This window comes from Halichoeres trimaculatus, unplaced genomic scaffold (assembly GCF_033239565.1).
Source record: "Halichoeres trimaculatus isolate MK-OKI-2021-1 unplaced genomic scaffold, fHalTri1.1 fHalTri1_scaffold_20, whole genome shotgun sequence".
Taxonomy (NCBI): Eukaryota; Metazoa; Chordata; class Actinopteri; order Labriformes; family Labridae; genus Halichoeres; species Halichoeres trimaculatus.
The window spans coordinates 4,014,569-4,086,657 of record NW_027437198.1 but is presented as its reverse complement, the minus strand read 5'-3'; the positions used below and the strand labels follow the sequence as shown (position 1 = coordinate 4,086,657).

Here is a 72,089-nt window from a genome sequence, read left to right as displayed (position 1 = left end):
TTTGATTTGGAGTTTGCTTTTAATTTATCAACTGCTCTGTAAAACCCTACAAGTTAACACATTTATTAGCTGGCTTTGATTTATATCTCAAAGGTTTATCGAAGTGTTTTCGTCCATGAAGCCCACCCAAATTCTCAGAGAAAAAACACAGACCATCCCACAATTCCCTTTCCCCTCCTGCAGACTTTAAATAGCACACAGCTATCTCATTCTCTACATTTACAGGATTCAACAGATTAAAATTAACAGCTACCTCACTGTTTACTCCAAGACTTGAGGCACAAAAATACAGAGTAGTACAAGTTCCCCCAGTGGTTCCACCAGTTACCTGTTTATTACAGGGACGACCTGATTATTACGGCTGACACCTGCTACTCACAGCTAGAAGACCAACCCTGCCATTAGTGCGGAGTCACGGTCACCAGAGCAGCACATGAAGTAATAGCTGCTGGAGCTTGATTCAGGTGACGTGCTGAGGTAATGACAGAGGATTTAAGAGTGTTTACAGCTCAATATCGATCAGTACCTTAAAAAAGAAGCTAAAAACAAATCTTAATTTAGCCTCTAGCTAGGTATGATGTAAGAGAATTTAAACTATATTATGTTTGATCAGTGAACTCTGGGATTTACATTAGTTAAAGGATGAGCATGTATTGCATCTTCACAGAGAAGGCGTTGGGACAGCATTGCCAGATGGGAAATATAAAATTATTGTACCAGAGTGTCAAAATTATCGTATTTTGGGGGAAATTCTCGTACACCAGACAAAATAATCAAAAAAACGTATAATGATCAAAGTAACTGTCTTATAGTTCGGCGAAAGTCACAATTCATCACTCTGTTTAGTGTCCTACAGGCACTTTTGTGGGCATTCATCGCCCCACCCCACATTATCAGCGTTTGATCAGCAGCTCCAGGCTCCGACTGTGTTACATACATGCAGCCCTTTCAAAAAAATGACAGGTCGTCATGAGACCTCAAGGCAATTATTTTGAAACAGTATTCATGATAACTGAGAGAGAGAGAGAGGGAGATAGAAAGAAATAAATAGCCATCTGAATTAACTTAGTGAAATTTATTTTAGACAGTAACATTAACTTTTTCTCCAAAGAGTAGTCTTCAAATTAACATCTTCTCCACAGCCCTCTGCTTCGGCTCCCACTCACCCTCGTCCTCTATTTCAGTGCTCATTTTTCTCACAACTGACGAGAGACTTCCTGATTGTCTGAGCTCCTACGAGCATGATTGGCTGCCAATCGTTCTGAGACAAATGAAACTCAAACTATGATTGGCTGGAAACGTCACATGTTAAAAGATGCATAGAGGGTTTACAAATAACTCTTTCAGACTGGGGTAGATCTGTAACAACCACATGAAATTGTCAAATCATTGTACATTTAGCCTTTTTTGGAATTATTGATCGTATATCATACAGAGGGCTAAATTATCGTACAAATACGATAATTATCGTACGTCTGTCTAGCGTTGTGAGATGTTTGTTGTGGTGGTTTGTCTGCTATACGGAATGAGCTTGTCTGTATGTGTAAATGGACGCACGTGTTTGCGTGTCCGTGAACACATTGGAGCAGAACTTAACCATATGCAAAACAGCGTGAGGAGAAATGTAAACACAACGATGTACAAATGACATCCCGTCATGTAGGTTATGTAGTCATTTATATATATATATATATATATATATATATATATATATATATATATATATATATATATATATGTGTGTGTGTGTGTGTGTGTGTGTGTGTATTATCATATTATATTTTTTGAGTTTTTATATATATTATATTTAACATAGTCTGTTAAATTAAAAAACAAGGTATAGAAACTTGATTTAAAAGAGAAATAACTCTTAAGCCGCGTTTCCACCAAGCAGTTCGACTCAGTACGGTTTGGCATGGTTTGGTTTGGTTAAGCCTGATCCTGTTTGCGTTTCCACAGCAAACTGTGCCCTCTCGCGGTAGGCGGCATGTAAGCCGGTTGCCAAAAGCTGCAGCTGTTAAACAATAGCGTGACGTCCTAGCAGCGCGACACAGTTTACTCCGCTAATAAATCCAACAAAGAAGAAAAACGCAACAAAGTAAACAAAGAGCATAGGTGGAAGACATGGGGCACTTTGTCCTCTCTGTGATTGGCATGTAGCTCGTTGATACAAAGCGCAATCAAGCTTTGTTTCAGAGAAGTCTGTGTGCCGCCAGGAGAAATGCAGCTGCTGTCGCATGGTAAGTGATGATTCTTTTGACCAATCAACGGTCTGCAGTGTTATAGCTCCACCTTCTGGGAGCGAATCAGTTCAGTCTGGCAGCCATAAGAAAGGGTCCCAAAAAGTGGGGTGGCTCGTCTCGTTTTTTGGGGGATCTGTCCTGGGATAAGTCAGTCGAAACGCCACAAAATGCGTGCCGTACCGAGATGAACCGAAACGGTCTGCTTGGTGGAAACGCAGCTTATATTACTTCTGCTGTGATCTGGTGCTATCTGGAAAATAAAATTAACTCGACTTCCAGGGGGGGCGGGTGCCTTCGTTGGGGGTGTGGGCTGCCCCCCTAAACAATGGTAGTGGAAACACTGTGATGGATACGTGAGCTGAGCACCATAGCTAAGTCTAGATTTTCTGACTCTAGATCAGTGGATAGACCTTTCTCTATCTTTCTCTCTATGGGCTTTATCATGACATCTCAAAGCATATTACTTTATGATCAGCTCTTACATGTACCACTTATTTTTGAAGTCAGTGTATCTGAATTCAAACTTTAAATATGTTGATGTGAACACAGCATTAGGCCACATATCACTAGCTAACAGCGCTCACTCACCAGGACACCTGCTCTGTTCTCCTCTGGTTCTTCTCACACCACAACTCCACAGCTCTCCTGTGACCGTTATTCCTCCTGATCCTGCCCTGTTCCTGCTATCCATCTTTCCTTACAGGCTCATAACTCTAACTCTGAGGACCATCATATGGATAGTAATATAGATTTTCCTCCTCTTTTAATGAGGAAGTAAAAACAAACATACTAAAATGTGTCCAGGAGACCCAGTGATTTATTAGTTTTGGAATTTCTTTCAAAATATTATTTCTAAGTTATTGTTCTGTAAATCGTTTAACTGTTGTTTGTAACCTGTAATATGCCCTTAAAATATACTTGTGTGACTAGGCCTGTCACTATAACAAATTTTACTAGACGATAATTTTCCAAAATATTATTGCCTATAAACGATATTATTGTCAATATTATTTTGATTGATGTAGTTCTGATAAATGGGATAATAAAGTGAGTACACTATATCAAAAGCAAGAAACTTAAATTTCTTAAGAGTATTTAACTGTAATTAAAAGGTCAGGATCTTTAAAAAAAAATAAATTAAACAAAAAATATAAATTTAACAAACAAGAAAGAGAAAAAAATACAATGAAAATGAAATGGACTCTCTTTAAGAAAAAAATACATGTCAATGAAAATAATTAACACTAATCAAAAACAATAAAACATAGACCCTGTCTCTAAAGAAAAAACGACCATTTCTGGCTTTCAACCGTATTGAAGGGCTGCATTTCTTTGGCAAAGTCGCTGTCTTTGAGCGCCCACCATCTGGCGCTTTTATTTCTATTTACTTTGCAGACCAAAAGCCTCAGTAAGAGCGGATTGTCAAAGAACAAGGCTCCGCTGCACCTTCCCTTCTTCTTCTTCGTCCCCACTATTTTCAAACAAATGCGACATATCAGCTCGTTGGTGTTCATGAGCTCATACTTTCTTCATTCTGATAAAAAACGAAATATTCCCACACTGGGACTGTGGCAGGCGGCTTAAGAACCGTATCTTTGGTGCCATCACTCATATTAGCGTGTGTTTCCTCCTTACCCCTCAGGACGCTCGCTTCAGCTCTCTCCGTGTGTACGCGCGAGCAGCCCTGTCGCAAAAGATGCCAAAGATCGCATTTTTGACAGATGCTCACTCCGCTATAAATCTGCTAAATCCACTATAGAACCTAACCTATGGGTACCCCGATGTTAGGAAAGATAGACGTAGGAGGATGTTTTTATCTATCGTTCGGTCAATTGATTTATTGATTATCGTGACAGGCCTAGGTGTGACTATTTACCTTTAGGAATTAAACAGGCTTTTTCTCTGGTTTTTACTGAGCATGTTTTTTTTCCATTATATTTGCAGCTTTATATTTTTTCTTATCGTGATATCACAATAAAAACCCTATCATCATTGGTTTCCTTTTCTGTCTCAGTCGTCTCCTCATTGCATTAAGCTGTCAGTCAGCTCACAGCTGAGTTGGCTGATAAGTGTGTGCATTGTAGCTGTCAATCAGGAGGCTTGAGACCCGCCTCAGCTCCTCTTTCTCTGTGGTTGGATTGGCAAAAAGGCTGAGTAGCATTTAATCTAACGACCACTATCATTAGGCCATCCATGTGCCTCTTCAGATACCAATGAGTTATGTCACAGAGTCTCTAGATTCACTTTGATATTTCTGTGCGGAAATGTACCGGGTCTATATCATGTAATAGAGAGTGCAACAGTCGACATGCACGAGCAGACATGGTGCTAATTAGCTCACAACGTATCAATATCTGCTCTTATCAGATACGTATCTTGAAGACATGGGGTGAAGGCATAGAGGGTGGGGGGGCACAGGGCCAATCCAGGGACAAGGTTGGGGAAGCCAGTAGGTAACAGAAGCCAGAGGGCACATAATGAAGCTGTGACCCCTGTGGGTCAGGAGAGGCGAGTGGTAAACAGGAAGGAAATGTGAGCCAACAGGTCGAGGCTGACTGCTGGATGTGCTGCTGTGGGACAGCAGAACATGATAATGTGACAGGCGGATTACCTGAACTGAAGGGCAGAGAGGGAGGGAACCAGAGGGAGGGAGGCTGGACAGCTTCAACACTGATGGGCCAACAAGGTCTGTGTGACATTTGAGAAAACGTGAAGTAAATGAACAAGCTTGCTCTGCTTCTTGTCATATATTTGACCCTGTAATTTTTTTTAATGATATTTCTGCCTGGACTGGGCTTGAATGATGAAGTTTTTCATGACATTTTTTTCAACTTTACCCTAACAACATTTTGTAAGATTAACAAATCCCTAAATTAATCAACTTTGGTGGCAGATTCACCACTTCTAACAGAACCTACATTTCCATATCTTTTCAGCCTGCAATACACATTGAATAATTTGACAGTTATTTCATGGTAAGTTTTTGGCAGTGCTGGACTGATGCAGTTTGTATCTTTGGAGTCGTCTGTGCACCTTCAGCTTGATTGCTATCATTAGGCCTCAATGAAGCCAAATGAAGTGACCTCCAGAGGGTTGGACTGATCCTTTCGTCTTCAGAGCTCCATGCATTTCAAAATCTGTTGTAGTGTACGTATCATCATCCACAGGGCTCTATAACAGCAGAATCTGCCGATGTCTTAGCCTAGTCTTGAACTACAATTTAATCAAAGCAACAACAGAAGTTTAAAAAAAAGAGTAATCATGTCATAGTGTGATAATTCACTGTCAGGTTTTTTCCAATTAAAGGCAAGTGTTGGTTTTGCAGACAGCAAAATCAATAAACTTGGTTTGTTTAGTTCTTAAATGAAGACCAGTTGAACACGAGTGTTACAATGTCACCTTGGAGTCCCAGGATCACCTCTCTCCAGAGGTTCCCAACCTTGTTGCACTCATGTACAGTGGATAAAAATTCCCTGAGCATCACTACATTGACGAAACTTAAAATCGATTCACACTAGTATCAGGACATATGGTTTTTACATTTTTAAATCACAATTTTTTTGTACAAAATTGATTTAAAAAAAAATATTTTTTTTGAATTCTTAATTTAGTCTTTGTTTGGACTTTTTTTTGTTTGGGTTGGAAAAAAAACATCACTTTTCTCCAGCAGAGGGCGAAATGTGTTTCTTCAATTTTCTTGTAATGTGTCAGATCTCCTGTATAAATCCTTGACAGTGGCTATGTTTACATGCAGTCAATATTTAGGTTAAAGTGATACTCCAGGATGGAACAAGTTGGGTCCTATAGGTTTAGGGCAGAAATGACCCCTATAGCAGTGTTTTTGTGCAGCAAAAGCCCAGAGCACACGCACCAAACACCCCCTCCCTGCTCCTCTGCCGGTTTCCTCTGCACTCAGACGGGGCCATATTTTACTTGACCAAAAACACAAATAAACGGACTCCCACCAAAAAAATCTGATATCGGTCTGCATTCACGCTTTATTCAAAGTGAACGGCAGGTCGTCCTTGCTCTCATAATCACTCATCTTTACGTTGTTATTGCATAATTCGTCCTGGCAGACTACCTGCGTTTGTTTATATCTGGCACACCATGCGCACAGACTGATACACTAAGTGGCGAGCGCCTTGTAGCCAGCTGTGGCTCTGCAGCGGAGGTAGCGCCGTTTTACGACACGATGAGAACTAGAGCCTTATTTAGCGGTGTTTTTGTGTGAAAGTAACACGCTGAAAATTCTCTAAATAAAGCGTGAATGCAGACCGGTAACAGGTTTTCTCGGTGGGAGTCCGTTTGTGTTTTTGGTCAAGTAAAAAATGGCCCCGTCTGAGTGCAGAGGAAACCGGCAGAGGAGCAGGGAGGGGGTGTTTGGTGCGAGCGCCCTGGGCTTCTGCTGCACAAAAACACTGCTGTAGGGGTAATTTCTGCCCTAAACCTTGTGATAGGACCCAATATTCTGGTTTCTGAAACAGAATCCCTCATTTACATGCATGACCAAACAGGGTTATCACTGTTTACATGGTACACCGATCAAAACAGCGATACATGGACAACATCTCGACGCACTGAGAACGTCATGACGCAATACACGTCATTTTAGCTTTGCCTTGTATCCCTAGCAACAGCAACAACACTAATTAGCACGGTTTACTTCCTGTACTCAAAAGACCAAGATTCCTTGCAAATAGAACATGCGCAGAACACAGATCAATGTTCCTTTGGATGAGGACATCCTGTTAGGCGTATACATGACCAAATATTCAGGTTAGAAAAGGAACTGGAATATGAGCATGTTCTGGTTTTTAAAAGGGTAATTGGTGTCAACATAGTTGAACGCAGCCAGGTTATTGCTAGTATTAAGAATATTAAAGGCTTAATTACTGCATGTAAACGCAGCCACTGACTCACATGTGATGTGCATTTTGGGGGAAAATATGGCTCCTGATATAGCCTGTACACATCATCATCATTCAACTTTTTCACATGGCCTGGTATTAAGAAGGTGATCAAAAATAGCAAAAAACAGAAATATTAAAAAATTGTAGTTCAGGTTGAATTGGCACCCCAAAACTGTAAAAGAGTTGAATCAGGGGAAAATCACATCATCCCAGCCCTGGTATTAATTTGTTGGTTAAATAGGAGCTAAGTGTGGTAAACAATGGTGGCACTAAAGGTCAATTGTGCAATTGTTCAGAAACATTTTAGTGAATTAGAAACACATTTCATTAGTCACATAAATTGTTCACCAATTGTTTTTTTTTATATTGTTGTTTTGTTTTTATTTGATCAACCGATTGTCTTTTAGTTTTTCGGATGTCTTTGTCATATATTTGGATTTCATTAACTACTTCACATTCTAGAAAACTTATTTTGTATCTTATATTGTTAATATTTGTACATGTTTCATGAAATACTTTAGCTGCTAGAGAACTGTTGTTGTGTTTGGCAAATTGATTCATTTATTTATTTCCTTTTTGTAGTTATGCAAAGTTTGTAGAGTTGACCTACCGGGCCACCATAGCAAAGTCTGTCCTTCATATGTAAAAAAAAAAGAAAGGAAATTCTGCATTTGAAGCCACAGGAGCAGCAGTAGTCACCCTGTAAGTGAACTGTGCAGCATCAAAAACAAATCTACTTTATCTTCACAAAAAAGACAATTTAGTTTATGAAATCAATATATAGTCAAAATCTAGTGAATAATTATCTATACAAGTTTTGATATATTTTTCATTTTATTAAAATGTACATGTGATGTCTTAGTTCTTTATTTTAATTTTGTAAATACATTAAAAAATTAATTTCAAGAAATCAAAAAGAAATTAAATAAATTTGTGAAAATTAGAAACATGCAAATATATATAAAAATGAAATTTCAGAAAGTTGCAAAAAAATGTTAAAAATTAAAAGAAATGTTGAATTGGTAAAAAAAGCCAAAATTTCAAGGTGTATATCTATTAAAGAGGAAGTTTCTCAGACCTTATCTTCACATAGAAAGGTTTCTGTGCTGCACTGTGCATCTGCTGTGGCCAGGAGCTTTAGGATGGACACATCGGCCTTGCCTGCTTGTCCGCTCAGCGCTTCAATAATTGATGGCTTCACTTCATTGTCACTAAAAACTCATATCAAGAAAGGAGTGTCAGGCTCACCTTACTGATTAAGTCTGTGTGAAACTTTAATGTGCGCCCCATCTTTAACTGATCACAAACTGAGGAGCTCTGGCTGAGCCGCTAACAGCGACCTGGACTGTTCTGGCCTCCGCTGTGCACCCAGTGTCAGGTAGGGCAAACAGTGATGATATTTTGGCCCATACCTGGTGATTTGGAGCTTAAAGGCAGCAGAGATGTTGCCACCTGATAGTCTGAACGGGGAGGAACGTCGTAAAAGATTTAACTGGCGTGTTAGGATGACTGAATAGGCTTTGTGAGCTCTGCGCAGGAACTCTATCCATAATGCAGGGGATGACAGCACTGCCTCTGTTCCCCAACAAGCATTAGTCCTGAGCCTCTACTTATGATGTCTGCGTGAAGCTTCCCTTCATTAATGAATGATAAGCAGAGCACGTATCAATGGCCATCCCTCATACACACACAGGGTGTTCATAGAAGGCGATTTCTAGAAATCTCCTTCAACTGCCCCAGCCTATTGTTCACACACTTCCTCAGTGATACGGCTCTAAATCGACACATTAAGCCATTAACTAATGCAAGTTTGCAATTTGAACCAACAACCACACCCTGCTTAAAGCCCTGAGCAGCTGTTACATGTGCTGACTCACCGTCAGACGCAGTAATGGCCGTCGTGGAGCAGTAGACGGGTACTTTACTGACTGACTTTTCTAAATGAGGAGGCACAATCGGATAAGATGGTGGGTGTCACTCAGGACAAAACTTTGACAAGTGGAATGATGGCAGCAAACGACCAGGTTAGCACGAACAACCAGAGACTGTCTATGTGAAGGTGGAGGTCAGTCAGTAGAAACCTTACAGCATCCATTAATGCAGTAGATGTGGTGTGAGGTCATCTGGACAAAGCTCTGATGACATTACAAATACGTGTCTGTCTCTTTAAATGCTGTTTCTTGATACAGAATGTAACTTTTTTGTAAGTCTTTTTATGTCTCTAGATTTTTGTCACTTCACTTGACTAAGAAATAATTTGACATCAAACCTCCTGTAACCTGAAAAGTGTTGCCTCAAAGACTGGGTAAAAAAAATTAATGCATCAGTGCAATTTTTTGCATTGTGATGAAGCCCCACTCCTGCAGGGGGCACTGTGGGTGCTGCTGTACTGTGATTCATTTTAAGACCATAGACTATGGGCTATTTTATCTCAGCCTACCTGGGTTTAAGTCATTCTGGAGCCACAAAATCTACTTTATCTTTACAATAAAGACAATGTAGTGAATGAAATCAATATATGGTCAAAATCTGGTGAAAAATTATCTATACAAGTTTAGATATATTTTTTCGTTTTATAAAAATGTACACGTGGTTTATTAGTTCTTTATTTTAATTTTGAAAATATATATAAAAACTCAAAGATTATTAAAAATTATCAAAATTTTAAAAAATACAAAATAAAAAAGAAATTACATGAATTTGCAGAAATTAAAAAAATGCAAATATTCAATAAATTAAATTTTAGCAAGTTGCTAAAAAAATAAAATTAAAAGAAATAGTAAAATAGTAAAAAATGCAAAAATTTCAAAACCTTAAACATTAAGAAAAAAAGAATTTCTGTTTGTTTCTTGTCTTGCTACATATTAAGCATATATGTTAAGCCGACATGTTTACAGTTAAATTAATCCATCCACACAGAATTAAAATCTGTATTTTCTTCCAGATATGTCTGTTTGTAGATGTAGTTATCTTCCCAGGGCTGTAAAACTTGAGGTTAGCCACAGGTGCATGGAAAGTTGGTGGGCTGTTGATGTTGTAGGAGGTGAAGTAGAGCGGTGGCAGCCTTTATTGACAGATGTTAGATAAGATAAGATAAGATAAGATAAGATAAGATAAGATAAGATAAGATAAGATAAGATAAGATACAACTTTATTAATCCCCAGGGGGAAAATTATTTAAGTTATTCATATTATGTTCAAGAAAATGTTAACACATGTTTTTGTTTCCAGTGTCAGGGTCTTTAATCATCAATATCCTCTATAAGAAAATAAAAAAAATCTTTATTTTAATAATATTTTGTTTAAAGCTACAAGGAGCCACTGTAAAGGAGTCAAAGAGCTGCAGGAGGCTCCAGAGCCGTAGGTTGCAGACCCTTGCCATTGACTTAAAAAACAAACAAACATGGAAGTCATCTTGCTCAGTTTGCAGTGAGGTCGCCTCAAAAACTGCTCCCCCTGGTGACTGTTTGCAGTAAAGTTTAAAAACTGTCTGCAGTCATTCCAGATGAGCTGTGGTCAAACTTAAAAAAAAACAAACACCTGGTAGAAATGTCTCTTACATCTGTATGCTGTGGTGATATGAAGACAATATTGGGCTGTGTTGTGTCCAAGTTTTTTTTTTTTTTTGAAAGTTTTGTTAGGGATGCACTGATCAAACTTTTCTAGTCCTGATACCAATATCTAGGCTTTGGGTATCAACCGATAACATTACCAATATGACCAGTAAGACTAGTTATGATTTGGGTAAAGGGCAAAAAATGATTATATGGAATGACTGAAGTTGAAACTTATTTAAACTGTAAAATATGTGACTACCAGCAGTTTGGTACAAACAATGCTTCAGAACTTACAGAGATAACTGTTAAATTGTAAACTTTTATACCCTGTAGACTGGTAATGCAGCAAAAAAAGGGGCACTAGTCGTAACATTCCAAATCAAGTAGCCGCGAACGCTGGTATAAAAATAAATGAATTAAAAAAGAGCATAGAGCTGGGTGCCTGGATCTGCACCATGTATTGGCCCTTTCCCACTTATACCTGATCCAGCTCTGAGGGGCTGGATCAGGTCACTATCTGATACGAGGATTGGGATCAAGGCATCCCAAATTTTGTTTTCATTAGTTGTTATATATCAAAAACAGGGTTTTTGGACATGGTTAAGGACGATTGATAGCTGTCTTTCTTGTGTAGTTTTGTTTTTTCTTTTTTTTTGATCAGTGAAATAAGTCAGGAGAGAGAGCCAAGGAGAGGAGATAAGACTTTCCAAAGAAAAAAAAACTTTTTTTTCATACCCGGCTCCACTTAAATTTCCCTCAGACTCTGTCATAGCCTGTACTGAGCAGACTCTGGCTGCACTATGGAGGTGCCTGTGATGGGTGTATTTTGTCTTCAAAACTATACAATGGTAAAGGTGCAGCCACGCTGTCCATTCTATAAACAATCTGTGGTTGAGACCATGTGGAAACTAGTTCCTAGTCCTTTTTTCAAAAAAAAAAAAAAAAAAAAAAAAAAGTCACTTGATGGGTCTAGAAAATCGCTTAATATAGCCACAAAGTTGCTAAGTTGACACCTCCTTCTCTGTAGGTCTTTCTCTCGTGACCTGTACCACAGAACCCCCCCAGGCCTGGAGCACTCCTGTTTAAGGATGAACTTGCATTTGATGTTAAAGGGGCTGTGAGGAATTTCTAAGTGGTCTTGAAAAAGTCTTCCTTCTGGATATATACCTGAATGTAATTCACACTTTAGAATCAGATAAGCACTAATATAGGTTATTTTGAAATGCCTGGTAGCTCATACTTTGTAGCTTCCTGATCAGGTTGAACAAGACTGGATCAATTTATCATAGCCTCTTTGACAACACCACGCCGGCTGATGAAGTTAAGAAGAGAGAAGAGAGATCTGTGTTTTTCTCAGCTAAAAACGATTTCTGTGATTAATTTCATAGTGATGGTGGACACTAGAGCCTAACTGTCAGAAAGAAAAAGGGCAGAAGAGCAGAAGATAGATAAACACGAGAGAGATAGAGCACGAGCTAAAGGCTAAAACACAAGCTAAAGGCTAAAGGAATAAGTTGTTAGTGATAATGTTCTTTCCAACTGACAGTCAGCAGTTATTCTGCAGTGGTCTGTTCAAACTTGAGAGTCTATCAATAAAATGAAGAGTGAGGTTACGTTAGCTCTGCTTGGTAGATGACTGGCAGGACATAGCTAACCAGTAACCAGTAACCAGTATGTAGTGCTAACCAGTAGCACTACATATGGACAGCTACTAAACTACTGTATGAACTGACAATTTTTTTTTTGTCATGTTAGCCTAGGGATACGTTGTAGCACCAGCTGCTAATAGTGCTGGCTACTGACATACGGTACAAACTTACGTTTGCTTGTTTTCACATTTCAAACAACAGTGCTACATAATTGTACTGAAGCTATCATCATCATTATCATCATCATCATCATCATCATCATCATCGTCATAAATACCTTATCTAGTCGCATTGTATGTGGCAAAAAGTTGTTTTGAACAAAGAAATTTAGTTCCAAAACAAACACGTCTAGTTAAGAGTCACATCTTCACAACAGTGTGTCAGAGACTCAAAACCGGAAGGTGGTGAGGCAGTCCAATTAAAACTGTTCCTACTCATAGCGTCTTTAATTTCAGCTGTTTTGCTTCTTGCAGGGTGTTTGTTTTCTTTGCAAATAGTTATCATTATTTTAATCAGCTGTTACAGCGTGTTAGGCCACTGTTAAAGATTTCTGAAAATTGTTTCCCTGATTTTTCATTTAAAATATTCATTGTGCTATTCAGTTCACACACCATTCATCTGAGTCAGTGTAAGACGGCACCTGCCCATGTCACCCTGCGGCTCTGTTATCTCCAGCCTGACAGACTTCATGTTCCTTCTTCCTACATGATTTAAATGACGACTGTGAACTGTCAGGTTTCAGCTCCCTCCAGAGTCTCAGTTTCTCGCTCAGGTCTTCGTCTGGTCATCAGATCTGACCGTTACCTCAGCAGGGCTGCCAGGTTGGCCCCTGCATCTCCTTCACACACACACACACACACACACACACACACACACACACACACACACACACACACACACACACACACACACACACACACACACACGCACACGCACACAAACACCAAACTCCTCCTTCTCTCTCTTCTGCCAAACTTCAGCAAACAGTGAATTATTCAGCGCTAACAAGCTGTCCGACAGAAAACCCAATTGTGGATTTTCATTAAAGCTCTCTGGCCGCAGCTCTTGTGGTTGATGACGGGAGGATGTGGCTCAAGTGTGAAACAGGACCAAGCTGATTTCTGTGACAGACAGGGAGGCGACCGCATGTCAGAGGAGAGCTGGTATCAGGCAGAGTCACGACCTCTTCAAGTGCTTCCTGGTTAAGGATTGTGTTGCTGTTTTACTTCAGTCAAAGATCACTTCTGTGATTAACACTGGCTTGTTGGAGGTAACTGATTTGATTAGTGGACAAGTGGACTGCAGCGAAGGGGAGTAGCCAGATCAGAAATGCTTGTTTATGTTCCTGGCAGCATTTCACCAAACAGAAACAGTGGAAATGAGATATAATGCTACATACATATGTGAAGTATCTTAAAATAAGTGAACAATTATCCCCATAAAACTTAAGTTTTCTCTATAAAGTTGGAAAAAAAAAACTTTAATATTCATACTTATATTTTAAGTACCCTGGGTCTTACTTGTGGAGGTCGACATAATATACGACCATGTTTGTCTACAGTAGATTTTGGGGGGGCAGAGATAGTGAAATGCAGTTTTGAATACAAGCCGGGCCACTGGTCCTGAAATCAATCTGGAAGTCAGGCAGAGAAGAAGAGAAGGGGGGAATTGTTGTTTTTACAGTACGAGAAGACTGTGGTTGTTGTTAAAGAAGGAGAAAGTGTTTTTTTGTTGGTTTGAACAAAATAATTGCAAAATAATTGCACAAAATAATAATTACACTCATGCATCACATGAGTGTAAATCATCAGATTTTGCTCCAAAAAGATCAGGAAGAAATGAAGAGAAACCGGGACAGACAACGACTAAAAGGAGAGTAAACATGGGTGTAGAGTTTCCAAGCTGGGAGTCATCAATGAAAAAGTTGGATCTGAAGTTGACTGTTTTCTTCTCCACAGGTAAAGGTGACACGTACCGTTGGAGAACGTTTCCATAGCAACGTTTATTGGTTGTAAAGGTCATTGTTTGTTGTTTATGGTACAGTCTAACAAACGTTTCTCTGTCTGAGAGTTCTCTTTCCTCTCTGACAGTCAGAGGTGGATTGGTGCTTCATTGTTGAAGGCTAGCTCTGTCAAACAGAACATGAGCTATCAGAGGGTGATGTGTCTGTCATGGAGCTTTCTGCCTGTTGTTTCTCCAGCTATGAGACATGTCCCTCAGCATCAACACCATCAACATGATGATCAGAATAAATGAGGACATCTTCAGGATCCTTTTTGAACTGCAAAGACTGAGAGCCACTGAGTGATGGGACGTTTTAGGAACACAGATGGGCTCAATCTGAAATCTGAATGCTCCATGTCACTAAAATTCTTATTTCTTCGCAATGAAGCTTTAAAATTTTTTTTCATCTATCTTTTACGGAAAAGGCACATTCTTAGTCTGCAGAACTGTTCTCTTTAGGTTAACCAAGCTCAGACATCTAAATTTAATAATTGAGACAATCAAGCTTTCAAGTTATGGTACAGTTCATCCATCTATAAAGAACTGTCAGGTCACTTGACTCTCATCAATGTCAAGTTAGAGGTGAAGACACATCGTTCCTCAAGAAACTCAGATTTTAGTAAACCTTGAGTATTTGCATGTATTTTCCATTGTCCAGCACTTTTTCCAATAATTTGTCCTAAGTCTTTTTGTTCTTATCTCTTATGTATGTTAGTATCTGTGTTTTGTGTAGGTGTTTTTACTGCCCAACATGTTTATAAAGTTCTTTGGTCAACAAGAGTTGTTTCTATATTTGCCTCATAAACTCACCTAAAAACACATCTGTTTAAAAGTGCCTACTCTGTTTGATTCATTCCCTCCCCTATATGTTATTAATCATTGTTTTAAAGTATTTTTTACATTGTTTTGTACTTATGTATTTTAACTTTTGTACTTCTTTTATATTGTAAAGTGTCCTTGAGTGTCTTGAAAGGCCCATTCAAATAAAATATTATAATTATAATAATAATAATAATAATTATTATTATTATTATTATTATCACAAAGAAACAAGACCTAAAAATAAGGCTTAAAACAAGGATGCGATAAACTGTAAGGGTACAGCTGCAAAGTAAGCATTGGTTTTAGAGAGAGGGAATAAATGAATGGATAACCAAAAAGATTAAATAAGATAAATCAAAACAAAATAAAAACTGGAAAAAAAAAAAAAAAAAAAAAAAAGATTTCAACAATTGCAAATCGAGCAAAACTGTACATACCTAAATCTTCTCTGTTGTCGCTGTTGACTGCTTCATACACCTGCAGAGACAGGAGATAACTTTGTACTGTGGCGTCCTCTAGTGCGTTTGACATGACAGCTTACATTTAGGCCACATGAAAACATAATGACCTGTAGTAACGTTAATGTGACACCTGAATGACAGAAGTATTGCTGTGTGAACAGCAAATCTGCATGATCTGCATTTATCTTCTGGGATACTTCGATTCAAGTTATTGAATAAATCTACTCACCGCCGCCTGACTGCACTTGTTCCGGCTTGCATTCATGTGTAGCTCGGAATTTTTTAATGTTAGAAGTTAGGTGCATCATAGTTGAATAAACGCACATTTCCTGACTTATAGATTGATTTTGAACATATATTTACCGGTTGTTTTTAATCTTTCCCCAGAAGATGATAAAATCAATATTGAAGTTTTATATAACACATGCTTATGTATTAGTTGTACGAATACGGATAGAGCAGCTTCTGTAGTTTCTGTCAAACTAAGCAACTTTCTAGATGATCCTGTAGAGTGGGTCTTGTTTTTATAGTGTTTTGTAATTGGCCTTTCAACTTGGCATACATACATAGATAAAGTCGCAGCTATTTCTCAATGCAGTGTAAACAAGTCAGGAAATGAATTTAGCTCCATCTTTGTTCGTCAAGTAACAGCAGGTAGATCATTTCTAAAAGTATGTTTGGGATTTTTTTCTTTTTTTCTATTGTTTCGAACATAAGTGTGAACATAAATCTCATTTTTTATTTACCCTAATCTATATTGTTCTGTGTTTTACTGTATCATAACTTATGTTTAATCCTTGCAGCACTGATTCATAATTGCTGGATATGGAGAAGCATCCAGTAAGATACTTATTTTTCCGATTTTCCCCTCAATACCTGAATGCAGGATTAGTTGTAGCGGATATGACGTCGTTGCGGCCTCTTTCCTGCCTGACCGGGAGCTGTCGGTAGCTGCTGCTGCTGCCTGTCAACATCTGACAAGCCCCAAAAGACATCTCTGACCGGGATTTTACTTTTCTCACTTTGTTTTTGACAGTTATCCTCTCACTGTCCTCCACCATGCCCATGTACCAGGTAAAGCCAATCTGTGGGGGTGAAATAAAGACTGATTTACCAACGTGCATGTACAAGTTACCAAATATCCACGCGCAGCAAGGGAACAGCTGCACCTCTGAGCACGCGCTGCAGGTAACTGTTGAACAATTTCATCACAAATGGGTTATTTTTTTTATAGTTGTCATGCAAGTCTCTCTTTATTTATTTCCATTAGTGCGCTTGGTGTGTCAAGTATTCAAACATGCTCTTCTGACACTTCGTATTAGCTTTAGCCGTCTGTAGCTATGCTACGGTGTTCTGTCGGGATTTGCCGCCTTGTCGAAAGTGGTGTTAAGCGATATCATAGCATTGTTTCACACTAAATTTTCACTGCTCATGATTTTCAAACGGTATTATTCGTAAATTTCAAAAGCTTTGGGAGAAACGCTTATCAATAAATTTCAATGCCCGGGTTACTAAAGCGTCATGTCACACCGCTACCAACACAATTTTCGTTATAAGATTGTAGGGAGTAAATTTTGATACTCTGTTACATGAAGTTATTTCATTAAAGAAGTATCATGTCTTAGTCCAACACTAGCTTCTGAGGAATGACATTTCAAGTGCTGTAGTTCGCACAGGAATGTGTCCGCATGCGCAACACACATTGCGATAGGTCGCACTATTCGACTCAACACCAGTTAGCTTAGCTTGCAATAAGAATGAGTAGTTTCTCTGCTGGCTGATGCAACAGTTACTAAATGACTCTGCAACTTGTTCAGATGAACATTTACTTAAGAGAATGATTCTTTATGCAGAAGAATGGCGTAATGTCATTGAATGCCTGAGTTAAATGACTTGTGCTAACTTTGCATGTTTACATGCTCCACTTTATTGAAGGGGAACATGATTTTTTTTTTTTTTTTTCACAATAGTGCACTCATAACTTTTACTCACCTATTATTATGAAAATAACGAAAATACCCCAAATATGCAAAGAAAAGAAAAAAGCTACAGCTTTAATTACATAACATACTATCAATTTATATGTAGTACTAATGCAAAAGAAAATATATAATGCAACTATCTGTACTATAGGTGCATTTAGCACATGTAATGATTCTTATTTTAAACATTAAACATTTCTCTCATCTTCTCTACAGAATGGGGACGTGGACCCAGCTGTCAGGGCTCTGGAGGCCCGACAAGATGAGATCATGAGGAAACTGTACGAGCTGAAAGCAGCTGTGGAGGGCCTGGCTAAGACGGTGACCACGCCAGATGCAGACCTGGATCTGACAGTCAGCAGCAGCCTCTCCCCTCAGAGCACCACTGCCTTCAAAGGCATCACAGACCTGAATACAGTACTGGGCAAGGTAAGAAAGTGTGGGAATTTAACTTGGGAAGATTTCTACCAACTACCATAAAAAGTTAATCAATAAATAAGTAAGAGCTGAGAAATAATAAATGTGATATAAGGGTGTGACTACTGTTTGCAGCTACTGAAAGATTTAGTGTTCTGCAGGGGAAGATAAACAAAAGGCTGTGTACCAGTCTGGTATACTTGGATCTATTAAGAATGTCAGCGTGGAATGATATTTGAACCACCATTGAAATCTAAAATGAAAGGCAGATTCTATAAGATGTCGATGTTTAAGCTCCATTGTTCGAACACTTGATTTCCAGACTGACTCCTAGATTTTGATCCATAATTTGTTTTTGCTGCTGCCTGTTTTGAACAAAAGATTTTAATGTCAATGGGACCAACCTGGTTAAATAAAGGTTAAAAAAAAAGAAAAGAAAATGAACTGCATGTAAATGAAAACAAATGATCACAAATCCGCCTGAATTATTTTTATTATAACTTATATTATTATCCATTATATTCAATATGTTTAAAAGAAAATTCCAGTTTCAGGGAAACCTGGTCAGAAGTCATAAACCATACACTGACCATACAACTGTCACATAGTTATTACTAGGTACTACTAGGAGCTACTGACACTAACTCAAAAAAAAGAAAGATAGCAACTGCATTGGAATGAAATTTATTACGATAGTGATATGACCTTTAAATATGATTTCATTTTACAACCTGGGATATTAGTTAAAGGGGCTGTGAGGACTTGAAAATGTTCTTGAAAAAGTCTCCCTTCTAGGTATATGCCTGATTGTAATCCACACTTTAAAATGAGATCATCAGTGCCAATGTAGGTTATTTTGAAAAGCCACTTCGTAGCTTCTTCATAGTTTCCTGATCAGGTCAAGCAAGCCTGAATTGATTTACAACACGCCAAGTTTCTACAACACCACACTGAAGTACCAGTACCTCACGAAGTTTAGTAGTGAAGAGGTATCTGTGTTTTTCTCTGCTGAAAATGATTTCTGTGATTAATTTTGTAGTCATGGTGAACACTGGAGCCTAACTGTCAGAAGAGCAGAATGATAAACACAAGAGAGATGGAGCACGAGCTAAAGGCTAAAACACAAGCTAAAGTGTTTGTGAGCGTGTTCGTTCCAACCCACAGTCAGCAGTTATTCTGCAGTGGTCTGTTCAAACTTGAGAGTCTATCAATAAAATGAAGAGTGAGGTTACGTTAGCTCTGATTGGTAGATGACTGGCAGGACATGACCAGGATTCACTAACGTCACACGTTACAGACATGTCTCAGAGCACCGGGCTGCCAGTGCTATGTATGGACTGCTACTCAACTACTGTACAAACTGACAGTTTGCTTGCTGTCACGCTAGCACCCCTCTGCTAGTAGCACTACATAAAGCTAGCTACTGATGTACAGCCCCAACTTAAATCATTTGCTTGTTGTCACGTTTCAAATAACAGCACTAAGTAACTGTACTGATAAATACCTTACCACCGGCGTTGTATCTGGTAAAAAGTCGACTTATTCAAAGGAAATTTGTTCCAAAACACACGCCTTGTTAAAAGTCACATTTTCACAACAGTGACCATGAGACTTTGGATGAGAAGGTGGCGAAGCAATCAAGATTCCCACCTGGACATAAAGGTACTAAAACTGCAGTGTTGCACTGGCTCATACTACGAGCTTTAAACTTGGCAAGACTCTTTCCTACAGACTGGTACACTGACTGAAAGAGGTTTGAAGGTGCTATCTAATGTTTCAAAGATGAAATTAATTTTTTAAAAAGTTGTTTTTAGGCAGAGATAGATTTTTACATGCTCTAGCTCTCTTTTTCTTACAATATCACACAAATTTGGGCTAATGACACTTCAGCAGGCAGCCTGTTAGTGTAAGCTTTATTTGATACTAATTTTATGTTTAAGGTTCTTATAGACATGATGTCTTGCACAGAAAACCTGAAAATTGGCCTAAAATTGTTTTTAAAAGTCTCCATCCAAAAAAATTTAACTTGTCAATCACTATAGAAATTTACCTGTGGGTTCCCTTTAACGTAAAAGAAGAGGTTAACAGCTTGTACCCAGTCATGTCCACAGAAGTCTAACAGAAGTACTTTTCAGAACTGGCCCCTGACTGTGTATCTGTTTTAGCTGGAGACTTTCTTAACCCGCTTTCTGTCTGAGGCAGGAGCAGCCTAAAGGTGCCAACCTGATCACACCCATCATACCTGTCATCACAAGTTAAAAACACTACCCCACATGTCTATATCAAAGTGTGTCCCAAAGAAAAATGTGGGTGTGTACTGAACAACCTGTTTGTGCAAAACGTGTTCGCCTTCTTGTTGTGAACAAATGTTGTAACTCTTTATGTAAAGGAGATTCTGCTCCTGTTAACCAGCTGTGTCTCCTCCATGTCACCAGGACCTGGGTGCTCTTCGTGACATCGTCATCAACGCCAACCCCGCACAGCCCCCCCTGACTCTACTGGTGCTCCACAGTCTGCTGTGTCAACGCTACCGTGTGCTCTCCACAGTCCACGTCCACTCCTCGGTCAGCGGTGTGCCGCCACAGCTCCTGTCCTGCCTCGGCCCACGCCACGCTGACAGCTACGCACGCCAGTTGTTTCAACTGGGCTTCACTCTCATATGGAAAGATGGTAAGACCCAGCAGCTGGTGTGAGATCATCAAAGAAGAAAGTGAAAGTGAGACACAAGAGACCTGGAGGAGAAGAAGTTAGACTGTTCCTCCTTATTCACCTTCGCAGCACATTAACCAGTCTGATATGCTGGTACCACACAGTCATGACAAACAATGCAAGCTGTTTATTTTGGACACCATTTCTTGTGAAAGTGTGGAGGTGGCCTGCTACTTGTTTTTCTAAGATTAGCAAACTAATTACAACACCTTTCACTCTGCCAAGGTAATTAAAGCAAACACTGTAATCAGTCAGAGTAGAGGCTGCGCTCGTTTAACTACGCAGGACGGAGCTGAAAGCTTTAACCAGCAGATGAAGAACAAAAAGCAAGAACATCGTTTTATTTTTAAACTGAAGAATCATGAAAATTTGGCTTGTGTCTCTGATCTATAACTTCACCTTTGCTGCTTCACAGTCCCCAAACTGGAGATGAAGTTCAGCGTCCAGAACATGTGCCCCATCCAGGGCGAAGCCAACGTAGCACGCTTCCTCTTCAAGCTCCTGGCTCCGTATCCCAGCGACCCCGCACTCGCCACGTTGGTGGACAACTGGGTCGACACGGCTTTCTTCCAGCTAGCTGAGGGCAGCACCAAGGAGCGGGCCGCCGTCTTGAGGGCCCTCAACTCTGCTCTGGGCCGCAACCCATGGCTCGCCGGGCCTGAGTTCTCCCTCGCAGACGTCGCCTGCTACTGCTGCGTGCTACAGAGTGGGTCAGCTTCTTCAGCCCCTGCTAATGTCCAGCGCTGGATTAAGTCCTGTGAGAACCTGGGACACTTTGGTCCTGCCAAACTGCTCCTGAAGTGACCTGAGCTGAACCAGGACCGAACAAAGTGAGAGAAGGGCATTAGGATATTGAATACGCTCGCCTCGTCTGGAGCAGCTTCTGATGCTTCCCTCCTTATTGTAGTGTGTTAACAAACTGACAGAGACGCTGCTGGTTGCTGGTTGAATTATGTCTCTGCCATGCTGCTTTTATATAACAGAGATTCTAATATGACCTTTATTTGGAAAGGGAGGAAACATAAGAAGACTGTGAAGACAAAGGCTGAGTGATGGAGTCAATCAGAAGTACTGACAGAAGTTATCTAACACACACTGTAAACCTTCCACCCACTTTGTGCCTAACATGATCCTGTCTATGTGTGTGAGTGTGTGTGTGTAAATGTGTGGTTAAGGGTATTACGGGGTGTTTTCAGAGGTAATACTTTGTACCATTTCTTTTTCTGAACTCATTAAAACTAAAACTTTGGATCAAACTTTGAACTCAGAACTCAAGTTTGTTGGAATCTGTCAGACTCTCTCGACCAGGGATGGAACGGTTGATGAAAAAATTTGAAACACTTAGTTAACCTCTCTCAGTTTGGTTCGTGTTTTTCTTTTTTTCTTCATTTTACTTCTCAGTTTGGAGCATGCGTGTAGTTCCGATCATATCTATGTGCAACGCGAGGCGCAGGATGACAGCAGGAAACTTGTGGAGGGAGGTGTGTGTGTTGTGTACATGGCGAGTAGAGTCAGAGTTAGAGGGTGTACCTGTGGCGTTGTGTTGTTCTGCTGTATGGGAGCACTTTAGATTAAGCGTGAGCTCTGATGACGGCGATTATGAAGTGGAGGATAAAGCTGTGACTGAGTGTTGCCAATTTAGCAAGTTTGTTGCTATATTTAGTGACTTATGACCTTTCTGTCAAGTTTTTAAAGGCAAAATCCAGTGACTTTTCTGAAGGTTGGAGACTAGGCGTGTCACGATAACAAATTTTGCTGGACGATAATTTTCCAAAATATTATTGCCGATAAATGATATTAGTGTCAATATTATTTAGATTTTTTCCCATTTTTTCATTAATGTAATTATGATAAATGGGATAATAAAGTGAGTACACCATATCAAAAGCAAGAAACTTTAATTTCTTTAGAGTATTTAACTGTAATTAAAAGGTCAGGATCTTTTAAATAAAATAAATTAAACAAAAAATATATTAAATTTAACAAACAAGAAAGAGAAAAAAATACAATGAAAATGAAACAGACTCTCTTTTAGAAAAAAATACATGTCAATGAAAATAATTAATACTAATCAAAAACAATAAAACATAGAGCCTGTCTCTAAAGAAAAAACGAAACTCCCCCCCAAAAAAACAACAATAAAAACTATAGCCTGAATAAAAGGGAGTTAATACAGTTCCTGAATTGTTTGTAACATGTACTTTTTCCCAGTCAATCCGTACTGTCTGTCAAACATTTTTAACATTTCTGGCTTTCAACCGTATTGAAGGGCTGCATTTCTTTGGCAATGTAGCTGTCTTTGAGCGCCCACCATTTGGCACTTTTATTTCTATTTACTTTGCAGACCAAAAGCCTCAGTAAGAGCGGATTGTCAAAGAACAAGGCTCCGCTGCACCTCCCCTTCTTCTTCGTCGCCACTATTTTCAAACAAATGCGACATATCAGCTGGTTGGTGTTCATGAGCTCACACTTTGTTCATTCTGATAAAAAACAAAATATTCCCACACTGGGACTGTGGCAGGCGGCTTAAGAACCGTATCTTTCGTGCCATCACTCATATTAGCATGAGTTTCCTCCTTACCCCTCAGGACGCTCGCTTCAGCTCTCTCTGTGTGTACGCGCGAGTAGCACGGTCTTCACCCCAAAGGTCGCATTTTTGACAGATGCTCACTCCGCTATAAATCCACTAAATCCACTCTAGAACCTATGCACCCCGATGTTAGGAAAGATAGACGTAGTGAGCCATCTTCTCATTCAGCCACTTTGGTTGAAAGAGAGGAGGAAAACAAACATGCATGCACGTGTCAGTTTATCGAGGCTGGCAAACTTACCGAGGATGTTTTTATTTATCGTTCGGTTAATTGATTTATTGATTATCTTGACAGGCCTATTGGAGACTCTCAAAAAGACGCTCTAAAAGAGCAAGTGAGTTTCTCATTGGGGTCACTTCTGCTGGTCCCACGTCCAGATAAAGGAGGAGGGTTGATATTCAGACATGAAAAAAAATCCACTGAAAAAAGTTCATTTATAGTTCATTTACTGTGTATATTTTTTACCTGCTTTCTGTCTCCCATATGTTTCCTCTCTTCTACAGGGACAGTTCCATGCAAATAGCTTATGATGCAAATTAGTTGATGGCATCATTTAGTGACTTCTAGGACAGCCAATCCAATAGTCACTTTCCTTACTGAGGAGTTGGCATGTTGAAACTGACAGTGTTTCACTTGGCCCCATGATGATTCAACTGCCTCCTTCTTCAGGTTTTCGCATAATTAATAAAAATGAATGAACAGTGTATTATGGGATATATGGTGTTCTGGGAGTGAAAAATAACAAGAGTGTAGAGCGAAGTGGACTGAACCCAAAACGGTGACCACGAAACGGTACTAAGATCTGGACTGTGGATTTTGTGAACCATTCCATCCTTCATCTAGATTGTAGTTCATATTTGTGTCCAACAGGTGGCAGGATTTCATTAAATACATTTTGATTCTGTCTCCATTCAGAGTCTCATGGGGCTGCATCTCAACACAAGACAAGTGAGGACACAGCAGACACATGCCTCTGCCTCAATAAAACTAAACAGGGGCTAAAATGAAAAAAAAAAAAAAAAAAAACTCCTTAAACTGACCTGCACATTTTTGCAGACAACCAACAGGAATGGTGAAATCAGGAAACGTTAAATCAAACTGATTGGACGAAATGTTGGTTTTGCATCTGTAAACCAAAAGTCTATATTATCCGATTTTTTTTGTTGGTTCAATAAGGATCCATAAAAACTGGTGAGGCTACATTTAGAGGTACAGTGACTTAATATTAACACCAGTTTAATTTTCTGTTACAGTCTTTACAAGTGTTTTATGCAGGAATCCTTCAGCAGCACACTTACTGTATTCTTCCTGTGCCATCCCTTCTTCAGAGGTGTTTTTCTCTGCCTCTTCCCCAGCTGCTGTAAACAAGTCAAAGAGAAGGAGGGAGAGCCAGAATTCATAAATACAAAATCACACATCATGATGTCGAGAAGAAGAAAAAGCAAATCCCTGGGCCTCGCGTCCTCTCCTGGGGTTTGGTTTTGCATCTTCAGAAATGTCATATTGTCGACAGCTCGGGTCTGGACAGAGCCTGTGTGTGTGAGACTGTGATTGTGTGCTCTGACAGCCTCCTGTTGGTCTCCAGGCGGCTGCCTGACGAGACTGACGTGTGGACACACGGCAGGGAAAACACTCCGGACTCTGCAGGACTGAAATTGTGCCTTTTGTGTGCTTTGAGTGTTCCTCACAACAAGAACAAAAGCTTTTCTGGAAAGAGTGATCAGCTTGTCCCTGCTGCATACAAATGAAGTAATCCCACCCACTAACCTGACTACTTTCACTCCTGATTCATAAAAAGCTGAGACGCAGACTTAGATAAGGCTCTTTCCATGTCTCTTTATATATGATATAAAACATACAGACAGATCGACCATAGAAAAATTATTTAGCATAACCGAGACAACCACTGCAGTTGCACCCGGTATCTACTTTGTATCACAACAGAGCAGGTCCACGGATGTTTTCGTCAGTTTCTGGGTTCATGAATGTTACAGGGTGCCATTGTCATTTTTTTCCCATCATCAGTGTGACATACACAGAAAAGACTGAGGGCCACTGAAAAAAAGGCCATTTTTTTCTTTTTTGTTACTCTTTTTCAGAGAAAAAGTCAGAAATCTAAGATTTAAGTCAGATTTTTTTTTCTCTGAATTCTGACTTAAATCCAAAAATTCCGGAAATAAAGTCTGAATTTTATCTAAAAAAAAGTCATAATTCTGACTTTCTGTTTGAACTCAGACTTAAATCTCATTTTTTTTTCTTCTCTCAGAATTCTAATTTTAATCCTTGAATTCGAAAAAAAAAAAGTCAGAATTCTGGCTTTGATCTCAGAATTCTAACTTTTTTTTTTTTATCTTAGAATTCTGACTCTTTGTCTCAGAGTTCTGACTTGAATCCCACAATTCGGAGGAAAAAAGTTGGAATTTGGACTTTAAACTCAGAATTTTGAGGAAAAAAGTCAGAATTTTGTCTTTAATCTTAAAATACTAAGAAAAGAGTCAGAATTACCTTTTCATAGAGTTACGACTTTAATCCCAGAATTCTGAGAAAAAAGTTCAAATTCTGACTTGAAACTCAGAATTCCGACTTGTTTCTCAGAAAAAAATAGTAATAAAAAAACAGACCCTTATCCTCTTCCGTAGACATATGATATCAAAACAAGCAACAGGGTAATAGTAAAAAAGACGAGACACATCTGGACAGAATTGTCTGAAATGACATAATATTCAAGAGTTTCCTGTTGTGACTTGTAGCACAGTATGGATCGACTCTGCTTCAGTTAAGGCAGATAAAAACAGCCACAGAATGTTCAGTCAGTGACCAAAGTGCACACTTTGCTGTTGTATCTCAAAAGCTGAATGCGTTCGAAGTAGTCGTCGGTCAGAAAGTTCCTCTGTGAGGTGACCAGGTTCCCCTTCTGGCTGAAGAGGCGCTGGACGGGTGCAGTGGAAGGAAGCGTGGTGTTGTATTTGAGGAAGAGCTGCTTCACTCTCGGGAAATCCTGCAGGCACTCAAGGCTCTTCCCTTTTCCTTCGATGTACTTCTGGACTTCCTCCATCACCCCCCGCTGCTGCATCTGAATGGCGGGCTTCACAGGCCCGTAGCTGAAGAAGTCGTCCTCAGATTCGATGGCTGACGAGTTCCTGCTGGTGTTCGCCACTGTGACGACGCAGGGATCCATCTGGGAGGCCTCCGTAGCCAGCAGGGAGCACATCTCATCCTTCTCCGAGGCTGCCATCCACCACAAACGGAACTGAGGTGTCGTCGCGGTCGCAATCTTTGCCTCTGTGCTGGTGAACAGCTCCTGGAACCGCACATCGATGGCCATGACGATAGTATTGATGACATCAGCGAAATAATTTGCAGCATCTTTTTGCTCGTTTAGCTTGTTCTTCAGACTGAGTATGGTGGGGATGACCAGGCCCAGGTAACATTTCTGCTCCGCTTGGAAGAGTTCAAGTGCAAAAGCCAGCGGGTGGAACACAGTCACGTACTCCTTCAGGAAGGCCGTCTCCTCCGGCTGCAAGCGGGGCACCTCCAGGCGAGCGCACAGCTCCGTCAGCTCCCGCTCAGTCAGAGAGACGATCTTCTGCACAGCACAGTACTCCACGTTCCAGCGTATGACACTCGGGACAACAAGAGGCATCTTACCTATGTCCTCTGCGGCGTCCATGCCCACCTGGAGATGGTGACACTTGCTCCATATGCTGTACACTTTAGCCATTGTGCTGTAGTGCAGCTGACACATGGGCCCCTGTGACACCGCCTGCCGGAAGTCCTCGGTCACAATCAGCTCCAGGGTGTGTGACGCGCAGCGCTGCACAGTGGGCAGGAACAGCAGCATGTCCTGCTCCGGCTCGCCCTCCAAGACGGTGCCTACGTTCTCATAGTAGCCGATGTCATCGTCACTTTCCTGGATGTCCAAAACAAACTCTTTGAACACGCTCACAAAGGGGCTGCCGTTATCTGTGACTGTAGTCTGAACTTTACTTTCTATATTGTACGCCACGTGGATGTCATGTATCCGCCCGGCGATGCTGTCGTATGTGATTCTGCCCTGCAGCCGCGCGAACCCCACGGCGGCAGATTTCCTCTCCAAAGACGTGGGATCAATCCAGTGACAGGTCATGCCGAAGAAGCTCCTGTTGTTGGCTGTCCAGATGTCGGCTGTGGTGCACACATACTGGATGCCACTCAGTTTGGCCATCAGTTCCTCTCGCATCCTGGAGAAACCCTGGTCCACTTTAGTGAAGAGGGTCACCCTGTCCATGGTCTTCAGACCCTCGGTTAACCCTGCAATCAGCTTCCTGAAGCCAGGCTGCTCGAGCAGGTAAAACGACTGACAGTCCTCCACGATGAAGTCAAAAATGAGATCATCAGTCTTTGTTTGGGTCATGCATTTAGCCATGATTTCTGCTTTGAGTTTTTTAAGCTGCAGGTGTCTGCTTTCTTCTCCATTTTGCTCATCTCTCCTCCTCCCTCTTTTGGCATCAGGCCTGGCATCACAGCCCAAATGTGTTCTCTGAAACGGAGCAGCAAAAAAACAAACAAACATAAAGGTTTCGTTTGGTGTGTTTTCTTAGTGTCATTTTCAAAGAATACAGAAGTTTGCAAACTTCATATTCGCAGACTGCCTCAGAAAAGCTGGTTTGCAGAGTTGCTCTCCAGCCTGGTGAAAGTTAAAGAGCCTGCAGCGTCATGAGTCTGTACCCAGCATGCAGCTACCAGTGTAACGTTATTCCTCACCAGGGTATCTGTTCATTCATTAACTCTTGTCAAACATTCACCTGACGCAGAAAAGGAAGCATTGCAGGGAAATTACACTCTGTCACTTACGTCTAAATGCTTCTTTAGGTTTGATGTGGATGTTTTCGACGTGGACAGCAGATTAACCCTCGGCAGACATAGATTACACTGGACGATGATATTTTTTCCTTGATCTGCCTTGTACGTGAAATGGTGGCGATAACGCCAAGTGTGCATTGCCGATTTGCTCTCACCGTAGTTGTCCTGAGGGTCCACATCCATTACGGACGCCATTTCTACGGTGAAAGGCGTCCTAAAATGTGATAAAAGTACCGTATTCCGGTTTAGTAATCGTGATTACACGTAAAGTAACGATGGCGGTGTGTATATCCTCGTGAAAAAGGGGCAGGCCTTTGTTCAGTTGGAGCACAGAAAGTAAACACTGAGCAGACACCGTCGTCACTTGGATGCCTTCACACATGCGCGAAATTTACAGTCTGGAAAGCTGGAAAGTGAAAACAACAGACAGATGGGAGCAATGCGCATGCGCAGTACACCCATGGACACCCGTACTGTAACGTCACTGTCCACAGCTTGTAGGTTTTGCTTACATTCGTGGTAGTACTTTTACCAGTACCTCCTTTTAATCCAGTGTTTGAGTAAAATGTCGCCACCTAGAGGGCCGCGAGGGTAAAGTACCACAAACTGTACATCACTGGATTGTGTCTGACAGAAAAAAGCAGCCTCAGATACAGTCTGTGACACCAAAACAGAGCCGAAGAGAAGTTTGTACATTTGAGGGGATTTTGAATGATCTTATCTGGTTGGGGTTACATTTTGTGTTTTGATGATAAAGCTAAAAAGGTTTACAGAATGTGGACCAATGTGTCATGCTTTAACCAAGTTAGGCTGATTCTGTCCCCACCAGAACACCAGAATACTGTTTCGAGAGGCTGCTGTTTTTTTAACCAGAACAAAGAGGAAACCTCTCATCACACCAGTCTTCAGCCTCAACGTGCTTGCTGCTAAGTAAAGTGAGAACTGATTTTAGGATATTTTTAGAGCACTACACAGCTCAGCCCTGGTTTTAATCTGATTACTTTTGCTCTCATGCATCTCAGAACATACTGCAACATCTTAGCATTACCATGTAACATAGGACTAAAGGTGCCTCCTCTTGTTTTATTCATTTAGTCCTGAAAAACTCCCTCCAACTGTAATTCAGCTGTATCTGTTGAAAAAAATAAGCTAGAGAATCTTTTGGAGTATGCGTCCCTCTCAATTGTGATACTCTGTGCTACAAGGATGAAGCTTATCATTATTTTTCGCAGGGACAGAGTTAGAAGGTGGCCATGGCCCAGCTGACCACCCCCCAAATTTTTCTTTCTTTCTTTTTTTCTTTCTTTCTTTCTTTCTTTCTTTCTTTCTTTCTTTCTTTCTTTCTTTCTTTCTTTCTTTCTTTCTTAAATTAATCAATAGTTAATTGTAAGAGACAGTTATGTGCTATAAGAATAAGGGTTATCATCATCTTTCCCAGGGGCGGAGTTAGAAGGTGGCAATGGCCTAACTGGCCACCCCAAAATGTATGTTTCTACCTTTCTTTCTTTCTTTCTTTCTTTCTTTCTTTCTTTCTTTCTTTCTTTCTTTCTTTCTTTCTTTCTCAGATTAATTATCAATTGTTGAACAGTGGATAGAGCAGGAAACAGGGTGAGAACGGGGAGTGCCTTGTGGAAAAGAGGCCACAGGCTGGATTTAAACCCAGACCACCAGCATTAGGGTGAACCTCATGCAATAGTGACCCAGACCACTGCACTCCAGGCCACCCTTAAATCCTAAACTATGATTGGACTATTTTTAGGGGAACATAGGTTGAAATCCACTATTAAGGCTGGGCTAGATTTAAATTAGTTGTTGATGATTTACCCTTTAAAGTACAGGTCTTCAACAGGGGATCTGTGGAGGTACTGCAGGGGGTTCACAACTCTTTTGGTTGATTAGGACATTTTTTAAAAAAAATTTCAAGCATCTATTCCCAAATTATTTAATTTTTCCTCATGTTATTATCCTTGAACAGACATCGGTGGATATATGGAGGCCAAAGATGTAATCTTTCACTCAGAAATGAACACATTTAGCAACACAGCAGCTCCCTCAAACTTCACACAGGTTCACTCAGCATTCACTTCAAGACAAAAGAAGACCTGCTTCTATCTCTGCCCTGCCAATCTGACAGGATCTCTAGAATTGCTCAGTACGTTTCTACATAGTACTTGGTCCGGTAGTGGTTGGCCCAGTTTACATGTGGGCCTCCTTGGTCAGACAAAAGTTGAAGACCCCCGCTTTAAAGGTAAGTATAAATATGACAATGGTACTTTTTTATATCTATATATTTGTTTGTACTAAAAGTTGAAATAGGTGTGATCAGTGTAGCTGAACCTCCTTAGGTTTATTGCTGATTTATGAAGTTCTCTTCAATTGAAAACATTTCTTTTTTTCTAAATCTTACTTCACATGCTTCAAAATACATCAAAAGACTCAATCTTTAATGATTGTTTTGGGTACTCCCCCTCCCTTCTTATTCAATGAGCTATTCCATGTTACAACACATCTGAAAATTTGATTCAGGAAGAAAGTGGTAAAAAACACTTCTTTCCCATTTTTTTCTTATTTTCAACCAAGTCGGAAATAAAAACAATGTTGCTCTGAGATCTGAGATAAACATATAAGACTTTTAGGATTTTAAGGACTTTATCTAGCCCAGGAAACAGGACAATTTTCTCAAAATCAAACTTTTTGAGTTGGTGATAAACATTATTGTACAAAATCTCTTTTTTGGATATATAACTCACTGGACAGGGGGTCAAATAAAAATACATTAACTTTAAAATAACAGTACCAAAAAGTATGATAACTGTAAATATCACCTCTTTCAGTAGATTTTTTTTTTCCAGTTTTATGTTTTGCTTGATATTTACATATTTTTTCTTTACTAAATTATTTTTTTCAATATTTACCTATTGTAATGTTTTTCACTACATACTTCCTTGTTTGTTACTGTTACTTTGTAAATTCCCCACCGTGGGACAAATAAGCTGTCAATTGACCACAAAAGATTTCAAATCCAGGACAAAGTGGACTAAATTATGCATTCACTTCTTTCAAAATCAAACTAAAGTACAGAACTTGAGGAAATGCATGTAGTTGCGTGAAGTTACCATGTACAAGATTAGCACTGTCTCATGCCTTGATTCTGGGAAAGAGACAGTGGACCCAGGGAAGGCCAGTCTAGCTCTGAGGAAGATGAGTTACAAGGACATGGAGGGCCCCATTGACTGGGTTTGCCTTGGGCCCCCAAACCACTAAATACGCCCCTACCATCAAAATTACCATGAAGCCAAATATGATGTAAAAAAAAAACATGAAGGCATTTGAGAATCAGAGAAGCTAAGTCTAAAATGAACAGTATACAAACATCTTTGCCAGCACAAGAGAAAGATATCTTAACATTTAGATTTGCTGTGATATAAAAATAATATGAGTGACAGCAGATTTCTCTTGATACAGTTTGCTGGATGGTGGACTTCAATGACAGATGACAAAACTGACACCCCAGCGTTCTCCATTCATCCTGCAGACAGACATGACTCATAGCATACTTAGAAACAGCTAAAATCACAAGCACACAGAAAACCAAGAGGTCTTTTTTCTCTCTCTTTCTCTCTCCCATGTGTCTGTGGAAGTGGCTCGCCCGCTCTGTCATTGGGCTGATGATGGAGTTAAAGCTTCCATGAGGAGTTTTTATCTGGTTATGAAACAGACTGAAATGATTACTGGAGACTCCTTATGATCCACATAGGACGTGAGCACAAAGCTTTACATGCACAGGAACAGAGGATGACCACATGGAGGGCGCAAAAATCTGTGCACAGGAGCTTTAAATATTGGTTGATATATTTGACAAGCTGTATTGTGGGTAGTGATGAGCACACCAGCTATTTCCCTCCATCTCAATCTCTATTTCTTTATTGAATAATTTACAATGTCCTCCCTGTTAGCGCACTCTCAGCTTCTAATTGCTTTTTGAATGCTCTGTTCATCAGGGGATTTGGGGATTGGTTGTTTGGCATTAATGCACCTCAGAGAGGAGACTGTTGTGTCAATTTTTCTCATTATTGCTCCCCCATCCTCTTCACCCCTGAGACTGCTGATGGCAAGTGATAAATACTCTGGATTCAGTGGAGAGTGTCCAGATGTCCCTGAAGAAACTGATTGTTTGGTTAAAGAATATTTATCTGAAGATGAACCAGCTCCAAATCTATTTTTGACCCAGTTTTAAATTCATAATGTGACTTAATGTTTTTTTTTTCTGTCTGTATCCATGAGAGGCACAACTCCATTGGTTAGATTTGGTGAGGGTGGGGTCTCAATTACAGCCATTGACGTAGCCCTCTTTGGCACAGAGTTTTAACAGAAGCGCAGTCTGTGTAGGAGCAGAGAAAAGTGGTTGAGACAATGAAAATTTGGGGACACAGAAGCACGAGGTGGTGAGGAGGTTTGAAGTGTTGTGATTTGGCACACAATGTTACTGCCGTGCTGTCCTGCGCGCTTCAAACCCGAGTTGAGCCTCTGGAGTGGGCACTACCGGTGTCCTCTCATCTACACAGCAGCAACCAGTCAGGTTTGAGCATCAGGTGAGGGTTTCAGACCACCAGACCAGTCCTGCTTCCTCTCCCTTTCCTGTGGGCTTTCACTTCCAACAGAGGAGCAGAGAGAATTTACGCACTAGAACAAGGATGACCAAAGAGGATCCGCGCCCTGACGCGCTCCAATGAGCACATATTGAACTGCTGAGAGTGTGGACTAGTATGAAGCGCCATGGGTTGGAGTGACCGCGGGGTTCAAACGCTACTGGCCACCGTGGGGGCTTTCGCTGCCTTCAGCCTGATGACCATCGCCATCGGCACGGACTACTGGCTGTATTCGCGGGCGCACATCTGCAACGCCACTAATGCCACGACAGACGAGACCCAACCGCAGCCTAAATCCAAGAAGGGCGATCTCACCCACTCTGGGCTGTGGAGAATCTGCTGTATTGAAGGTAAGTCCCTACACTCAAACTCCGACGCTCCCTGAAGTGTTTTAAACCTAGGTTACTCTGTTCGCTCTCCCTGTTTGCTCAACAAAATAGTCCGAATTCGCTTTTATTTCTCAGAAAGATTTTTATTGTTTCCTTGTGCGCACTGATCTGAGCGCAAACGGATGAAATCTCCTTTACGCACAACCAATTTTTTATTCTGATGATTGGAAAACACCAAGATGTGGCGAAACAGGTGGAATAACTTCAAGAGGACAGGAGACAGGTGGATAAATATGAAAATAATTATGCACAGCAGCGTGTTTTTGAAGTTTAATGAACAAACAAATGGCCAGTGCCTCTGTGCGCGCTCATCCTAAGCCGCCTGCCAACTGTTACATCGCATTTTCTCTCTTTCCAGCTCAGGCCTACACAGTAAACACGTCTGTGATATGGTCTGCGGAATAATGCGATGCCAAGCCGGCGCGTCTCAGCTCATTCACTTTTCAACCGGTCCCTGCCAGGAAGTGTGCGCGCTGTTCGGCTACTTTCATTCATGTCTTTATTGTATCCGATGCTGTTGCTTGGCAACATCACTGCAATCGCTATGGAAACATGCCCGCAGATTTAAAAATAGTTTACTCTGAGTTCACGTCATGTCCGAGCACATTATAAATCAGCCTTTTGTCAAAGAAAATGATGTTAACGTTTCCCCTTTCAGCTTTTCATTCTGTTGGAAACTGTTTTTAACTGTTTTTACGCATTTGGTGTTTGGTGCGCTGGCAGTGACGTCTCACTTCAGAGGCAGACAGACTCTCATTCATGGACTAATCTTCCTTCCGGCCACCCCTTGACTTCTCATCTCAGCTATCAATGAATGAGTCGGTGTTGCTGGATGGGTGACTTTGTGTTACAGACGCCTGTCATGACGCAGAGACAGGTTTCACAAAAAAAAAAAAAAAAAAAAAAAAAAAAAAAAAAAAGAGTCTTTCAGGCTAACACAATACAAAACTCTCCTCCTGGTGCACCTGTTGAAGGAAGTTTAAAAGCATGATCGATCCGCCTCTTTAAACCTAGCACATCCTGAGACTCGTGATTATTTTCTTCATCAAATCCCAAACAGAGATCTGTTTAAATATAGATATAGAAAGACGCATGCAAAGTCGTGAGGGGACGTTTTTGGACGCTGTAATGGAAAGTCTGTCCATTTAAGTTTGAGCAAACTGCAGAAATAAGAAGATTCAGCTTTTTAAAGGTTCGTGTTTGAGCTGAACGGACACATGTGTTGAACATAGGAGGAGGTGTCCACCTGAACGCAGCACATCGTGTCCTCGCTGGAGCTGCTATGAGGCGGCGTGACAACCCTTTCTTGATTTGATTTCTGGAGCATCACTGAAGAAGGATTATAAATCAGAGGCTGTGAATGTGACAAGTTGAGTTTTTGGATGCATTTTGTTATATTTTAGTCCTAAAATTTTCCATTTCCATTTAAACATTTTATGTTTTGTCAGGTAGATTTAACCAAACTTAAACAAAACGCCAACCAAAAGGCTAAAATCATGGATATTTACCACTTTTTCCCATCAAAAAATATATTTCAACATCTTATTCTGTGGCATTTGAGTCTACTCTGTTATTTTTCTTTCAAATTGGAGCTTGTTTTGTCTTAAATCATCAAAACCCATAAATGAGCAGTGCTGTAATTGTTATAAATGATAAAGCTGTCCCTTACTGTGCTGGTTATGACACCTGTAATTTACTGGGCACCTGTCTCTGACGTGGACAGACCCTGAGAAGTGGAAATAAATTAAACAAACAGCAGTCGGCTTTTGTGTCAAAGCTGATTTCCTGTCTGTGCTTTGATGTAAATAATGATGGTGGAAACTGATGCTGATGAGGTCAGGGACATAGGCTGTGTCAGCGCAGCACGTTCGCTGTTTAAGGCAAACAAAGATCCTCCTGTGAGATCTCCGCAGCGCTTATAGTTTCACCTCTGTGCCTTAAAACTTCAAGATGCTGGACAGTGGCTCTGTTGTCATGGAGACTCATAAGTATAGAGGGAGACGAGGAAGGAAGATTCAACACACCCCTCCTCCACACACACATGCACACACACACACACACACACCTCTGGTCATAATGACAAACATGCTGGGTTATGGAGGGGGACATCTCTGTGTGAAAAAAAAAGAAAAAAACATCACCACATTTTGCTGAACAGATTGCAGTGACAACATGTCTTTCTCTCAGCGATGAAAGCATTTTAGCAACACACACACACACACACACACACACATCACAGCACACACACACACACTGGCCCTGCTCTCCTCTCAGAAGCACTTAATGAATGTGTTTCAGTGTTTCCGGTCGCCCTGCTCAACAAGCACTGCCTCTGCTTTAGGTGACATTTAAGGAGCAGGACGGAAATATATCCAATGAGTTTGTTTCAACACTGAGGTCACCTCCACCCTCGTTGAGGCCGTCCTTTGCATTTCAGAAGCTGTTTGGAGCTGATTTTCGCTCTCTGTTTATGCTCCCACATGAATGTTTTTGAGGCTGGGGTAGCATTAAGCGCCCCTCATTTGCATCAGAATCAGCGATGCATCACAGGCTCTTACTTATGTGTGACTCTTTCAGATAAAACCGACTGTGACAATGAGAAATAACCCTCTGATTCATCCAGTGAGAAGGTTCAAATTACAGTAAACAGCCAGCGTCAGGTTGGAGTGAGGAGCAGGCAGCTGTTTGTGGACGATGCATAGAAGTGTGTTGATAAAAGGAAGGGTCTGTTTAGCCAGGGGTGGGGGGTCACTTTGTCATTCCCATCATGCTCTTCTGGGCTGTAATTAAAACACAGCAACCAAGAAGCCATGCGGGGGCACTAATTAGCCAGCAGGCCGCAACTTCTGGCTCCATCTCTCTGTCTTCTGTCCTCTGCCAGACGGCCAATCTCTTTTCCTTTAAAGATTTAAACTCCTCCATCCTCTTTTCCTGCTCATATATTTCTCTTCCTCTGTTAACCAGAATAATTTTAAATCACTTCTCTGTTTTTTATGTTTCCTTGAGTTAAAAACAGTTGAAATTGGGAACGATTAAAGGGAACATATCATGCTGATGCCTGATTTAATACTTACATATAATATAATAAATTTGAAAACAAGACCTTTCACCCCCTGAATTTTCAAAAAATGAGATATTGTATTTTTTCTGATATCCTAGAACGAGATTTGATGCCTCTGAAAATAGGTCATTGCCATTTGGCTGTGAGATTTCAAACGTCGTGACGACACGAGGATCCTTTCTTTTTATTGGAGTAATCTGATAAAGCAGCTCCTCCTCTGTGATGTCAGTTCACAACCGCCACCGAGGGATACACCCACCAAGAGCCGACTGACTGAGTGCTGGATGCAGGGACTCTGCTCTGCTGAGCAGCTCGGCTTTACATGGTGAATTAGCAGTTAAAACACTGTAGTTTTAGTAGACGTTGTAATACTTGTGAGACTGTGATATTTGCATGCTTGTTCTGACATGCACTGTGAACCTGGACCACAATAATGCTGCAGTAATAACATAGTGAGAAACTGACGGTAGAGGCAATCTTTGGACTACACTTTCAGCATGATGAATAAAACAGACAGAGAAAAGTGAAGGAGCAGGATGGAGCCCTGTTATAGAAATAGTTTACTGGTGAAGTCTGCCTATATTTCCACGTATAAACTATACATGTTACAGTACTGGTTTGACTCACCACACTGAAGCGTCCTGAGATGATCTTTGTCAAGGTGGATTTTCTTCCTCCTGAGCTGCAGAACCGTCTGGGTCTGACTCGGGGTCCAATACAAAAGGACGTATCCTACACTCTGCCATTTTATTACTGCTATCAATGCCTTACAGTGAAGTTTTGGCAAACAGCAAACTCGCTCAGTCTGCCCCATTCAATGTGGCAATTTTGTAAATACTGCCATGCTGCAAAAACCGCCCCCTGGCTCTACCCCCTCCGCCCCCCTGATAGAACTGACCAATCAGAACACAAAGGGCTGTAACGTTGCGAGGTTACTGGAGGTCATTCTGGAAATGGAGCGTTTCAACGAGATCTTCAGAATGGCCTAAAATGAGGATATTGAGAACGCTATTGTGGGGTAATGAAGGAACTAAATGACTTGTACTGAGGGCAGAAATGCTTTACAGACATCCTAGTCTGGCATAGTGAAAAGGAGAAACAGGCATGATATGTCCCCTTTAAGGCTCCTCACAATTTGGTGTCAGAAATGCTGTGGGAAACAATGGTTGCTAATGACACCAATTTGATGGATGGTAAACGTCTCCCAGGTTTGTGAACTAAGCAGTGAGTGGATGGAAGAGATCAGGAAGTTGACAGACGTTTTTAGTGATTTATACCTTATGACTGCATTATCCATTGCCACTTATCAAACTGTGAAATATAAAGTAATGAACTTGTGTCAATAAACCAAAAACCCCTTGACAATCAAATACGAGCACACAGATTGCCAAGACCTGGGTTATGATTAAGGATCCAGAAGATTACACCCAGACAAAAATATACTGAATATAACATAATTTTAACAGTTTTGTATTTTAAAATGACTTATAAGACTGGATAACAGGGTGGGCTAATAGGACTGGTTGACAGTGGGGGAGAATCAGAATCATTTTGGGATCAGGAATCTTCTCTACATCTTATGGAGCGATGAGGGATTCACGTTCTTTCTAAGAACCAGTTTGGTTTTTCAGTGGCAAAGAGTCAAGTCGGTGCCACATCATTGCGTCATCGTAAAACGTCGGGATGTCACTGCATATGTAACTGGTCGAGAGTGGAGGAGGTGGCGTCGGCTACGGACGGCAACAAAGTTGGTGCTTTTACATCTAGGCAAAAGTGACCCCCATCATGTAAATGAGATAAATAACATCAGGCTGTTTAGTCTGTTTAATAAAATAATAAGGTATAAACCTGATCTATAAGAGACAATGCATTGCTGCTTTATTTTCTCCAGTTCAAGTTATGAGTAAATGCCATTAAAATAACAGACAACTTACTCAGCAGCTTTCCTTTTTAAGAATGATAAATAACATGAGGCTGTTCAGTCTGTCTCATAAAACAATAAGGTGAAGACCTGAGAGAGGAAAGGCATCAATACTTTAATTTTACCTCCATCTCAAATCATGAAGGAGGAAACCAACAAAACAATAGAAGACTCGCCCAGCAGCTTTTACTTTTTTTTTTCTTTTTTGATTTTACATGCTGATTGTTGGTCACTGGCCCCCCACGTAGTTACTGCTTAGTCAGTGCTCAGCTCTGACCCAGCAAAGAGTTGGTGCTTGCTAAGCACCAGTTTTGAGCATCTGTGGAACTACCTGGGACTAGCACCAGCTCCAGTTAAGTGGAAAAGGGATCTCTATCAAGCCAAAGTGGCACCTACAGAATATGAAATCTTGATGTAGAGCTGCTCTCACATCATTTATTCCAGCTTTTGTTTCATCAAAGCTGAGGATGGGTGATGGGCTGCAGAAAGTGACATGATGAGGTCACAGAAGTTTGTGAAAAACTTAATAAAGGTGGAAGAATGGAAAAATATTCACATGCAGAAGTTAGACATCGCAAACAAGCTGGAGTTGGGGGGAATTATTTCTAAGAGTGAAGTCACGCATTTCAAAACACTGATATACAATAAATCACAAGCTGTTTTTCACAAAGCCTGAAGCCTCACTATGCCCCCTTTTTCATTCTGGGGATATTACATGTAACTTTTTTTTAGACTGTCTTGTTGATGTTGTTGCTGTTTGTATCAGCCTTAGAAGAAAAGTTATAAACTTTCAGAAACTATGCTGACTGTAAACTTATTAGCTGACTGACTAAGAAGCCAACACTTGCAGTATTTTCACTTTGCTTAGTTTGGACTCTTGACAGTGTATAGGTAACAAAAACCTGTCAACAAGCCCAATGTGCAATGCATAACCACTTATTTTTAATTCATTTTTTGTATTCATGACATTCTAACTTAGCCTGTGTTTATCAATTTGCATTATGGTCATTGTGATGCCTTAATGATGTTGACGTTAATGACGAGAAACAGACCACCCAAACAGTTTCTCAGTTAACCCCTCTTTGATTTATTTAAAGAGGGGTTATCTGGTTGTTTATGTTAGGCTTCATACCGTCCCTTTAGTAGCCCTATAGTAGATATACATGACTAAGATCTCAATAAATCTTTATCTTCTCATGCTGGTGTTTAAGAAAACCCTTATTTCAGCCTTTCTCTGAAACTGTTTCTTTAAGGCTCCCTTCTCCACAAACTCCTTTGCCTCTGATTGGCCAGCCCTCCAGGGACAAAGCTATGGGCAGATCTTGGTGTTTGAGGTCCGCCCGTCCAATGTTTCATCAACTAGTTAGGAAATTTTTTACGAAATTGCCTCATCACATTGGCAAGTCTTGTAAAGATCATGTGGAGATCTTGTGCAATTTTAGGAACATAGTGTTTTCATCAGTTTACTGACAAATTCTGAGATTTCCACAAAATATGAAATTGTAGTGGTTTGAAAATCTGCACATATATGCTACTGACATCCGGGTTTGTTGCTTGATACCCATGTTTAGATTAGGGAAAGAATACTACTTCCTTTTTAAAGAGTTTGGGTTGGCGAAGACACCCACTGAAATTCCCACAGACCCCTCTTCATGATCTATTTAAGCAAACAGGAAGATGACTATGTTACCGGCTCCAGACCGAGGGGAATCTGGGCCGATAGTAAGAGTTGTCACAGGCCGAGGCGCGCTGTGAAACTTAATACTAATAATACGGGACACTGTGAAGCAAGGAGAGACAAGACACACGTTGGCTCCTTGCTCCGCTGTAGCTCTGTTTATTTTTGAGCTAAAATGCTCAACACATTTGCATTTTCCATAACAAAGTCCATAAAACATTCAATAACATACATTTCCACATTCAAATGTTCGACCGTTAAACGATACGTGTAATTCAGTACCTTGAACTAACACTGTAACATAAATCATAACTGTAATCTTCACCTTCACTTTCAATCTCAAACACACATTCACTTTCAGACATACGCACGCACACATACACAGACGGGAGCAAACACACACAAACACATACGCACACACACAATGCCGTCTCTGCTCTATACAAACTACGCGGCAACACGGCGCTAGCATGCTAACAAAACGACAAACTCAGTAGCTAGCTCGTCTCGGCGTCACACACACTTGATGATAAAACACAAACACGACACTCATTCAATCAGTCTATAACCTCAAAATGTCACATAAGCATTCATAACAACCTTACTGATTGAAAAGACATAGTTTGTCTCGAAAATAAACTTAAAAACACACCTGTGAAGCAAGGAGAGACAAGACACACGTTAGCTCCTTGCTCTGCTGTAGCTCTGTTTATTTTGAGCTGCGAAGCAGCCTGAAAACCCCCTGCAACTGACTTCCACTAGATGGCAGTGTGCTCATCATCCTTGTTTACAACAGTTCCCCAGAGACAGTTCCACAATGTATGCTCAGAACCTCAGTTGCTCACACAGGTTGACTGTTCACCGCCACTTCTACTGACTTCCTGAGGAGGCAGGCTCTTTGTTATGACTGAGAAGACACTCTCTTTGACCTCCTACAGGTCCTGGTCAAGACTCTGTAGCTAGCTACGAGCTGTGGGGCCTTTGGGCAGCCGCTCAGAATGTGTTAAGGTGAAGTCAAGTACACATATTACAAATTTTATACACTGGGACTTGATACACCAGATTTAATCCGAATGAACCATCGTGTTGTTGCTTCATTGTCGGTTTTCTTATCTCTGGACGGAGCCATGGGCATGACTACGACAGAGGCCATTAGGGCCACTTTGAAGGTTAAAAAAAAAGGAAATTTACAAGAAAAAAGTTGTTAATTTATGGGAATAAAATGGTTAATTCTTGAGAAATAATGTCATACATTAATTAGAAAAACAGTCGTACTTTTCCGAAAATAAATTGGCTATTGTACTCTACAGCTATAGCTATCTATAAGATCTAAAACATATAGTATGAAAAATGTGAGATCACGTGTAAAATGATTTTGATGACGTACACCTCTCCTGGGTGAAGTTATTTAACATTTCTGTATCATATTTTATTGAAACTGCAATTTGCAGACGTTTCAGTCTAACAACAGACGCTCAGCGTAGAGGACAATGTAAGTTCCCCAGTGCTCAGGACGGCTCGTTTAGAGGTAAATACCTTTGAAACTTTCAGTCTATCTCACTGTGATTGCAGAGTGCTGTAATTTTTGTAAAGGCAAAGTTCCACTAAAGAGTTATTGATCGGGGAAAGCGGGATCTGTGAATGCCTTTCTATGGGGCTGTTCACGCAAAAAAGGTTTTAGGATAAAACTCAAAAGTATTGTTGTGTTTCAGCTTCTCGTTGACATAGAAACAGCGTTTTTGCTGTTGTGATTGTACTGCACAATCTGCTGAATCTGCTGACCGTCTTTCAACAAAATCTGCATCTGTTGCTCCACTTCTGCTCTTTGCATTCACTAATACACCAGATGAAAGGCCTAATTCTACTTCAGGGGAGATCTACCAAAAGCCGTTTGCAGACAAGACTGCTTGTAGTTGTTATAGCGCCAACTATGGGCTGGCATGCGTACTACAGCGTTTTCCGTCCCTCACCGATCCTGTGTAAATGCTGTTTTTTTTTCTCTGCATTTTGTGTTCCTGGGGTTAGATATTGTCATGTAAACAGGGCCTAACTCTACTGCAGTTAACACAATCACAGTTTCTGAGCAATCTTTTCAGGGTCCTTAAGAACCCTGTAAGCATAGCACACAACATCAACACAACATTTTCTTAAGTATAATTATACTTGTTAGAATTATACAGATGTGCCAAAAGATTAAACTAGAATAGAAAAAAAAAGAAAAGAATAGAATAGAACTTTATTGTCATTGTAACAAGTAAAACGAAATTGAAGTCACAGCAGCAATCAAGAAAACAAGAGTAAGAAAGTGTATAGAAAGTGCAAAAAGGTCCATAAGAAAACACATGATGACATCTTGTCCACCATTGTCCAGTTCAGCCAGCCTCCACCTCCACAGGGTCCAGGACTGAGCTTCTTCAGTCATGCTCTATCTCTGAGGCTCTTTCAATGTGGCGTTGGTGTCTGATGTTAGCTCTGTTAGCCATGTCTTTGAATAACATGATGCTACTCTGCTCTCTGGTATTCCCTCTGTTGCTGGGTTAGCATGGCTAGCTCGTCCATCATATTGGAGATAGATCTTGCGTTCCCAATAACAATGGATGGAGGGACAGGTCCATGTCGTCACTTCTTAGCTCACACCTGAGAACCAGCACGTCATCCTCACCTCCTTCTCCTCACCTTGTGGGAAGACATCAGGCCTTACACCAGTTAGCATTGACACGCTACAGGCTGCTAACAGCTGAGTTCACATGTAAACAATGTGGCCATGGATACATGTAGGATTTCCAGACAAACACAGGAGAAAAAGTAGTAAAACTTGGTTGAAGCCACAAATTATTTTGGTGTCCATGACCAAAAAATGAGCCATTCAAAGTAATGATCCACTACAAATACAAAGATGACGAAAAAGAGACGAAAAAATAACAAGAAACGGACAAAGATGAGAGAGCTGCTGCAACAGGCAGCCATAGCCAACAGGGTGGCGCCTAGTAACCAAATTTATCCATATTTGTGAAACTTATACTAGAGTATGACTTCACAAGATGCTCCATGGTCCTAATTTTGCAAGGCTCTCTCCTGATTGGCTAGCTGTAAAGTTAAATTTATGACTTTATTCTTGAAAGTGTATGACTTTGTTCTCGTTAATTTCTGAGATCTAGCTTGTAAATTAATTCTTTTTTAATGTGGTCCTAATACTCCGTTGTGCATAAAACCCAGTAGACCCAACCAGTAAATAACACTGAGATTTTTCTGATTCTGCAACTTTTGTAAAGGTTCATAAAAGCTAAAAGAAAGGAAAACCTTGTCAATAGGGATACAAATCTCAGCCCCTCTGTAAACTGGTTAAAGGAATAGGATGTGTTGGAAATTCTGGAATTATCTTCAAACAGAAATTAGATTAATAATAAAAACATTTGTTTCATTTCTTTTTCAGAATAATTAGTTGACAGTTGTCCTGCCCTCATTGTTTTGAGACAGTATCAGGTTCATTTCACAAAGGAAATACGTGTTTATTTGGTCTCAATCTACGCGCAGCCTGTATAATCTGAAGCTTCCTGTTAAGAAGCCATTATATATGTACATTTTTAAGTAGTAGGAGATGACAGCCTTCCCGACATGAGGTGATAGATCTCAGTTTTCTTCCAGCTTTGTGGAATCAGATGCACAGTCTAGCCCGAGACGAGCTGTGTTTGAAGAAATTGCTGCCTGGTGACAATTTAATTAGCCGACTGTCAGTCATATCAACACAGAATCACTGACGCCATCGCCAAATTGCTTTTCTTTCATCCTCACTTGGACTGGGAAAAAAAAACATTGAAGGGGTTTGTTTGATTACACAGATGCTTTTATATTCTGCCGCGGCGTTCCCCGCTTCCAGAGTAATAAATGTATGTGTCGCTGAGTCTGCGGGAGCTGTGTGTGCATGTCTGCATTTGATAGCAAGCCCCAGAAACAGTGCTCTCTCTGTTTACACCTTCATAAAACCTAATCATCCTACCCGCTGTAAACCTCAGGGCGCTTTCACTTGTCAGTGTTCACACTCTTCATCTCAGATCTTAACACAGCAGCAACAGGAAGAAAAGCAGGGAAGGTGCTGATATGTTTTACTGTACATCTGTTATTGGCAACATTCACAGAAAGCTTTGAACCCTTGGAGGCCACGCAGATCAGAACTGCAATCTGAAGCCACTTCTGGTTTCCTCTTCATCAATCTATTTGCAGAGCTACTGAGGTGTGAAAATGAAGAAGTTGAGGTTTACGTCCCATGGAGCTGGTTGTCATGGTATACAACATGCCTGGAGACACCAGAGTGTGCGAGTGTTGGGCTCAACAAGACGATGTGATTGGTTTAATCTACGGGGGCTGCTTCCTTATTGGCTGAACGGTGTTAATTCACAGTAATGACAACGTGCATCATGCTGCTGCTTGTGGCACTACAGCTGTGACAGCTGCTCCAGACACTGCCTGTGTGTGTCTGTGTGTGTATGTGTCTGTGTGTGTCTGTGTCTGTGTTTGTCAGGTGTCTGTGTGCTTACATGTGTCCATTCATGTTCCTGCTGTGCAGTGTTGGCAGATAAAAGCGAGGAAGTGCTGTCTGTAATTTGTTGGGCATCAGAACAAAATGAAGATATCAGAAGCATCCTCCGGGGTTGTTTATGTAAATGAGCTTATTAAAGACTTACAGGGGTTGCCATGGAGAGGAGGAGGAGATGCTCAGCACGGGTTTTGCAACTCCAGTCAGGCTCTGGGAACCCGTGTAATGTTTTTAGTGTGTTATTCTCGATCTACCACAAAACAATCACCTTTTACTGAAAATCAGGGCAAAATCTGAATGCCGTAAAGCAATACTTTGCTGGAAGGTCTCAAATCGCAGTTCCCTCCAGAAACCTCTGGAGCCTGGCTGTAGAAACTTGTTTTCCCATTTTACAGTGAATGAAATTCTGATATTACTTAATCAACGCGTAAAACTAGCTGGCAGCGTGGCTTTCACTTTCTTAAGTTTGATAAACAAACAACACCAGCTGGCTACTACCATAACATGTAAACTATGTAGGAAACATGATCTTTGTCTTGCTTATTGTTCAGTTGACCAGTCACCAGGCTATCAACATGGATTTTGGGGCTTGTGAAAAAAAAAAATTCACATGGGACTTGACCATTTACCACAAAAGTTTTGATGGGAATGAGGTGCTATATGCATCACCAAAATACCTCAAAGGTCCCATATTATGCAAAAATCACTTTATTTAGTCTTTAAGTGAAATTTGTGGGTCTTTGGCTTTCCTCCCGGCCCACAAAATGTGATACTTAATGACAAAACCTGTATTTAGTAGTGCTTGTGAATGTAAAATCCTGACCTAAAACGAGCTGTTTGGATTTGGGGGAGTTGCCTACGTCAGCGATTCCCTTTTCTGACCAATCAGGAGCAAGTCTGACCTGACTGGTCCACCGAAGCAGATACCCCCAAACTCCCTCCCCTCCCACTCCACTCCCCGCTGCTGGAGAGATTTCTCTCCAGCAGTAGGGAGGAGAATGCTGAAGTTGAAGAACCATCACTGCTTTGTTTTTGGCTGTTAACAGCCACATAGTTCCATCATGCACAAGCTTCCAATCTCAGAAGAAGACAAGACTAAGTGGCTAGAGTTCATTTATGAGGGAAATGTGCCAGCTACACTCAGTAAAACTGTGCGTGTGTGTGCTAGTCACTTCACGGCAGACTGCTTTTCCAACTTTGGACAGTAGAACAGAGGGCTAGCGAATAGACTGGTCATGAATTCAGACGTATTACCAATCATCCACCAACCAACCTGGGACACTGGAAATGTGAGTATTTTAAATGCTGTGTGCTGTGGAGCAGATGGAAGAGCTTTTCCTCAGTGTCCCCCCTGTCTCTGTGTTAGCTTCAGGATGCTAACTGTAGCTGCGGTTAGCCTATTGTTGTAGCCTGTAATGTTACGGTAAACAAGCTTCGCTTTTTCAAAACATTGTGCACTCGGAGCTCGTGGCGCCGCTCTCAGTGACATGGAAGAGCGGGGCGGTATCAACAGTGACTCATTTACATATGAAGGTCACGCCCACTAAATCAGAGCGTTCTGAACAGAGGGGCTATGAGAGCCTGGAAACAATGCTGCTGTGCTTGATTTATTGGCTTTTTGGACCAAAATATGTTACTACCATTTCATAAAGACATCAATGATCCATATTAAACTGCAGGAAAGGAGTATAATATGGGACCTTTAAACTTGATTTATCCATACCTAGCACACCTCTTTCCATGCAGATTGCTTGATGGGGAAGGATGAGCAGGAAGAATCCTGGTTCTCAGTTCATCACCAATTTTTTCACAACATGTCAAGAATGTGCATTTTACAGATTCTCTGGGTGCAGCTTCGCTTTCCTGACCACAGCATGTGCTGGGTCAGTTCACAAAGATCTGACCTCGACTGTCTATCTCAGCACCCATATAAAGTCTAACAGAGTTTTTTCTAAGCCTGTAGGTGGAATCATCTTCGGGTGGCGTCTCTTCTCATTGGCTGTTGACCTTCTCTTCCTTCCGGCAATCTGAGACCCACATTCCTGAACTGTTTATCCAGCATGTTCCTGTCTTCTATTCATTTATCACAACTGCCTTAAATGAAACATAAACTCTACAAAAGTAAATTCCTGAGTTCAGTTTTTAGAATTACACACACAATTAGTTATTTTTTATTATTGGGCATAAGCGTTACCTCCAGTTGTGGTCACCCCTCATCCTTATCCTGGGTGATCTGTAACCTCCCAGGAGCTTTTAACCTTCCTTCAAGTGTCCAACAATGTCTATTACTGCAATGAGCACATTGGTATAAAATTGTTAGTAAAGCACATGTACATAAGCTATTCTAACAGTTTCCATATCTTTAGGAGACCTGTCAGTTATGGGCCGTTGAGTCCTAAATTTTCAAGCTTTATGTCATACAACTCCCTGCTCTTACATCTGTAGGTCTCTATTCAAGTCAATGTGTTAGCTCCCACGGGCTCCATTGCATTCCCTCTGCAGGTTGGAGCCCTCCAGACCAGATATGCAAGCCTTCTTATATGGCAAAATAAGTGGGACAGGAAGTCAAGCATGACTCCAGATTGTATCCAGCTTAACTCTAACAATAAATGGACAGAGTGAGGGGAACAAGGCTCGAGACTTTACAGCCTAACATGAATCAGGAAAGGCTCATTATTGGCCCAGGAGGTGCTGGAACTCCTTGACCTCATGACTCCAGCGGTCTAGAACAGGGATCCTTAAACTTTCTTAAAACCTCACACCCCTTCCAGATGTGACATTTTTCCAAGGACCCTCTCATTATCATAACAGTGATTAGCATAATGTTAATACTATGTAATAATGAAGAATAGAATAGAATAGAACTTTATTGTCATTGTAACAAGTACAACGAAATTGAAGTCACAGCATCAATCAAAAAAATCAAAAGTAAGAAAGTGTATATCATGTGCAAAAAGGTCCATAAGAAAACAGATGATGATCTTCCAATGTGGTGTTGGTGTCTGGTGTTAGCTCTGTTAGCCATGTCTGTGACTAGTATGATGCTACTCTACCCTCTGGTATTCCCTCTGTTGGTTAGCACAGCTAGCTCCACCATCTTATTGGAGATAGATCTTATGTTCCCAACAACGCTGGATGGAAAGACAGGTCCATGTCGTTACTTCTTAGCTCACACCTGAGAACCAGCACATCATCCTCACCTCCTTCTCCTCACCTTGTGGGAAATATCAGGCCTTACACCAGTTAGCATTAACATGCTACAGGCTGCTAACAGCTGAGGTCACATGTAAACAATGCAGCCACGGTTCTATGTAGGATCTCCAGACAAACACAGGAGAAAAAGTAGTAAAAATTTCACTAAAGCCACAAAAAGTTTGGTGTCCATGACCAACAAATGAGCCATACAAAGAGACGAAAAAGAGACAAAAAAGAGACAAAAAATTACAAAAAAAAAAAAAAAAAACGGACAAAGAGAGAGCTGCTGCAAAAGGCAGCCACAGCCGACAGAGCGGCGCCTGGCCAAAAACCAAAGAACTATGTATAGTACCTTGAAAGGATAGAATTGGGCTACTTTCATACTTTCCAAGTCATTCATTTTGTAAACTTTGAGAAAATCTTGGCTTAAAGGTGTTTTTCTTTTTTTTTTTTTTTTTTCTATCATTGTGCTTTAAACTTAGTGATAGACATGTCACGCTAATATAAGATTTGATCAGAATTGATCAGGGAATTTAGACAGCACTACAAAATGGTGTATTCACCATAAAGTGGATAGGGAGAGATTTCAGACACAGCCATGGACTTTGAGGTGTGCTCCTGGTAAGTGTGTCAGTGCTTGGAGCTGTGCTGCTGTCACATTAGCCACGGTTACATGAGGAGTTTTTCGTCTTTCAGAATGGAATCTTTCTGAATGACTTTTCCGAAAACAATAGTATACATGGAAAGGAATATTCCTATCTCTGGTCTACATGCGCCGCTGTAATCAAACAGAATAGTCAATGGGGCATGCGCTGAAAAACATAAACATCACAAGATTTATCAAAGCTGGAGGACGACAGTTTGTTTATCACGGTGTTGCAATACTCTGTTTTGCGAGTTTGTCGTCCGTCCAGTCTTGATATTATGTTCATTTCTTTCAAAGTTTGGATCAAAAACAAACTTCCCGCAGCAGTCCAGTGCTGATGGCTTGCCGCCATTTTTAAAGTTGAGGAACGTCTCTAGAAACGTCTTACGTCATATCTGAGCATGCGCTGAAAGAACGTACCCTGAGAACTTTGCGTTTGAGTGGATACATGATACCTCAATCGGTTTGGGGAAAGGAATATTCCACCCCTGTGAAACCGATTAAATCTCCATTCCGATTGGCACTTTTCTTTCATAATGAGGTGTTTACAAAGGTTACATTCTTTCCGTTTGAGCAAATAAACCGAATGCAAGCGGCATATTTGGGTCCATGTAAACGTGGCTAGTGTTCAGGGCGTGGGCTCTCTGTTGTGGACCATAATGGGGACTCAAATGGATTGGGGATTCAAGACTTGACTCAAACTCCAGCTTTAGTGACCTGACTGCATGAACCAGTGAGTAGCGTCGTACTGGAATGGGGGCACATCTGCCTGACCCTATCTGTGTTGGACATAAAGCTATCTGCTGGTATCTGTATCTTGTTATCGTTTAGCCGTGGCTTCCAGTGGCGAACCGTGAGTACTACAGCTGGGCCTTCACCTCAGCCCTCACAGCCCAGAAAAGAAATCATCGCGGAAAAAAGTGGTTAACAAAAAACATTTTCATTGAATAAATAAATAAAAATAAAAAAGAGGCTTTACATAAAACAATGACTAACATTATTAAGTGAGTTTACAAAACTTACTAAAATAACCTAAAATGATGAAGAAAATGTCTTTAGTTTTTATCTTCGTCAATCTGTGTCAAACATAAACTCGTTACTTTTACCCATCGAGAGTACTGACAGGCTGCCAACACTCCTGAATGTGGAGGGAGTCTCCCATTTTTTAAACCCCTTCTCCTGCTGTTCTCCTGGCTTGTGATTTCTCCTGATTGTCCCCCCACTTTAAGTATGATCCTGTGATCGCTAATATTTTTTGAAAGTGAATCAAGTCCTGTACTTGGGCATTATATCGAAAACTCAAAAACCATCCACCCCCTCTCTCTTAGTTGGTTTGATCCAAAGACGCTGCAGGAGACCTCAGAGACAGAGACAGATAACGGTGCTGCACTTGTTGATGAAGAGTCTACCAGAGCCTTTGCTGTTTTCTATCTTTCTTTTTTGGTGTTGACATGTCGTGAGTTAAACTAACGTAGCTCTGCTCTAACGCAGCATCTTCTTCAATCAGGAGAGTCTAGAGCAGCGGGAATTATATAGTTAGAAGGCTGAGTTTAAAATAGTGAAACTTGTGTCGTTGTGAAGTTCTGTCTTCGGTGTGTGATGCACATACGCGCTGCGTGTGTACACGACAGCGCTCTCTCTTTAGAACAGGGGAGAGTACAGATGGAGGAGACTGACTGAGCCAGTGGAAGAGAGGGAGCATTCAAACCACAATGTCTTACGCAGTGCCCGTGATAGATGAAGTATTAAGACATAAGCACTCGCACGACCAGATGAAATTTTTACTCGCACACGCTGAAAAAATGCTAACAAGCTAGCCACAACTTCGCTCTCGTCTTCTGCCATTCCTTTCACCGTTCTCACCACTCTGCCCACTGTTCGGACTTCACGAAGGCCTATGCTCTTCTGTTTTTGTCCCGCCCCAAAAAAAAAACAAATCGTGATTGGTCAATTTTCCTGTCTCTCACCAAACCAAAACACAGCCTGGCCTTCATGAAGTCCTAACCACTTAACGAGCCAGCAAACCGGGCTCTGATAGAGATAACATGTTTCAAGACAGTAACCCTTTCATTGCTGAAGTGAACTTTGCAGTACACTTAATTTCAAAACTTACATGGTGTATTAAATGTATTTTATTCAACTAAATGAGAAATTATATATATTTATATAGATATATGATACATATATTTTTGGTCCAGATTTTTTAAGGCCTTCTCTGAAGGCCTAGAAGTCCCTGAAGGTTCCCCACTGGTGGCTTCTGACTGCAGCTTTATCAGGGTGAAAGAGATCAGATCTCACTGAAGATTACAAGACTGGCTGAAAATGTGGACAAGAATGCAACCACCAGATTGGACTGTTTGTTATCCTGATAGCTGGTTTGGACAGATTGCATTTTAATGCCAGGTGTAGATAAGTGGTTTGCTTTACCTTACAGTGTGTCTTTACTCTTAGGCTCACCTTTTCCTCTCTGTTTCTCTCTCTCTTTTTTTTTTTACTCTACTAGTGATTCTCTCTTCTCACATTAAAATACCTTTTTAATGCAGCCTCCAATCTTTTTTTCATAACCATCATTCCTCTGCTCCCCGTGCTTTGTTCTTTCATTTCCTCCCTTGTTCCCTTGTTTAATCTCTGCTCCCTCCCCCCTCCTCCCTCCCTCCCTTAGAGCTAGTCAGTAGTCAGACATTATTTCATTTCACAAAGGGTCCATCTGACATGCGCGCGCGCACACACACACACACACACACACACACACACACACACACACACACACAAACAAACACAGACATTGAGCTGATAACTGTCACTCATAAATCACAAGCCCCAAGGCCTCGGCTCATAATCACATTCTCAATCAGTTGCAATATTGTCTTCTATTTCTCTATCTCTCCCTCTCTCTCTCTCTCTCTCTCACACACACACACACACACACACACAAAGGAGACCACACAGCGACAGATAACTTGGTCTTGGACAAAAGCTACAGCTGAAAAAAGTATAAAATACAAGTTAAAATTGAACAGTCTGGTCTTTCGCTCACAGTGGTTGTGGTGTTTTTGTGTAAGAACACTTTGACATTTAAGTAAAGCACACACACATACACACACACACTCTTCAACCAATCTGCTACAAGCCCTGGAGCTACACCATGCCTCAGTGTTTACACAGCAATTAACAGCACAGCAAAGGTGTCTGTAATTTGCGATTTTCACTGTTCTGTTACTGAGCTAACCAACGAGAGCCACATGTGTTTTTTTTTTTTTTCACGCGGCACAAAGTCTCTCATCACTGCTTTAAATAGTCCTCAGCCTTTTCCTCCACCAGTGACTAGACACAGAAACTTGTGCTCCATTTCCACCGACTGATTTGATGCTAATTAATTTGATGTCCCTTGTCAAGCAGCAGACCTAGTTAATGGAAGTGTGCCCTTAAAAGCTGTGGCACAGACAACGATGGTTAGTGACCTTTTGGTGCCCAGGGAGTGAAGGTGACAAGTGTCTGTCCGTCATCTGGTGCATTGGCTCTAATCCCTACTACCTGTTCAGCAATAGAATAGAATACAATATAAAAAAGTCCATCAGAGACGACAGCTTGTCCATCATTCTCCAGTCAGCCTCCACCTCCACAGAGTCCAGGACTGAGCTGGACTTCTTCATCAGTCTGTTCGGTCTCCGTCTCCTGTCTTTTATAACTTTTCACCTCAACCCACTGCTATTTTGGGATGTGACAGCCCTTAACATATCACAACAATAAATACTACGCACTGATCAAAATAAACTCAGCAAATCTTCATCATCAACGACATTTTGCCTGAAAAAGACAATTTTTCAGGTTACAATTTCAGTAGCTTTCTCATTTTTAAATTTGTTGATATTAAATCATCTCTCATGTGTACTGGACAGCCTCTCAAAACTTTCACAGTTTTCAGTTAGTTTATAAAAGGTCATTAAAAAACACTGAGACCATAATCAAAGGCCAGTTGCAATAAATGTTCCTTTTTCAACTTGGAATTTCAGTGGCTTTGTCTTTTTTTAATTTATGATCAAGAAATCACCTCTAATGTGTCCTGGACATCCTCAACTTTTACAGAAAAAAGGCGGACATTAAAACTGAAACTGTCATCATCCCGGTATAAACAATACGTGATGCAGGATAGGGGAGACTGGGGACAGTTGCAACAAGGGACAGTTGCAACAAGGGACAGTTGCAACAAGCCTTATTTCTCCAATCAGAAACGTGCTAGAGTGATGACACTCACACTGCACATGCTCAGTTAGACCCTCTACCCACCAAGAAGAGAGAGGCCATATTGAGCATCTGGTCCTGCTTCTATCAAGTCAAGTTGTTTTGGAGGTATGAAAGTAGCTTTTTTCATGAGCTGTTTTTTTGTCATACTGTCCTGACCTTGCGTATGAATGAAGCCAAACCTATCTAGTTTGAATCACTGTTTGTTGACTATTAAATGACATGGTGAGCATGTGTTAATGTCAATGTGGCTAGCTAGCACATGTCGTTTTGTCATGACTGGTACCACGGGGACAGTTGCAACTGTTGCAACTGTCCCCATGCTATTAGGTTAGTCATATTAGAAGAGACCACCCAACCATATTTTTTAAGATTTTTATTGCTCATGATGAACGGAATGGGCAATCATATGGAGAAACTAACGCTATTGATAAACAGAATAATTTCCCAAATAACTTGTTAGGCAAAAATGAGCAATTAGTTATTGTTGTATGTTGTTTGTGTCATATAAACTTGTCATATAGTAAATGAATCATCTAAATAGAGAAACTGAAAAAAAATAAAAATAAAAATAAATATTTCATTCTTTTTGTCCCAAAATGCAATATTGAGTTTTTATAGCTTCAGTAATATCTGCACATTGACTCAAGGTAGGCCATTTTTTTAAAACAAAACAAAACTAATTAAATACCTTAAAGCTGTACAGAAAAGAAATTTGAATTTGAGCCCACTCTGGATCGTAACATTAGTATTTGTCCAATTTAGACAAAACACTGACGGTAATTAGTGAAAAATTAATGATTTTTTTTTTTGTTGCAACCGTCCCTGGTCTGTGTTGCAACTGTCCCCAGGTTTGGGGTCAGTTGCAACGTCTGAATTCCTCTATTCAAATTAATATTGTGATTAATATGTTATATGTAGCCATCTTTAAATGGCATGGGCATTTAGCAGACAGATGTAGGTTTAATATGTAAAGATTTGGTGAGACTAGTCCAAATATTCTCTGAGTAACTGAGAGTAATGTAAAAAGTGTTGCAACTGTCCCCAGTCTCCCCTACCTCAGGTTGAACTTATCATTTCAGTGAGTGACTAAAAACAGCAGCTTGGAATTGGAGTTTTCTGTCTGCGTCTTTACTCTCACCAGCACAGGGCGCTGCTCCCAAAGACGCCAAGCATTTCTGAAGGTATTTAGGTCAGATACTCACACGTACATCGGCTGCACTGTTAAGTGACATTACTGTCAGACAACAACAGTAACAGCCACACTTTAAATGGAAGATATCGAGCCTGTAGTCCACAGAGCGGATCGTGGCAGCATCAGATTTACTAATGTGCGGGACCGCCAGACGCGCGTCATATCTATGATACGCCATAGCTGATCAGACGTTTCATAGTTTTCCTAATGTTTATACGCCAGGAAAACAGAGATCATAATGATTGTTCATCAGTCCAAGTTAAGTCTGAACTCTCTGTAGACATTTTTTTCATTTTTTTCATTTTTTCATTCATTCAGACATTCATTTCATGAGAAATACAATGTGTGTTGGGAGCGCGTGACAAAAGACCCAAAAGAGTGACTGTCACGCTCAATGCATGACACTTGAGAGCCCTGCATTCCTGTCTAGTGTTAGCCCTGTTAGCCATGTCTGCCATGGCTGGCTTGTCCATCTTATTGGAGATAGATCTTGCATTCCTCATAACCATGGATGGAAGCACAGGTCAATGTGGTCACTTCTTAGCTTGCACTGCAGCATCAGTACAGCATCCTCGCCTCCCTCTCTTCAGCTCGCAGAGAACACCAGCCCTAGCAGCAGTCATCATTGACATGCTACAGGCTGCTAACAGATGAAATTTTGTGCGTAAACAATGCAACAGTGATTACACACAAGATCTCCAGACACACAGAGGAGCTAAAAAAAAAGAAAACAACAACAATAAAAAAAGAAAACAACAACAATAAAAAAACAAACAAACAAAAACTAAAACAAAATAACAACAACAACAACAAAGAACCCAGAGTATATAAGTATATAAAACTAATAAGAAAGAACTAAACTCATAAAACTCATAACACAAATAAAAAAACGGTCTCGCTACACGGTTTTACGACGCTGGTTATCAACCTCATAAGTGGATCCAGCTTGGCAATGAGCGCGTGCACGCATATAAGGCGGAGCCCGCTGCATCTGACCAATTGCGAACATGGAGCAGTCTGGAGCATCAGAGCAGGCCGGAGAGAGATGGACCTAATTTATTTCTTAGATGAATTTATTCATTTGTTCATTCCTATCGTGTTCATTTTTTTGTGTGATATGTAGCCCACATGAGCCCTACATGAATTCCTGTCACAATTTTAAATGGACCTGAGCTTGTATAGCAGTTTTCTAGTCATGGACTATTCGAAGCTGCTTTACACCACAGGTCACACTTACCACACTCACATTCACTCACTGATGGATCCAATCTTTACTATGGTAGCTATCCATCAGTACATCTAACACAGTCACGCCCTTTCATGCCCATTCACACACCACTGACGCAGCAGTGGGAGCAACTTGGTGTGCTAAGTGTCTTGCCCAAGGACACATCGCCATGTATCGCCCAGAGCTGGGCTTGAACCTCCAACCTTCCGATCACCGACCATGCGCATTCTCCAACTGCACCACCGATGCAATAAAGATGAGCAATATCTTATTGCTTTCATTGCATTCATGGAACAGAAGCCTACCAACCCCTCCCTGGAAAACCGGTAACTTTCATAAAGGTGATCATCCGAAAAAGAGAGTGGGTTGGTGCAGTCCCTGAAAACTCTCATGCGCCGGAATGCTCCTTGGACAATGCCAGCTCCGATGTCCATGGGATCCTCTAAGAACAGACAAGCCATTTTTTCGCGAGGGCTCATTGGTCGGTGGGCGGGGTTTTTATAGCGAGTTCAATCTGGAACCTAACCTGCCCCGGAGCAGGTTAGCCGTTCAGCGTATGTTGCCATGGAGACTTGCCTCGCCGAGGAGTGATCCCGTGTTGTAGAACAGGGAATCCGGAACCTATCCTCAAAGCTACCTCGCTAGGCAGTAATCCTGCTTCGTAGAACAGGGCCCAGGTCTCAGGAGGTGAAGTGCTTTCACCTGTACGTTATTTCTCAGGGTTGTTTTGGACTCAAAGGCACATATCGCCAGTTTGGAGTGATTTTGACTTTCATTTAACAACTGCTGTGTCCCTAGTCTTAAAACAGAACACAGTCTGAAGTCACTATCAGTAATGTAAACCACTGGTTTCTGAAGTAGTAAATTGAATAGCAACGATTGCATAACAGTGTCGAAAAAGCTGACTAATTATCTGAGGGGATGGGCTATCATTACATAAACATATGACACGTGGGTCATTATTATCATTACCTGTTTCCATCTGTTGTCTTGTAAATTGTGCTGTAACATTGAGCACTTTTTGGTATAAATGGGGATTTCCTGGGTTCTGACGACAGCTCATAGTAGACATTCAAGGAACTCACTTTGTTGCACTTTTTCCTCATTTTCATGTTAAACAACAGAAATTTCCGTCAGATTGAAATCTAACCTCTTTGGTTCAACATGATCAACCAATTAGTTAAATCACAATTCACATGACTGGCAAACAACTCACACAGTCATATACAAGCTGAACAGAGTCTTGCTTCATTATCTCCAACACAACACTACATGCCCATTAAAACTAAAGCTCAATACGTCAGTGTTTATTCCACACAGACATTTGGAGGCTATGAACTTTAATTTTAGGTAACAGATATTAAACCAAAGGTTAATTAACCCATTAATTTTATCTTAAAAAGAACACCAACTACAACTCTCAACAGCTGTTAGTTCAGCGAAACAAAAGGCTTTACCTCTAGATATAAAATCTTATGTTAGTTTACTGTTTACTCTATAAAACACTTGCTGCTTTGAGATAAAATATCAGTCCTCTGAATAAATGCTTAAAAATATTAAGTCTTTTCTGTTAACTTTGCTTGACATATACACAACATAATTAATAAAAGCATGCAAAGCTAAAGCTAAACCAAAGGCCAGTGGCTCCTTATTTTTAGGCCAATAGACGTGTACAAACATGTGAAACTTGAACACATGTTGCAGAGATAGCATGTGTGAAAGAACACAAATACCAGACTTGTGGGTGTTTTTTGCAGAATAGCTCAAGTGTTGATGGTATTCTGTCCAAATGGTGAATGAATAGCAAAAAAGCTCTCAGGATTGCCACCATCGCAGCAACCCTCCACTCCATTCTCCTGTTCTAACTCAAGCGGTAAAAGCTCCTTGCACATGCTCTTCTGTTGTCTTGAGAGGATTCTTGTTTCTCCCTGCACTCTGCCACTCACTTAAGCTGAATCCGGACATGAGCCTCAGCCCATCAAATCCCTCTGGGCAATGCAATCGTAATCCCACTGCTGTATAGCATACGCACTGATCCTTGAAAGCACAAGATACACCAAGCTACATCACCAATAGGGCTTCTTCCTCCAAATATGTGCGTGCACTGAGCTGTGACCTTTGTGTATTCAGGATCTAAAGCTGATCCAGGGTGTTATGAACAACCTGAGCCAAGGTGTACTGTTAAAAATGTAAGGCTGAATGTCACCCTCACTCACTAATGGCGAGTGGTAACCTTGTGCAAGACAAAAGTTTATTACAACCACTTTACAGAAAGAGACTGCAAATCTTGAAGTGCTTTACAGAGGGTGCGAGAAGAACAAAGAAGACAATAAGTTAATGAATATCTCAAAACAGAGAATGGATCAACTGATGATAAAGACATCAATGTAAAAGACAGGAAATGTGATGCTCACCTGTCCAACCAACAGATCAACCATCTCAACAACTAATCAACCAATTCACACACCAACAGATCAACCAACTCAACAACTAATCAACCAATTCACACACCAACAGATCAACCAACTCAACAACTAATCAACCAATTCACACACCAATGGATCAACTGACAACCAATTATCTAACCAAAAACCAAGAATCAAATACAAGACAACTCACCACATGACCATCAAACTAACCAACTTATCAATCAATCAACCAACCAACCGACTGAGCAATTGATGAACAACTGAACAACCATGAGCCAAAAGCAACCAAACATCAAACCAATAAAATGACAAACCAATCAACGAATGAGTCAAGTGAGTGACCAAAGTGATGACCAAACAACAGAGAACCACAAAGCAACCAATCAACCAACTTATCAACTGGCTGACCGATCAACCATCCCAGGATTTAACAGATAAACCAACTGACCAATCAACTTGCAAACCAACTGAGTGATTAACTAACTGACTGAATGGTTGACTAACAGAAGACCAGAACTTACCAAGCAACAAACTAACTAACCAGCTTACAGACTAACTAATTTAACTAACCAAAAACCAAGCATAAAAATCTAGTCAACCAACTAACCAAATGACTGACAACTAAAAACCTACTAACCACCTTACTGACCAATCAACCAACTGACCGACCAAATGGTGGACCAATGGATGACAAACAACCAAAGGGCTGATTGATGACCGTCCAACTGTTTGACAGACACACCATCAGACCAACCATCAAACAACTAATGGACCAAGCAACCAACTGCCCAATGAACTGACTGCTTGGCCTGGTCAGCTGACTGATGGCCAACTAACTAACCAATGAATTCATCAATTCACTAAAATAGTGCAGGTGAAGATCAATCTCTATATTACAGAGAACTATTTTCAATCCAACATGCATAAACTTACACAACATAAAGTGACACTAAAACAGTACTTTCAACGCGGGAAAACTTTAGAGCAACCTGACACTTCAAGTGTTAACACCTGAATGGGCCATGATGCTTACTATTCACACTCTTAAAGTTCTGTACTGTTTTTTTTAAATATAGAACTGTTAGACTGAACTATAATCCTGCCTGTATGAAGAACCTCTTATTTTCTTCTTTGTTTTCTTTCAGGAATCAATCAGGGCAGCTGCTATAGAATCAACCACTTCCCTGATGACAACGACTACGACACAGACAGCTCTGAATACCTGCTGCGTAAGTGCTCCTCACTCGTCCTTTTTTGTCTGGCGTTGAAAAAGTTTGGGTCTTTTATTCCTCCTGGCATGCAGGAAATTTACTGTCCTTCAACTTCTTAGTCCTCTGCTGTGAGAGCAGCCTTCAAACAGGGGATGCTTTTGAAAAGGAATTGATAAAATGCAGATCAGAGAAGGCTTTTGAGAAAGAAACAGTTGTCAGTAACACATTCAGGGCAGAGTTTAAAACATAATTGAGGCTGCATGGGGTCTAATCTGATGATATAGACATTAATTTGTCATGTACATAATAAGAAATGTCTTATCTTTTTTCTTTATCACTTTTTTGTGATAAATGTCTTGTTATAAAACAGGAAAACTAAATTCACTTGGCCAACACGACTGCAAGGTGCTACATTCATTAGTCATATTCACACACTCTCTGAGAGTTTCAATTGACTCTAACACTTAAGAAAATCTTTCTTTTCTTGCAAATCAATAAATCACCCACAAGAAGTAGCTGGATTTTTTCCTCGAACATAATAAGGGTTCATTATTTCTTCCCATGAAGACTAAAAACTGTTAAAAGGCCATGTTTTATTGTTTCAATTTCTTAGTCGTTTTGATACATCCTTGATCAGCAGGTAAAAGGTGCACATTTACAATAAAATGCAGCCATGATAAAGGCTGTATGCAGTGGATGATGGGAATCAAAGAGTAAATATTAATATGTGTGTGTGGGTTTCCTGTACACGTCAACGTGTACACGCAGACTCTCCGTCTGCCCCTAAATGTACTGCACAGTACAAAAAGGCCAGGACATTATCTGTGACATCTTCATGAGTGAACTTGATGTTGTTATCCACTGTGTTGATGTGGTTGTGAGGGCCTCTATGTCATGTGTAAGGATTCTGAACCAGGCATGGTCCACATACCCAAACCAGCGGCTGGGTACTGTTACCTTAAAGAGGTTCCTCCACGGGTTGGTCACTACAGGTGATACAGGTGAACCCAAGGCGCATCTGTGTTTCTGTATGTAGTGGCGCTGGAAATCAGTTTAACTGAGACAGAGACTACACTTACATGCACACCATATTCCTGTATTAATCAGAGTAATGTAAACACCTTATTTCAATCGTCATAATCCAATCAAGCTCATTGTCTAATTATTAAAAACCTGAATAGGACCCCTGGCATATGCCTGTATCATATATTTAATGGGTCATGTAAACGTGTTATTTGAAGTATGCTTCCAAGTGAGCTACTAAAAGGATTACTTTTTTACTTTTTTAGACCATACACTTCATGGGTGAGGAGTTACGACGGCGTATTAGGGCCACTAAAAAAATAAATACATAAATACATTTTCGAGAAAAAAACTTCAACATTTTTGAGTTTCTAAAATTGCAAATTTACGACTTTCGAAACTCAAAAATTTGCAAGTTCATTAAGTGGAAAATGTATGACTTAATAAACTAGTAAATTTGCGAGTTAATAAAGTCACAAATTTGGCCCTAATACGCCGTTGTAGTTGCTTCACTGCAAGATGGACTGAATTGTAAGCCTCATAAGATTGTAATTTTGAGATGATCTCAGCAATAAGGAGATACCAGTGGTTTTAGCCCAGAGTCATTGCATTCTTACAGGCTCTGAAAAGACGTTGTCGTGCCATGGGGCTGTTCAGAAGAAAGCAGCACACTGGACTTGAGGAGGTGTTTGTTTTAATCCTACAAGAAGTTTAACGCAGCGGGCAGATACGGGAATATAGAATAGAACTTTATTAGTCATTGCAACTAGTACAACGAAATTGCAAACATATTGCAAACATATAGATGGTTCTCCGAGCTATACAGACCCCCTGGTGGTTCAACAGGACACGAACGAAAGAGTGAATCATTGCACTTTCCTCCTCAGGAGCATTTTATCAAAGGAATGAAAAAAAAGTAAACAGCCGATCTTGCCATTCTGCAGCGGAGACCAGAGCAATCGATTCCAGTTTACAGTCCACTCTGATTTCTCAGTAGATCTCAGATGAACAAATAGATCGTGCAAAGACACATGAAAACATCTGACATCTCCCATATCTGTCACAAAACAACCTTCAATTTTACATTTTTTCCAACTTAGCTTTTTTCAGCTTATCTGCATCCCTCAGGTGTGGCATCCCCTGAGCCTGTGCATCAACTAACACCCGGGACTTGTCATAAACCAGTAAATTTGTGACTTTACAAAGTTGTAAAATTAAAGCAAGCCTCTTGGACAATTTGGAGGAAATGTCAATACATTATGTGCAAAAGTGTGCCCCTAGATGACGTCTTGTCATGATGCTACTACTGCTATGGTGTTTTCGGGATATGTTGGATTAACATGTAAATGGGAATATTTCGGTAGCTCAGCACTCAAAGAAGCATTTTTAGGAATATTACTTTATTCAGAATATGGACCTTAATGGGAATATGGTCTGCATGTAAATGTTGTCGGAGATTCAGTAAAGAACAGATCAGCTTTATCCTTGAAACTTTTTCGTTTTTTTCCCTTCCCTGTGAAGGGTAACAGTAACAGCTTCCTGGTTTCAGTCATCTCTGGCTCCATGGTGCTTCGATAGCTGAGCAGCTAGCTGATGTGAGAGGGGTAGTGGGGAAGGACGAGGTGGGACCATAGGCATGACGGTGCGAAGCGAGGGAGACTGATTGGATGGACTCATGGACCAATCCCAACCGCTCATGCCATCCGCAGTTCGGATTGGTCAACTAGTATGCAGCTTTGCAGCGGATACATTGAATGGATTTTTTTCGTCCTTTTGGTCTTTATATTGTGTAGATTGGACCATAGGACCATAACAGCCCTATAAACGGTGTTATTAAGATGTACAAAGCTTCCGAATCGTACACTATAGCTTTAAGGGACCCTCAAAGTTGATGAATGGGCAGGTTGTCTTTTAAGAGTTGTCTTTTGTAAGATGTGATAAAGAGTGTTAGTCAAATATTACATTGTTTGGACGACATACATATCCAAATGACCATAAAGTTCCATTTTATTATGTAAAGATGCAAACTACACAACCATACATGCCTCAATTAGAAGGAAGATCAACTCTATTGGATTCCTTGCTCCTAAAATGTAGATTTAACCATTGAAACCATGAATTTAGGTCATATAGGAGACAAGATATGGAGGAATTAGTTTTTGAAAGAGGCCATATTTAAAAATCCAAGATGGCTGCCACAACGATCTCAGAAAAAAATGGCAACATTGGTTTTCTGATTTGTTACGTTAGATGAGAGATGAAACATTTTCCCAACTCTTCTCAGCCCAGTTGTCCTGTTTTTTCAGTCTACAGAATCTCATGAACCGTCTTCTTTTAAGAGAACAAGATGATTTTCTGTGGGAAGTAGCAGAACTGAAACAGACAAGGCATCCACATAGGTTTTGATTAGTTTCATATAAAATGGGGATATTTAATCACCAAAGCACCTTCATTTAAGGGACGGTCAATTCAGTGGCCTCCTAATATTCATGGAAGAACAAAGAAGACTCATCAGACTTTGGCTGAAGTCCAGACTGAGTCCATTAAGCAGGAGGACAGCTGAATACGCTCATCCATTCTAGTTCCTTTCTAAAATGGCACAGTGATTCATTTCTGGGGAGGTGATAGTCAGTGAGAGCTCTTGTTACATCCCACAGCTGATTAGCAAGGCTTTGTCACAACAAGGCCCCAAAGTGTAAAAGATAATGGAGTTCTCTAAAAAGGGTTAGTGGAAGAGGATGAACTAGATACATGAGGCCTGAGCAGGGTAATGGATCATTTAAAAAACAGTGTTACTAAAATACTTAACGTATTCCACCATTAATGCACTGTTTGTATTCTCCTTATAGTTCTATTTGCCATCTACAAAGTTGTTTGTAATGTGATCATTGCTAAAGGGTGACTTGATTAGTCACTTGTGTTAATGGTTTTCTAATTTGCCTCAATTACCTGAGTTTCTACGTTACCTATGCAGAAGCTCAATCTGTGCTGACGGTTAATGCAATCAACCAAAGCAATAAATCTGTAATGTGTTCACAATGCACAACAAAGCATAGCTATCATATGCACAATGCACTGGGAGTGTTCAAAGGCTACTTTTCTTAGCCTCTTTCTGGCTTTGTTCTGGCACATCTTTGAAAGCTGACAATCAAGTCAGAAGAAAACACTGCAAAATGGCTCCTTGCTGTTCTTCTGCATATCATTCTGTCCCCTTTTTTTGTGTAGACTGGGTCACAAGTTAACAGAAACAGAAGAGATAAAATAGTACAAGGTGGCCCAAGTACAAGCCTAGAAACTTGAACAAAAATAAGATAGATAAAATTAGCACAATGATAGGGTCAGGTTTTTTTTTATTGTAGTAAAGGAAAAAAATAAACTCCAGAAAGATAAAACTCAGTCTTCAAAGTAGTTTCTTTTTGTTAGATTTCAGCAAAACTAACTGGATTTATTTGGGAAACTAAATAAACAACTTAAACATTGTTTTGTCATACCCTGTCTGTAGTTGCATGAATAATTTGTTAAGTATTTATCTTTCAGTTGAGATGTTCTTACCTTGGCAGACAAGGGCCAAATGTGCAGCAACAGCTGAAACAATGTGCACGATGATAAACGCGCATCTTATTCAAAAACGCAACACATTCAAAGCAAAACCAACAATGGAATGCGCTGCAAGAAGGTGGAACAACTGCGTTAACATCAATAGCAAGTACCAAAAACTTAAACACACACAACCAGGAAACTCCAAACCAAGTGGCAACCTCCGGTCTGGGAATAGGAGACAATGCTAGAGCTAAAATCTGCTGTTTCTCCAGTGTTCGCTTGAGGCTGGCTCCAGAAGTAGCGGAAGTCACATACACACCAAGCCAAAAAAAGCCATTTTCAAAGCAGAAATTAACCTATTTACAGCCTGGTTCAAAAAATGTCTCCTGTGTGAGTCGCTAATTTCACTAACGGCACTCACTTTACGGGGGTTGAAATTTTCTCTAACTTGGCCGTTAGGAGGATATTAAGATTGCAAGCTCCCCCAATAAGAGGCACAGCTGAGGGTCACGTGACCGACAGGCGCCCTATGGCTGTACGAGAAGCCCTTGCCACTACCAATATGGCCGCTATAGCCAATGTGCTTCATTTTCAGTTTCAGAAACAGACGGGTGACGTCGGCGAGACCACGTCCATGTTTTATACAGTCTATGGTCCAAACACAGAAACGGTGCAAGTTCAGCCTTAAACAGAAGTGCTTCAGGCCTGTGGGGGCTCACTGTGGTACAGCTTACCAGATAAAGAGACAGACAGAGAAAAGCGTGCCTACATATCAACTTTGGCACTACATTCAGGGACTTTTTTTTTAGAACCATATAGTGACTTCTTTTTTTTTTCTTTTTTCAAAAAAAGTAACTAGCAACAATTTTAGCGAATTTCCTTTATTGTTTTCCAGTACCTGTTGCTTCTCGATGAGAGCTGGGGCTACTATGGGCCCCTCTCCTATCCAAAGCAGTCACAGATGGACAAGTCCTACTCACTTGCATCTGCAGACAGAGCAGATGACTGCATGTACATGAACCGAGCATATGTTTGTGTCCTTATGGTCATTTTTGCTAGTCCCAAGCCTGGATGAAGAAGCAGGGTTGATAATGTGACATGAAAACAACAAGGATCGACGGAAGAAAGTTAATTTAAAGTTGTAAACATATATAAGTTCTTGTCTTTTTTTTTTTAAAGCACACTTTCTATCTCTACCACAAACATACAGTCTATGCCCACACTGTTATTCCTCTCTCCTACAGCAGCCATGACTTACTTTTATAATAATCCATTTTCATGTAATTGTTTGTAATTGTTCTGTTTAAGGCCTTGCCCACACGTAGCTGGGTATTTTCAAAAACAAATACCACCCCCCCTCATTTTTGAAAATATTTTAGTCCACACACAGCCAGCAAATGTGCTGATAAGTGCAACTTGAAGCATGCCAAACCCTTATTGGGCAGTGTTTTCTATGCCAGCCAATCAGAATGAGCCCCTGTCAATCAGCTGTTTACTGGCGTCTACACGAAACCATAAAAATATTTGTCCAAGATACCTGGCTACGTGTGGACATGGTCTAAGGCTAAATTTGCTGTGTTCCTGTGTTTACAGTTGTTTCCTGGTTGTGTGTGTTTTTAACTTAAGTTTTGTTTCAGTGCTTGCTGTGTGTTCGATGTTAATGTGGTTGTTTTGCCTCTTGCACATTTGTTTCCCTTGAAGCATGATTCAGTCATTGAAATTGCTTTGGATGTTTGCATTTGCTTTTGAACGTGCAGTGTTTATGAATATGATGCATGTTTATCATTATGTATGCCGTGTTCTCCCATTCATTAAAGTGATACTCCGGGATGGAATTAGTTGGGTCCTATCACAAGGTTTAGGGCAGAAATTACCCCTACAGCAGTGATTTTGTGCAGCAGAAACCCAGAGCGCACGCATCAAACACCCCCTCCCTGCTCCTCTGCCGGTTTCCTCTGCACTCAGGCAGGGCCATATTTTACTTGACCAAAAACACAAATAAACGGACTCCCACAGAAAAAATCTGATATCGGTCTGTATTCACGCTTCATTCAAAGTGAACGGCAGATCGTTCTCACTGTCATAATCACTCATCTATACATTGTTATTGCATAATTCGTCCTAACAGACCACCTGCATTTGTTTATAACTGGCACGCCGCGCGCACAGACTGATACACTAAGCGGCAAGCGCCTCGTAGCCAGCTGTGGCTCTGCAGTGGAGGTAGCACCGTTTTACAACACGATGCGAACTAGAGCCTTATTTAGCTGTGTTTTTGTGTGAAAGTAACGCACTGAAAATTCTCTAAATAAAGCGTGAATGCAGACCCATATCAGATTTTTTCGGTGGGAGTCCGTTTATTTGTGTTTTTGGTCAAGTAAAATATGGCCCCGTCTGAGTGCAGAGGAAACCTGCAGAGGAGCAGGGAAGGGGTGTTTGGTGTGAGCGCCCTGGGCTTCTGCTGCACAAAATCACTGCTGTAGGGGTAATTTCTGCCCTAAACCTTGTGATAGGACCCAACTTGTTCCATCCCGGAGTATCACTTTAAGGTCAAATGAGTCTTGATGGTGGGAATAATGCAAGATTGTTGCACAGTCATGCAAAATATAATTAATAACAGAGTTTTTTTCAAACTTTAAAAATAAACTAAGGTTGGAAATCGAAGGAGTAGTGTGTACAGATATATCTGGTAGAATGTAAGGGGAAATATACCAATATACCTAAATTTTACTTTGACATGGTTTTTGTCCCTCTTGACTTTCCATCTCTGAAAATATCCTCCAGCTCATCCAGGTCACAAACTTTTGTGCCAAAAGAGTTTGCAGCTGAGTTGTGCGGTATTCAAGAGTGACATCAGCTAATCAGGGACATCTACTGTTTTTTCGTTGTTTGATTTTGCATCTCTTAAACCTAATCTGAAGATAATGTTCAGGAAATGGCTCTCAGCTCCTGTAAGTCTCACAATTATCTAAACCCTGAGTCCTAATTCTGCTGTCTCTACAGGCATAGTTCGTGCCTCCAGTGTTTTCCCCATCCTCAGTACCATCCTCCTGATGCTCGGTGGGCTGTGTGCCGGGTTGGGCCGAGTCTACAGCAAGACAAACAACGTCCTCCTCAGCGCTGGAATTCTCTTCGTAGCTGCAGGTGAGTTTGAGCTGGACCTCGCCAACCTTTTCCCTATAGAGAGGAGCAATCACATAAGGCTCTACATGCATCAGGCACAAGTGATGATGACAAATGCCATTTAGAGAATCGATGTGATGAGTGTCTGGTAATCACTGGCTGATGAACACCTTCACACAGTGGGACTTCACAGGTTTCATCACAGCCTCTAGTGAAATCAGGGATGAGTGATGATTGCCCACTTTTGCTTTAGATTGTTCTTTTAATCACATGACCTCATCCCTTTTCCTACTCTCTGTTGTCTGTCTTTTTTTTCTAACCAGGTCTTAGCAACATAATTGGCATCATCGTTTACATATCCAGCAACGCAGGAGACCCCAACGACAAACGTGACGATGACAAGAAGTACACATACTCCTACGGATGGTCCTTCTACTTTGGCGCCCTCTCCTTCATCGTGGCTGAAACAGTGGCTGTCATTGCCATCAACGTCTACATCGAGAAAAACAAGGAGGTTCGCTGGAGAGCACGGCGAGAGTTCATCCGTTCCCTCTCCTCCTCTTCCCCCTACTCCAGAATACCAAGCTTCCGCTACCGCCGGCGGACATCACAAGCTAGCTCCCATTCAACAGAGGCGTCTCGGGAGAACTCACCGGTGACCAACCTGAAAGGAGTGCCATCTTCCAGTGGGCCCCTGGATGAGCTGTCCATGTACGCCCTGGCGAGGGACAGCGTGACGGACAACACTTACAGCCCTGAACACGAGGCAACTGCTGAGTTTCTCCAGGTCCATAACTGTTTCCCCAATGACTTAAAGGACGGGGTGAATCGCAGGACCACACCGGTGTGAGAGGCATGGACTTGTAGTTTAAATGGAAGCAATGAACAAAGAAAAAGCTCATTTGTGCTCAAGCACTGCCATCTAAAAGACTCAGTTTTTGAAGAGACTGCCTTTCTGACTAGACTGAAGAAAAAGAGGGTGTTTTGGATGGAAGCTGAGCCAATAACTGTCATTTATCCGCTTTTGGGGACCATCAGAGCAGAGTAGAGTTGTATTGTCTGTGCTGTAGCTGATATGAAGTTATTGTTATCCTTTAACTGTGGAAATGCTTCAATGAGCAGCGTGTGGATCATAATCTTTGTGTAACTAAACATTGTGGATAAATTGAGACTGACGTGCCAATCAGCAGTTTCCTACCTGTGAGTTATTTAACGAGGTGCTACATGAAACGTTCTGTTTGACTTGAAAGTGTTCCATTTGTGTGAAACTGTGTTTCAGTGTGAGCCTTCCAAAGTTTATTACGTGTCCTGATTAGCAAGATTCTGCCTTATACTCTTATGAGGGCTGTCTTCAAGTAAGGGCCTCTCGCAGCTCGCCCAGTTTTATCTTTTTTGGGGGGTTTGCTGGCGGTGTCTGTTTTGCATTCAAACCAAACTAAAATAAGATTTTCATGCACATGCCCTTAACCCTAACCTTTTGGTAGACTAATTCACTTTGCATTACTCTGACTAATAACTGTGTAGTAGTAGTAGTAATCAATTAATAAAGACTATCTGCGATAATACAGGCGTGTCCCACAACAGGTGGGTCCAAAAGACATAATTAACAACCAAGGTGTAGTTTTTAAACAGATTTTGTGAGGCTCTATTTTTTATGTTATTTTTTTTAATTTTGTTGCAATTAGCCAAAAATGTCAAAGCCAGCTGGCGCTTTATATGGGGGCAGCCCAGAGTCAAAAGCCCAGTTTCCACCAAGCAGTCCGGTTCAGCACTGGTTGGCTTGGTTAAGCCTGGTTCTGTTTGTGCTTTTCACGGCCAACCGTGCCCCTCGTGGCAGGTGGCGTGTAAGCCAGATGCTAATACACAGCACGACACAGTGTGCCCTGCTAATAAAGTCAACAAAGGAGACAAATGTGACACAGTAAACAAAGAGCAACGATGGGAGACATCCAGCAATTTGTCTTCTCTGTGATTGGCATGTGGCTCTTTGTTACAAAGAACAGTCAAGTTTTGTTTCAGAGAAGACTGTGTGCTGCAAGGAGAAATGCAGCTGCTGTTGCACAGGAAGTGACAATTCTTTCGACCAATCAATGGTCTGTAGTGTTGTAGCTCCACCTTTTGGGGGTCGGATTACTTTAGTCTGACACCCCTATGGAAGGGTCCCAAAAAGTGGGACAGCTGATCTTGGTTATTTGGGGATCTGTCCCGCGATTGACCTATAAAAATGCCGTAAAATGAATTCCATGCCAAGACAAACCACACTGAACAGCTTGGTGGAATCTGGGCTAAACTGAACCCACTGAGCAAGGAGACGTTCAAAGGACGTCCTTTCACAGTGCTGATTGTTCCTCCAGACAATTTCTATCTAACGTCTACCAAACGTACATTTATGACGTCCACAGTATCTCCACAACAGGGCTACTAAAAAGAAACCCAAACAAAGAAACATTTTCTGTCCATGTATGGTTTGTAACCTGTGTCCCTGTAGCTCCAAAGCCAAGTCCCTATAAATTGAGCTACTGTTGCTACTGCTGCCACTGAGGCCAGTTTAGTCATTGTTATTGTTTTGGTCCTTCTTCTAGTTTCTGCCAACTTAGCGATTTTGTCCCTATTTTTAGCAACTTTCTGGGCCCCCCAGTGACAAAATTAGAGAAAAGCAACTAGCGACGAATCTAGCGACTTTTCTTGGTGGTTGGCGGCTCCAAGATCATGGGCACTAGGACTTCTCAATTGACAGGTAGGCAGCCACATGCTCAGTCCCCCCCACCTGCTGTACTGTGTAGGGACAGAGTAGCACACACACCACGATCTGGCGACTTTTAGCGACTTTTGGGCGGGCTTATAGCTACTTTTGATGCTGAGGAGTTGGCAACCCTGGTTTCTGTGCATGACTGTAGTCCAGTTTCTGAAGGTGGGAGACTATTCTTCTTCATGGAACATGAAATGAACCGCTACAGGATAACACATCACCATTTGAGAATGGAAACAGGAAATGGAAACAAAGAAAGTATTACTTTTATTCAAAACAAATGTTGAACTTTAGATGTCCAAAGATTACGCTGAACACCTGTTTGCGCAATGAGGAGATACCGTGGATGGCATAAACGGATGTTCAACAGATATAGGAAGAAAGATGTCGTCTGGAGTAACAGTCTGGAGACCAAAATTTGAGGTCCAAAATGATGTTGAAAGGACATCCTGTGAACATCTCTTGGCACATTGGGCTTAGTCACTCACTCCTGCTTAGTCGTCCACTTGATGTCAAAAAATCCAACATTCAAAAGTTAAACTGAATAGCAACGTCCAAGTGGGGCCATGGCTAGACGTCCAAATATTCAGCCTAATTTGAATGTTGTGTAAAAACCCAGAATTGGTCTTGGAACAACAGACGTGATACAGACTTGATCTGCTCCTCCATCGGAAATCTAATGTTTGGTGCGAAGGTTAAAAGAGGTAACAACTTTTCTCAGCACTGCCCTTTACATCATTAAAGCCTTTTGGACAGAGTCAAATTTAACATTTTGTTAACCCATCTTCCTGAAAAATACAGTTTGAGAGTCTTTTTTTCACAAATTGAATTTAATGTATTCAACAAGAAAACCTGCAGTGAGCCAAACGATACAAGGTTTAGTCTCCTTCTAAGTCTCTTCCTAAATCTCATTCTTCTCTGACATTGGTCTTTAGAATACCTCTGTTCAGTGTCCAATCAGTCCTCCATTCATCTTTGTTCCTGTCCCTGTGGCTGTGACAATGAGTCTGAGCATCAACCAAAAAAAGAGTGCCCTGAATGTTCCCCAGTCGGGACTTCCATTCTTACTAAGAGAAGCCCACAGCATCCAGAGTGTTAAACGGATAAGGATCAGATCCAGGCGGAGAGTGTTTGTCTCTCTCACATCCGTTTGTGAGTCCATCTGGTTGCTTTCTCTCTTCTCCCATGTCAAACAGAGGACCCAGACAGGAGCAGAGGGAGCTGTCTGCAACTGGGTCCCTGAAGGATTTGGCTCTATTAACCAGACATTTGTGTGTCCATGTGTGTGTCTGTGTGTGTGTGTGCTCTGTCTTTCAGTTCTCTCAGGAAATACTACGTCATTTAAACAGGTTGAACCCTTTGAGGTCCTCTCTCGGCTTTTTGTGGCAGTCGTGAGAAAACGGACCGGTGATAGAGATTAACCTGTAAAGTAAAATCAAAATGCCATTTCTGTATTTAGCTGTGAGGGTGTGCTTGAAGCTTGCTCTGATAGCCAGCTGGAGTGGGACTTTCTTTTGTCAGTGTGAGGGCTAATCAGTGGATTGGCAAGCTCACACACTCAACCACAGCGTAGTGTTTGATTGTATTTAGTGTGTTTGATATTCCTGTGAAGCTGTATCAGGCTGAGATCATGTAAAGGAAAGCCTTGAGTATGATCTGTTTTGAGTGTAGATCTTACACTTTTATATTACTGTTTGGAAGAAATGTGTTGTTTGTATTGTAAAACTGTAAAGTTGTATATAAAATATAAAATAAAACACTAAATGTGCTAAGACATGTACAGAGAATAATAATGCCTTAATGCTTATGCCAGTGGTTTATCTTATATTCAGTTAGCACGCACAGATTTAGCAGCTCAGTTAAAGAAAACATTAAGGTATTAAAGCTCTGTTTTGTGAGGTGAAGTACGGTAAGTAAAGATACTAAATCTCATTTATGGCTTGTGCCTATATTCAAAGCTTACTTTGGTTGTAATTTTTTGTTTTTGCAGGATTATCGTTTACCATTTGAGTATGGAAGTTGAGAGGAAGGATGCTGTCATTACCTGCGCTGTCTTAAAAAGAACTTAACTTTTAAAAACAAAGGACAAACATATCCATATTTAATTCTTAAACTTGATTGTAGAGTGCCTTTGTTTTATTTCCAATAAATTGTTTTTCCCCAGCTCTATCAAAAAGCACTTTATTTATTGTGAAAAACCTTGTTCTGCTCAAAAATAGGTTAAACTACAACTTCCTTTAAGAACTGTGGAACCAGATCCCTTTTTCACATCGACCAAGATAAAATAAAAGTAGCCTGATGACATGTTGTAAAATTGGGTTGGATTACAGCTTCAAGTGTACTGTAAAAAAAATTCACCGCAACATAACAGTAAAATACTGGCAGCAGAAATGGCCAGTAATTGCCAGTTATTTAACAGTACATGTAATTTATTCTTACAGTATAACTGTGTATTGGATTACAGCATGACTGTAAAATAACAGTAAAATACTGGCAACCCTGCCCCCAGTGTTTACAGTGGAAACTTCAGAGTGATGTATTTAAACATAATCATCTTTTATTGTTAAAACTTCCGAGTATATTTACAGTAATTTGTTTAAGGATGCAACAGTTAGTTGACACAATCCAGTGTTCCCAATAAATAAATGGAACTGTTGGCCCCGCCACAGTCTCATATGGAGAAAAAAATATGATCTGTCATTCTGTCAGACCATTACACAGCTGTTCTTTCTTACTGCCCATGAACAAGCGAGAACAAGAGTGCGTGCAGACTGGTCACGCTCATAGACGTCGCTCTTTGCTTGATACGTTTGGCGCGAACCAGATTCAAGCGACACTGGAGCAGGATGTCTAGCTCTGAGGTAAGTGCAACTTCTTTTTGGGGCAATAGCTCCCATGCTAACTGTGGCTGTGGACACAGTATCTCACAGCGCTGTCTGCCCCCCTTCTCGGGAAGAGGAACAGCTTTCAGTGACGAGAGCAGCCACACTGTTTCATTATCACCGCGCATTCAGAGTCAGTGCAGGCACACAGTACAATCACCTGTTACCATACCAACGAGCTGACGCGTCTTATGATTTCATATT

At 40.9% G+C, this 72,089-nt stretch overlaps 3 protein-coding genes across 5 annotated transcripts; 2 read left to right on the top strand and 1 right to left on the bottom strand.

The window, feature by feature from the left end:
- The first annotated feature begins 16,541 nt into the window (after positions 1-16,541).
- aimp2 (aminoacyl tRNA synthetase complex interacting multifunctional protein 2) lies at positions 16,542-22,038 on the top strand. Of its 2 annotated transcripts, none has more exons than XM_074696621.1 (4): positions 16,542-16,723; positions 17,848-18,060; positions 20,484-20,718; positions 21,173-22,038. In XM_074696621.1, the coding sequence occupies exons 1-4, from the start codon at positions 16,709-16,711 to the stop codon at positions 21,559-21,561; spliced, it is 852 nt and encodes a 283-aa protein (XP_074552722.1). In that variant the 5' UTR covers positions 16,542-16,708; the 3' UTR covers positions 21,562-22,038. The 2 variants fall into 2 exon arrangements, with proteins under 2 accessions (XP_074552722.1, XP_074552721.1); XM_074696620.1 differs by having other exon boundaries at positions 16,543-16,837.
- A 3,110-nt stretch (positions 22,039-25,148) lies between these two features.
- On the bottom strand, positions 25,149-28,682 carry zbedx (zinc finger BED-type containing X). 2 transcript variants are annotated; one of them, XM_074696618.1, is made up of 2 exons: positions 28,346-28,682; positions 25,149-27,867 (listed from the first exon to the last, which is right to left on the bottom strand). In XM_074696618.1, exons 1-2 carry the CDS (start codon positions 28,367-28,369, stop codon positions 26,155-26,157), a joined length of 1,737 nt encoding a protein of 578 aa, XP_074552719.1. In that variant the 5' UTR covers positions 28,370-28,682; the 3' UTR covers positions 25,149-26,154. The 2 variants fall into 2 exon arrangements, with proteins under 2 accessions (XP_074552719.1, XP_074552718.1); XM_074696617.1 differs by having other exon boundaries at positions 25,150-27,867; positions 28,182-28,678.
- A 3,883-nt stretch (positions 28,683-32,565) lies between these two features.
- Positions 32,566-68,110, top strand: LOC141810170 (voltage-dependent calcium channel gamma-4 subunit-like). The gene is made up of 4 exons (XM_074697547.1): positions 32,566-33,189; positions 58,503-58,586; positions 66,135-66,275; positions 66,578-68,110. Exons 1-4 carry the CDS (start codon positions 32,967-32,969, stop codon positions 67,102-67,104), a joined length of 975 nt encoding a protein of 324 aa, XP_074553648.1. The 5' UTR covers positions 32,566-32,966; the 3' UTR covers positions 67,105-68,110.
- Positions 68,111-72,089: the final 3,979 nt, after the last annotated feature.

What these genes read in the sequence shown, in the direction of transcription:
- zbedx (XM_074696617.1), bottom strand. Translation starts at nt 28,385, where the DNA reads ATGGCGTCCGTAATGGATGTGGACCCTCAGGACAACTACGGTGAGAGC. An exon ending in ACCTAAAGAAGCATTTAGAC is followed by an intron (nt 27,868 to 28,181) that starts GTAAGTGACAGA and finishes GCTCCGTTTCAG; the next exon opens with AGAACACATTTGGGCTGTGA.
- aimp2 (XM_074696620.1), top strand. Translation starts at nt 16,709, where the DNA reads ATGCCCATGTACCAGGTAAAGCCAATCTGTGGGGGTGAAATAAAGACT. An exon ending in CCTCTGAGCACGCGCTGCAG is followed by an intron (nt 16,838 to 17,847) that starts GTAACTGTTGAA and finishes TCTTCTCTACAG; the next exon opens with AATGGGGACGTGGACCCAGC. An exon ending in TGAATACAGTACTGGGCAAG is followed by an intron (nt 18,061 to 20,483) that starts GTAAGAAAGTGT and finishes CCATGTCACCAG; the next exon opens with GACCTGGGTGCTCTTCGTGA.
- LOC141810170 (XM_074697547.1), top strand. Translation starts at nt 32,967, where the DNA reads ATGGGTTGGAGTGACCGCGGGGTTCAAACGCTACTGGCCACCGTGGGG. An exon ending in CAGCTCTGAATACCTGCTGC is followed by an intron (nt 58,587 to 66,134) that starts GTAAGTGCTCCT and finishes CTGTCTCTACAG; the next exon opens with GCATAGTTCGTGCCTCCAGT. An exon ending in AATTCTCTTCGTAGCTGCAG is followed by an intron (nt 66,276 to 66,577) that starts GTGAGTTTGAGC and finishes TTTTCTAACCAG; the next exon opens with GTCTTAGCAACATAATTGGC.